The sequence below is a fragment of the Pleurodeles waltl genome, chromosome 9 (assembly GCF_031143425.1).
Source record: "Pleurodeles waltl isolate 20211129_DDA chromosome 9, aPleWal1.hap1.20221129, whole genome shotgun sequence".
NCBI lineage: Eukaryota > Metazoa > Chordata > Amphibia > Caudata > Salamandridae > Pleurodeles > Pleurodeles waltl.
Genome location: NC_090448.1, coordinates 789,442,136 through 789,514,224, shown reverse-complemented (window position 1 = coordinate 789,514,224; position 72,089 = coordinate 789,442,136). Strand labels below are relative to the sequence as shown.

Genomic DNA, 72,089 nt, shown 5'->3' with positions numbered 1-72,089 from the left:
TCTATCTGCTTAATCACTCGAGACCTGATCATCCACAGGAGAGGACCTATACTGCAAGTGCTGCTGTGACCTCGGTCTGGAAGAGACAATGGCTGCTGCGACTGGGGAAAGGGCCCCTGCCTTCACGTCTGAAGAGTTGGAGAAACTTGTGGATGGGGTCCTCCCCCAGTATGCGCTACTCTACGGTCCTCCAGACCAACAGGTAAGTACACTGGGTGCACGTTGAATGGGCTATGCCTGTGTTGAGTGGGGTGGATGTAAGATGGTGGGGTGGGGAGCGAATGAGGAGTGCAACGTACGACGGATGAGAGCATGTGCCACATGGCAAGGTTGGGGAGGGGGGGGCAATCACATCTAACATGCAGAAAAATGATGTTATTTCCTTTCCCACCCTGTACATGTCAAATAGGTCAGCGCCCATCAGAAAGTCGACATTTGGCGTGCCATCGCCAAGGAAGTCCGGGCCCTGGGGGTCCACATCAGACGGGGCACCCACTGCCGCAAGAGGTGGGAGGACATCCGCCGCGGGACCAGGAAGACCGCTGAGTCACTGCTGGGGATGGCCTCCCAACCTAGGAGGGGTGCCAGTCGTACCCTGACCCCCCTGATGTCCCGGATCCTGGCGGTGGCCTACCCTGATTTGGATGGGCGCTTGAGGACATCACAGCAGACACAAGGGGGTGAGTATCTGCCCATTCTGCTATCTATATGCGCAGTGGAGGCGTCTGGGTGGGGGAGGAGGGTTGTGGGTGACATTAGGCCAGGGCGCTTTCTGTAGTGTAGTCCTCTCCTTTAGGCATGGCCCAGTGCCCCCGCCCCCCACCTCTGTAGGGTGCCAAGTATAGCTATCCATGGTCCTGCATCATCCATGTGTGTATTTGTTGTGCATAGACCTGTAGTCACAAGTACTGAGTAGTATACCCCGATTGCGCAGCGTAGTGCATGAGGCTCCTGTGTCTGTCCTCTCCGCCAACGGTGTTGACATTGCATGCACTCAACCTGTTTTTTTTTCTCCCCCCACCCTTTTTCTTAATCTTCTTGTGCATGTGTGCATTAGCATCATCAGGCGGAGGAGAATTGGCATCGGAGCACGAGAGAGCTGCAAGTCACAAGGCCCCGGTGGGCCGTGGTACAGACACTGAGGGCACCAGTGATACGGAGGGCGAGGGGAGCACCACAACGGGGACCGGTGGTGACACCAGCGACACCGACACGTCCTCGGATGGGAGCTCCCTAGCGGTGGCGGCAACATCCGGGCCCCCCGCCTCTACAGGTACAGCCGCCACCCAGCGCACCAGCCCCGCCCTCCCAGCAGCCCCTCAGCCTACGCTCCGTGCCCGCTCGCCCAAGAAGGCGGGCGTCTCCTTCGCCCCAGGCACCTCAGCCCCTGCCCCTGTTACCCCTGCTGCCCTCAGTGAGGAGGTCATTGACCTCCTTCAGACCATCATTGTTGGGCAGACTACCCTTTTGAATGCCATCCAGGGGGTAGAAAGGGAGGTGTATCGGAGCAATGCCTACCTGGAGGGCATTCATTCAGGTCAGGCTGCCCATCAACGATCGTTCAATTCTCTGGCCTCAGCACTGACGGCAGCCATTGTCCCTGTTTCCAGCCTCCCTCTTCTAACTGCCTCCACCCTGTCTCTGTCTCCTGTTCCTCAGCCTATCCCATCCACGCCATCAGACCAGCCTGCGCACACCTCAACACCCAAGGGCAGCTCATCCAGACACAAGCACCACAGATCCCACAAACACTCACCCAAGCAACACCCAGATGCAGACATGCCAACAGTCACTACCACCTCTGTGTCCCCCTCCTCCTCGTCTCCCTCCTCCCTCCCTGTGACGTCTACACTCACACCTGCATGCACACCACCATCAGCCAGTGCTTCCATCACCACCACACCCTCCAGTACAGTCCGCACACGTGCAGTCACCACCCCCACTGCCATTTACACGTCCCCTGTGTCCTCTCCCACTGTGTCTGTCACCCCCTCTTCCAAGACACACAAGCAGCAAGGGGACAGCCAGCCCCCCCCCCCCCGGCAAGAGGACCCGGAAACTCAAGGGCCGCCGTGAGAAGCCTGACACGGCTGCCCCCAAGGACCAAAGTTCGGCCACTTCACCTGCCACAACATCCAGGGGAGGCAAGGCCCAGAGAGCCTCATCAAAGGAGCGAAAGGGCAGCAAGGCGGAGAAGTCAGCCAGCAGGAGCGCGGAGCAGGAGGGCCCCACAAGCCCAATCCCGGGTGTAAGGGAGGACACCCAAGGGCCCAGGACTCCGTCCCCGAAGGGTCCAGCAACTGCACGGTCGGAGGGCAGAAGAGCACCGCTGAACAGGGCCCCGCCGTGAAAATAGGCACCGCTGAACAGGGCCCCGCCGTGCAGAAGAGCACCGCTGAACAGGGCCCCGCCGTGAAGATAGGCACCGCTGAACAGGGCCCCGCCGTGCAGAAGAGCACCGCTGAACAGGGCCCCGCCGTGCAGAAGAGCACCGCTGAACAGGGCCCCGCCGTGAAGATAGGCACCGCTGAACAGGGCCCCGCCGTGCAGATGAGTACCGCTGAACAGGGCCCCGCCGTGAAGATAGGCACCGCTGAACAGGGCCCCGCCGTGCAGAAGAGCACCGCTGAACAGGGCCCCGCCGTGAAGATAGGCACCGCTGAACAGGGCCCCGCCGTGCAGAAGAGCACCGCTGAACAGGGCCCCGCCGTGCAGAAGAGCACCGCTGAACAGGGCCCCGCCGTGCAGAAGAGCACCGCTGAACAGGGCCCCGCCGTGAAGATAGGCACCGCTGAACAGGGCCCCGCCGTGCAGATGAGTACCGCTGAACAGGGCCCCGCCGTGAAGATAGGCACCGCTGAACAGGGCCCCGCCGTGCAGAAGAGCACCGCTGAACAGGGCCCCGCCGTGAAGATAGGCACCGCTGAACAGGGCCCCGCCGTGAAGATAGGCACCGCTGAACAGGGCCCCGCCGTGAAGATAGGCACCGCTGAACAGGGCCCTGCCGTGAAGATAGGCACCGCTGAACAGGGCCCCGCCGTCTCAAGCACCGCTCCGCTGGGCCCCGCCGTCTCAAGCACCGCTCCGCTGGGCCCCGCCGTCTCAAGCACCGCTCCGCTGGGCCTCGCCGTCTCAAGCACCGCTCCGCTGGGCCCTTCCTGTCAAGCACCGCTCCGCTGGGCCCTTCCTGTCAAGCACCACTCCGCTGGGCCCCGCCGTCTCAAGCACTGCTCCGCTGGGCCCTTCCTGTCAAGCACCGCTCCGCTGGGCCCCGCTGTCTCAAGCACCGCTCCGCTGGGCCCCGCCGTCTCAAGCACCGCTCCGCTGGGCCCTTCCTGTCAAGCACCGCTCCGCTGGGCCCTTCCTGTCAAGCACCGCTCCGCTGGGCCCGCCGTCTCAAGCACCGCTCCGCTGGGCCCCGCCCTCTCAAGCACCGCTCCGCTGGACCCTTCCTGTCAAGCACCGCTCCGCTGGGCCCCGCCGTCTCAAGCACCGCTCCGCTAGGCCCTTCCTGTCAAGCACCGCTCCGCTGGACCCTTCCTGTCAAGCACCGCTGGCACAATGACAGTGCCGGTTCTGTGTCGAGCTACTGTTCACGGTTCACTGTGCCCACCATGCCTACTCCATGACCATTGGTCTCTGTAATCCACCTGATGGACTGTGGCTTTGCACTCCCCAGGATTGTACAGTGGGCAACCCACCCACTGTAGAGACATTGAGAGACTGTGGCTTTGCACTCCCCAGGATTGTACAGTGGGCAAACCACCCACTGTAGAGACATTGAGAGACTGTGGCTTTGCACTCCCCAGGATTGTACAGTGGGCAACCCACCCACTGTAGAGACATTGAGAGACTGTGGCTTTGCACTCCCCAGGATTGTACAGTGGGCAAACCACCCACTGTAGAGACATCGAGAGACTGTGGCTTTGCACTCCCCAGGATTGTACAGTGGGCAACCCACCCACTGTAGAGACATTGAGAGACTGTGGCTTTGCACTCCCCAGGATTGTACAGTGGGCAACCCACCCACTGTAGAGACATTGAGAGATTGTACAGTGGGCAACCCACCCACTGTAGAGACATTGAGAGACTGTGGCTTTGCACTCCCCAGGATTGTACAGTGGGCATGGTGGCCCCTTCGTGGATCTGGCGTCATGGACTCATGTGGCTGTGGTGCCCCCCCCTTCCCTTCCCCCTGAGGTGCCTGTAGTTTTATCATCAGATGCCCCAGCAGTGTTCTCTCCAACGGACTCAGGTCTCCAGTGTGGGCTTTGCCCTTGTGTTGATACACTTTGGCCCACGGACACTTGGAATTTCGTTAAATGTACAGGACTAATTGCCTCGGTTTATCGATTGCACAAAATATTTATTTTCTTTTTTATTATATTTATTGCTATTTGACCATGACTTAACAGAGGCTATTTTTTACATAAATTTTGTTTCTCTATTTAATGATGTCTTTGCATTTTTCCTGGCGGTTTGGGTGGTGTCACTGTGACTTGTTGCTCTGCATTGGTGTGTACATATTTGGGGGGGGGGGTGGGGGTGGCATATGTGTGTGCCGTAACCTTTCCTCCTCCCCCCTCCCCTGTGTCGTAGGTGCGGTACTCACCGTTGTCGTCTGCGGCGGCGTTCGTACTCGTGGTAGATGAGCAGGTAGACGAGAGCAGGTAGGATGTTTAATTCGGGTTCCATGTTGTCCTCCGTCCTCGTGGAGTGCATAGAGGTGAGCGTTTTCCCGTTCGTAGTCTGTTTCCGCCGTGTTTTTATCGGCGGGGCTCCCGCCCCGGAAAAGGTGGCGGATTGGTGAGTTGTGATAGGGTGGGCGGTACATTGTCTGCCGCCTGCCTGTTGGCGGTGACCGCCGCGCTGTTTGTTTGTCCCGCCGTGGCGGTCGGAGTGTTAAAGTGGTGGGCTGTGTTGGCGGTTCCCGCCAGGGTCAGAATTCCATTTTTTGGACCGCCTGCCTGTTGGCGGGTTGGCCGCCGCTTTATCACCGACCGCCAGGGTTAGAATCACCCCCTAAGTCTTTAAAAATGAGAAAAATGAATTTTAGTAACAACGAAACGTTTATAGTGTTTTCTTTAAACTGACTTTACAACTGGCTAATGTCCACCATTATATATGCCTCTTTCCTCAAAGCATTCAAAGAAGATAGCAGCACTCTAAGGCAACTATACAGAAACATGAGCACTAACTTTATTATATCCTCATTAGTAAAATGTATAAATACATTGCAAATAAATGAGTACGAAACATGACCTGGCTCATGTGCACAGGTACAACGCTTTCTACTTGACCCAATGTAGAGTGTATACCTATAAAAATATATATAATTACTTATATATCTTCCCTTAACTTCCATGTGGTGAGTTTTGATGATTTATCATGCTGTGTGGTGGCATCAGAAGAGGTGTCTTGTCAAACACTGTAGTCGTGCATGCATTGAACATGTTGTACGGACTTCCTCTTCTCATGAGGCCATGGTAATTAGATGTATGCATATCACTATTTGCTGCAACTGTAAGGATGATGCCTACCTTTTCCTTTAACTTGAGTAGACTTAAAATGTAGCATCACCATAATCCGGAGCTCAATAAGATTACATCTTCATGACTCTTACTGAGGACTCTGAAAGTACAAAGGGAAAGGGCTAGGGCTTCCTGAAAGATCTCGGGCAGAAAATGAGGAGAGATTATATCAGGGAATGGGCATGTCAGGATGAGAAACATTACACTTAAAAGGTGTCCCTGAGTATCATAAAAAGCCATACAGTGAAGGCCTGGAGGTATAGAACCAGTTTAGTTAGGATCAAAGTTTGTCTACGGTGGGCAGTGCACTTGCAAATAGACCTACCTCCAGTGGCAATAATGGAGGTCATTTGGGAACCAGAACCCGTCTGCCACCCTGAAAAGACCAAGGGTTATTACCACTTGGAAGAGGTTTCACCAAGTGGTGAAAACTACTGAACGGATAGGTGGGGTCGAGATGGGAGACAGACATAAGGTCATCCACCCACCAATGGCAACAGCCTCAATACTCAGAGGCTCCTGGTATCTGTGGGGCAAAACAGAAATGGGAAATGATCAGGCATTGATCAGATATAGTGCAGAATATCGTTTGGAAAAGAGGAGCAGAAGGGTGGGCTTGCTGGATGGCTGCAGTGGGAGACAGCAAGCTGGCTGGACAATGGCACCTAGGACTGAACATGAGTGAAGGTGATTCTCAAACGGGTGAGGAAAGCTGACCACAGGGACTAAACAGGCAAAGAAGGACCTTATGTGGAAAGTGAGCGGTTCAAGCGCTTTTCCCACTCACTGGCCTCTAAAAATGTAGGGGCACTCTCTTAGAACCCTCAGAGCACTAGCCTTCACCAGGGAAGTGTTTCTGTGGAAAGACTAGCAGGGACTGGGCTGGGCTGTGATGAGCTTTGCAAATTGTGAGTGGTTTGAACTTGACTGCTGTTCTATGAGCCCTTTCTGGAAAGACTGAGATCAATAGGCTCACCAGGGATGGAACTTACCAATACTTGAAACAGAGGGATTAGTTTTCTGGCTGTAAAGCCAGAGGGACAAGAGACGCTGTCCTAATTGTATGGTAATATTAGTACAGTGCTTACTACCCCGAAGAGGCACTGAATATCTTACACACACAGATAACAAGCTACACTGTGTAGGATGTATGGTTGGCAGGGTGCTGTGTTGTTTTGAGTATGTTGTCATGTTGTGTGATGATCACCAATGTGCAGTTATGTTATGGGACGCAGTGCCTGGCGGTGTGATGGGTGAGGGTAAGTGAGAGATAAGACATGCTAATTATATTTGTAATATGAACAGAACAGAAAATTGGGGGTCAATGTTTAGTGTTCACACATCGGCATTTAGATGTATGACAAATGTATTAAAGTAGCAATAGAATTGTTGCAGGTGCCAACCCGGTAAGGACACCCAACCACCACGGGTGTTATGTGCACTAGATCACTTAAACAAATGAACTGTGCTAGGATAAATATCCAAATCCAAACACAATGTGGATGTTGAAGAGATTTTTAGTCTTCGTGGAACAGATATATTCTGCGAACAGCCGACATGTGTTTAGTCACAAGGACTTTTTCAAGATAAAACAAGTTCTACTGTGAAAAAACTTGGTAGTTTTTAAGAGTCTAGTCATTCTCCTGGTATATCTTAGACGTACTAAAGCCCAGCAGTATACTTGTATGTCCTGAAGAGCTTTTGTGAGTCAATCTTTACCTCTGCCTCTACACAAATCCTCTTTATCGACCAGCTAGTACTAGGAAGAGCACTAGATTTTCACTGCAGGCCAACCTACAACATAGTTTTCTCCTGAAACTTTCCTTTGGCTAGATAATTCTGTGACATGGCTCAGGGGGTGCCCACGTCAGCCAGTGAGTAGACAAGTGCACCTAAGGATTCCTTCCCATGGGCTAGTCAGTGCCATGAAACACAACAGTATTTTCACTATCAGCGGGGAATAATTAGTGTAGATAAAAACACAGGGGGCAGAATAAACAATCCCAAAGTAAGTGAAGGTTGATAACAAATCCCTATGAGTGAGGTTGATGATTCCCTGTGGCAGGAAACAGATACCATTGAGTTAAAATTAGTATTTAAATGGGATCACGGGCAACCCCCATGTCCATGCAGCACTCCGGGGCTTGAAATAATAACACAATCACCCCTTGTATTAGAGGCTCTTCTTGATGCATTTCTCACAGATATTCGTAATTTCACAACCTTAAACAGTGAATGGCTCAACACATCCCGAGCACCACAAGTAGTTATCTATATATATGACAACGTTATTACGCGCATTGCGTCAGGTACTAATCCACTCAGAGCCCCCATAAATTCACCCGCCCCAACGTCACCATAGAAGAGGTGTTACACAGATTGGTGATAAGTATGGCTGACGTTCACCAATTTGGTCTCACAACAATATATGTAAAGTCAAGTAACACTGAGTAAGACTGTCCCTGCACATCACTGGTATAGGTCAGTAACAGTGGTAAAGGGAAATATACATTAAGAAGAGAGATGAGAGCTGAAAAGAGATATACAACGCAGCGGTCAGACTGAAAGAGGTACACATAGGAAACACCTGTCCTGTGGGGACCATGGTTACCCCTCTGGACCATATGATAAAAACTTTCCCTTCAGATAAGAAAATAATACTAAAATATTGTAAGCAGTGGCACAAAGGCACTGAGGATCACGCTCAACCATGGCCTAAGGAAGGGACATTTGGTGAGGACATTGCTGAACACACATTGACTTACATTCGCTCAACGTTTAAGAAAAAGAAAAGACAGAAAAGACAAGCTATTCCTTCACCAAGGTGGGTATTCTGTCATGAAACGACAAAGGTAAAGTCAACCGCGCCCGAAGAGGTTGTGGCACAAACACAAACAGAACCCCCAGGAGAGTCTCTAGGGGAGCCCCCCTCCTTATGGTCTTTACCCTATCCTGCCAGCTGCAGGGTACCAGGATCCAGTTAGGGTTGAGCCTAAGGAGGAGACGTTAGAGGCGCAGGGAGCCGAGGCAATCCCCGCTCCCCTCCCATCAGCTCCTCGAGCTGACCCTGAACATAGTGGGAGAGACAGGCTAATAAGTGAGTTGCAACGCACGGTGAGACAGGCAGAGCAATCTCGGAGCCTTGCCCCCTTCTGGGGACAGTGGACTACAGAAGGGGGCACATCTGCAGACACACTGAGAGAGGCAGCAGAGGAAGAGGAATGGGAGAGAGATGTAGAGACGCCACAATATAAGGAGCCCCCGGATGGCTCACAGGTCGTAACAGGGGCAGATGATGATGAGGATTGGGAAAATGGGTTTAATGGGAGTGCGCACAAACAAGGGGTTAACAGAAGGTTATATAATTTTTGCCCACGCCCTACACAAGAGTTAGTAATGACAGCAAGAGGTGCCACAGACACATAAAGAGGGTCAATCCTAAAACCAAGGTCAGAATTGACACCTATAGAGATAATAGAGCAAGGGGATGGTAGCTATTATTGTTACCCTTTCTCAGATGAATTGGCGAGGTGGACCAAAAGAGAAGGAAGGAAGCCATGGCCCGACAAATAAACCCTTTGATTTAGCAACTGCAGAAGATTGCATATGGCAGGGATGGGGAGACCCAGATTGGAACTACCCATACATGCAAGAAAGCCTTGAAGTTTGGGAGCAGTATGCCATAGACAAACCAACTAAAGTGGCACACGGTACTAAACCAGATTCAAGGTTACGCCTCAGGTTAGGAAGCCCTCGAGCAATAACTCAGTTGCTGCTTATTTTTAAAGGAGGGCAGGTGCCAACATATGTGCCAACGCCTCAAATGGACAAAAGAAAATTTAAAGAGAGCACTGCCCCCTCTGTCTGAAGGTGCGGGAAAATAGATAGGATGCTTTGAAAAACACACTGCCGGGGTCAACCTTGCCTTAGGCGATGTCAAAAGCTTGCTCAGCTCATCAGTGGAAGACGAAGTAAACACAATTTTTATTAGGGCAAGGTTCCCTCAAGTGACGTTGTTAAATACACAGTTTGAAGGGTCATCTTTTAACAATGTCTGCCAACATATTTGGAATGCACTTCGGCAGACGTATCCAGATAGACCAAACATTGGAGCCCTTATGGCAGAAAGTATAAAGCCAACTGAGGATATAGCAGAATTCATTACTAGAATGAAAGAACAATGGGTACAGGAGGTAGGATGTAACTGGGAAAACACAGGAGGAATTGCAATTTTGTTTTATAATGTATTAAAGCAAGGCCTTCCCACTGATATTCAAGCAAGCTTAGATGGAGTGGTGGGAATAGAGGCTAAACCATGGCCCGAAATACAGGCCCACATAATACATTATTTTAAACGAAAACAAAAAAAAGACAAGGAAAGGACAGAACAGGCAGAAAGGGCCGCAGCTAAGTTGGTGCAACAAAAACTTAAGAAGCAGAGTATAGAAGGGACACTGACTGTCACAACGCCAATGCAGGTACAGGCACCAGGAGGACAACCAGTAAGTGATACGAGGAAGGGACAGGGAAGTTTTATAGGAGAGCAAGGGTCAACAAAAGGGAAAAGACAAGGAGGCTTTAGGGCAGGACAACAATGTTATTATTGTGTTAAGATGAGCCATTTTGCAAGAGAATACAGAGCCAGGAAAAATGATGAGAGAGTACAAGGTTGGAATACTCCGCAGGGACAGGAGAGGCCTCAACAGATGGAATGGGCACCCCAGCAGCAAGCAATGCAGGGACCCCCACAGGGCCCCCAAGCTCAGTGGGTTGCACTACAAGGGCCAATGTCGCAGGGTGGGCCCCAAGGTGTCAACAACACTACGGGAGGACAAGCACAGGTTCAGGTGGGAGGAGTAACAGTGCAAGGAGGAAACCTCTTCTATGCATCACCCCAAATATTCGGGGGAGCACCAACTCAAAATTATACCCAATGACAGAGCCTGCAGATGATAACTGTGTGTCCGATACTATCGGTATCCCGCAGGTCAGATGAGGAACGCACCGTAACGGTAGCCATAGAAGGTCGCCCCTACAGTTTTTTAATCAACACTGGGGCCACCAAATCGTGTATAAAGAAAGGAACATTACCACTTTCTTGTAACTCAATGGACACACAAGGGATTTCTGGGGCTGTGAGGAGGGTTCCATTCACCAAATCAGTAAGAATGATTGTGGGAGATACACAAATTGAAAGACCATTACTAAACTCCCCAGAGTCGCCAGTCAATCTTCTTGGGAGAGACCTAATGAGTAAATTGAACATGACCATCTCCTTCCTGGAGGATGGGTCAATGGTATGTTACACACCAGGTGTCACACCGAGCAGGATATTGTCCCTCATAGCTCATGAGGAGCTAGGACAGCAGGTCAGAGCGGTTGCTGTCCATACAGAGGATTTTCTGCACAGTATATATGCCTCGATAGTGCACACACCAGTGCTTCAAAGGAAAACAGTGCGATTACCAAAGGAACTGCTGTTCAGACCTTACGGGTCTGTGGATCCCATGATAGGACCTGAAATGATATTGGAAATATGCGCCCTTGAAATAAGATCAACATATGTTGTGCTAATGGCAGCTGACAGAAGGCAGGAGATGTTGGTATCAATAATATTTGCAAATCCTGGGGGTAAATTAAGAGATATATCAGACAAAGAGATATTTGATGATTGCCCACTAATTGAGACAGTCGTGTCTGAGATGGACATTGCCATTAGAGTACAGATACAATACAGGACAGTGTCCAGACACTCAGAAGACAGAACAATCAAAGAGAAAGATTTTGCAAAAGTCCCAGAAGTGTTGTGGACAAAGGGTCCATATGATGTGGAACTGATCAAAGGGGCTGAGCCTGTCAAAATTGCATTGAAACCTGGAGCAAAACTGCCCAGGATACACCAGTACCCCTTGTCCAAGGAGGCAGAAGAGGGCATCCTCAAACAATATGAGCGTTACTTGAGCAGTGAGTAATATATGAGAGGTCGACACCGTGCAACACACAGATTTTTCCGTTACACAAAGCAAAGGGGGGGACTTGGAGAATGATTCAGGATTTATGCTCCCTAAACGATGTAGTGATACCAGAATTTCCAGTGGTACCCGACCCATCAGTCATACTAACAAACATTCCTAAAGAAGCCACTTATTTTTCAATGGTCGATTTGAAGAATGCGTTCTTCAGCATTCCACTGCATTCTGACAGACAATATTTGGCTGGATTCACATTTAGACAGAACCAATATTGCTATTGGCGTCTTCCCCAAGGCTTCTGTGATTCCTCGAGCATTTTCAACAGAACAGTGAAAAAGGATTTAGCAAACATAAAATGCAAGAGCACTCTTTTTTTTTTTTTTTTTTCCTCATATTCATCCCCCGTGCTTTGGTTAAGTAAAAAAAGGCAATGACACAACAAACGACAACATGCCACCAAACCTCAGTAGATCATCCCCTCTAATCTACTGATTGTACTTTCTCGTACGGGAGTCATTGATCAAAAGTTGTCACTTTCAATCGTAGCCAAAGCAGCACCTCCAGAGAACGAGGGGGAGATCTTAATCATTGGACTTTAAATTTTTTTTTTTAAAGTATACGGAGTTTATATGACAAAAAAAAATAATATGTTATTGATACACATTTTCCCAATATAACCAAAAATTATCTTTTCTAGACAAGGGGCCCCATTGTTCCAATGTACAGATTCGATTTACAGCTATCTGCCAATCCAACACCCGAGGAGGCAGAGGATCAATCCATTTACGACAAATTTCTCGCCTAGCTAGAAGAATTAATATGAACAGCAAATGCTCCTGCTGAACTGACAATTTCTGATAATTTGTATCCTGATCCCACACCCCAAACACCACCAATGCTGGATTTACAACTAAGTTTACATTAAAAATTACTTTAAAAATACTCTCTATGTCCCCCCAATAATTCAACAACTTAGTGCAATGCCAAAACATATGGATATCATCCGCCTTATCATCCCCGCACCTTGGACAATTTTTCTGAGATTTCCCAATAGCTGTTAATTTGGCCGGAGTCCAGTAAACCCTATGGAGTGTGAACAAATGATTTTTCTTCAGCCCTGCAGGACTAGTAGTAAGCCACAGTATTGAACAAGACTTTTGCCACAGTGTTTTAACATCTAAAGTTGGAAAAGTTGCTCCCCACTTCGACAAGGGGAGGGAAGCGCTATCATCTGATGATTCTAACAGAGCGTGGTACCACAATGCAACCTCTTTGTTGATAGCTCCCTGATTTAGCTTCCCTTCCCATATACTCCTCCCTATTTCCCCAATTCGATGGGACTTTACCCAACTAGATATTTGAAGATACTTAAATCTAGAAACTGTCCTACCAGTACCTTCCTGGAATGCGCCCCAGCTTAACACTTCATCTCCTTCCATCAACTGGCCCCATCTTTCCACCCCACTTGTTCTCAAAGGAGTTGATAGTTTGTCTATGAGGCATTCCGGAGTGCCAGGCGAATCCCAAATGGGAGCTGAGCTACAAAAATAAGGTATCTCTAACGCCCTCCGAAAATGCATCCAAACTTAAAATGCAAGAGCACTCTGTTACAATACGTGGATGATATCATGGTTTGTAGCGCTACTGAAGACATATTTAGACACCATTGATCTCCTCTACATGCTTGCAGAATAAGGTTACAAAGTGGACAAAAATAAATTGCAATACGTGCAGACAGAGGTCCACTATTTGGGACAGATAATATCTAAAGATGGGAGGAGGGTGACACCAGACAGAGTAGAGAGCATCAGGAACATGTCTAAGCCCACAACCACAAAACAAATGCAATAGTTTTTAGGACTCGGCAATTATGTTAGGCAGTGGGTATTCGATTTTTGCCACTCTGACCGCACCACTTCTAACTGCTTTAAAGGAGTACCACACAAATGCAAACAAAATCAACTGGACTGACGAAAGGGAGACAGCCTTCCTGGAGCTAAAGAGAGCAATCACAAAAGCTCCAGTGTTAGGTACACCTGATTATAATAAAACATTCTACCTCTTCTGTCACTGTAAGGGAACGACGATGACAGCGGTACTAACTCAAAAGACATCTATGGGACACAAACCAATTGCCTACTGCAGTGGGCTGCTAGATCACATCATGAAAGGGCGTTATCCATGTGAGCAAGCACTGGCTACAGCAGCTTTTGCAGTCCAGAAGAGCACCACTATAGTGATGGGATCACCTTTAACACTGTATGTACTGTAGAGCATGCGGTATTTGCTATCTTGCAAAAGAGCAAGAGCACCCTTACAACTCAAAGGGTATCTAGATATGAAGTAATACTTTCAATACCATCCTTGCAAGTGGTTCAATGTCACAGTTAATCCAGCAACGTTCTTTCCACACCCAGGTTCTGACGATGAACAAGTACATGACTGTGCCACTTACACCCCAGAAGAAGAGAGTAAGGTAGGAGAAGACCTCATTCCTGAGAGCATGCTGCTCTTTGTTGATGGGTCCTCTTTCCTTGATCAGGAGACTGGGATTAGGCACTTAGGAGCAGCCGTTGTAAAATCCAAACAGCAGGGATCCTCTGACACCTTACAGATAGTGAGTCAAATACCACTTCCATTCCATTTCTCAGCACAAGCTGCAGAATTAGTGGCCATCATTGAAGTGCTGCAGCAAGCCAAAGGATTAGAGGTTACCATTTATTCGGATTCAGCATATGTCACCACCACTGTGCATTCTAGCATTCACAGGTGGGAAAGGAGAACATTTCTTAAATCTGATGGATTCCCAGCAATGCATAAGGATTTATTGGCGCAATTTATAAAAGCTTTAACTCTACCATCCAAGGTAGCAGTTATAAAATGTGCAGCACACACCAATCTGCAAGACCTTGTCTCCAGGCGTAATGCCTTGGCAGACTGGGCTGCAAAAGAAGCAGCTAAAACATCTCCAAAATATAGTGAACAGGATGAACACACATTAGGGATGATGACAAGCAGACAACAGAATGCTACTGAATTACCACCCCCATATACAGAGACAGAACAATTACATTTACGCGAATTGCAAGAACAAGCAGTTCCTCATGAAAGGGAGCTGTGGGAACAGCGAGGGTGTATACAGTCATTGACAGATTTTATCTATAGGCAAGCAAGCACAGGTAAACCAGTAATGCCACAAGCCCTGTTATATACAGCTCTAGAGCAAGTACACCTCCCTGCACACACTGTCAAGGAATATCTTCCTGCTACGCTACAGACAGATTGGTTCATCCCACAATTATCTGAAATGATTATTATGTACATTGCAGAATGTGCAGTCGGCCAACAATACAGCCCTAGACCCACACTAAAAGTAATTGCCTCAACAATACCACGTCCGACAGGTCCATTCAAAAATGTACATTTAGATTTTGTTGGCATAATTAAGAGATGTAAAAATTATAGATACCTTATTGTGGTGGTCTGCCCCTTTTCAAGGTGGATCGAGGCAGGACCATGTGTACATAATGATGCTAAAGCAGCAGCCAATTTTCTGATAAGAGAGGTGATACCTAGGTGTGGAATCGCAGAAGCAATCCGCTCAGATAACGGCACACACTTTGTTAATGCAATGTTTCAGCACATCTGCACCTCTCTAGGAATAAAACATAAATTGTCATCTGTTTATCACCCTTAAAGTAATGGTATAGTGGATCGCCTTAACTGCCTTTTAAAAAACAAAATAAGTAAATTATATGCCACACTGCAGAAAAACTGGCTATATTGCCTTCCACTAGCTTAATATGCCCCCAGGAACCAACCAGGAAGTGATCATCACTTGACCCCTCACCGGATAGTGACAGGACGTCCTATGCCAACTCCATAGCTGTCGATAGCTCGACAGAAGACAGATGCTCAAAAGACAGCTGAGGTTTTAGGACAGGAGATGAGTAGTTATTTATCTCAGTTATTAAGTCTGTTGAGTTCTTCTCTAAACAGGTGTCACAACAGGGGAAGTGCACCTCCACAGCTCAGCAGACCAGTCCAATTTCCGTGGGCCAGCAAGTGTACATCCGCAACTTTGTACGGCGATGGAGAGACAGCAAGTTTGAGGGCCCCTACTTAGTTACCCAGAGCACCCCCACAGCAGTGAAGGTGGAGGGCAGGAAGCCATGGATACATCTGTCAGACGTTCGATTGGCCCCTGCTTCATGTCACGCATCACAGGAACTTTCAGAGGAGGGCAAAGTTAAAGACGAAGGACAACGTCCCTTTTAAAGAGGCCAGCGGAGCTCCTATTTGATTCTGCTAGTGGACAGTTATGTATTTCAATTTTGTTTTTCTATTCATGTCTTGTTATGCTAGCAATTACATTTCAATGGTATTTGAGCCCATGCATGGCAATATGTCAGTATACTAAGCGCTTGCAGAGAGAAGTATTTAAGTATGAAAATGTATCCCATAATATCCATGTTAGTTTGCTAGACAACATTTGGTACCAGCATATGACAGAGATAAGCATGCAGACTACTAATAAATCATGTTTTGTTTGTTCCCTGATGCCACATGCCAGTGACACAGACAGGCTGCAATCGTCAAAAGATGTACCCCCGAATGTTACTCAATGTTTATTACATTTGCATCTTTGCAGAATGCGAGCACGGATGCAACCCTTACAGGAGGACGAGGACAACGTATACACACTAATGAATGTATTCAGCGGGGAAGGTGAGGAGGTAGTTGAAAGTTCACCTAAAGGGGGGAATGTTACTGAAAATATGGAAAAAGGCGAAGACCCACTTTTGCTAATGCATGAATTAGGAGAAAAATGTACAGAATCGTACATGATAAGAAAAGAATACAGGCCTAGAATGTTCATGATGTCCCAATGGGGAGCCCAGGATAGGATGCAGGGAGGCAGGGGCAGGGACAAGCAGAAACATTTATTCATAATGCAGCTGGAAGTAGAAGGCCATAGAAAGCCTGAGCCATAACTTGATAACACACGCACAGGGAGGGCGCACATTACGATCCACATTCAGAGGAGAAAGTGTATACCCTGGTGGTTTTGGAAAGGGAACGCGATAAGCGTTGATGCTTGAAGGCCAGCAGCTGTGCAAGGGAGGTCAGATAGAAATGTTTCCAAGTGTGGAGTTAGCTGAGAAGTGACGTACTGATAGGCTTCAGGACTTGAGATCAAAGGGCACTGTGGTTATTAGAAAATGTGTCCATGACAGATGTGTAACCTTCGCTTTTCTGTAAATGCATAATTAGATGCTTTCACAAGGAGAAATGTGGCTTTGTGCTAATGTAAGTAACAATGTACCAAGCAAGCGCTTAAATCAAAATGCATGACAAGTGATAAGATGCATTCAAGGTATCGTGAAGATATAAAAGAAGCTGTTTGTACTGACAAAGTTGAGTGCGGTATCAGTCACAGAGCTGTGCTGCCCTCCCGGCCGTTATTCATAAATGCTCATATTATTTGCCAAACAGAGTTGTGTCGTTCTTTCATTTCCTGACCCTGCAACAGATACCAAGAGGCCCATAGTGGGAATTGGTGACTAAAGTAGTAGTCCTGCACCGTTCTATTTTATTTATTTGTTTTATACTGTACACTGCTGATCAAATACACTCCATAAATGAGGAAGAGGAATCAAGGTTTGCAATCTTAGCAGAAACTGCATTCTTTGAGCAGGGGTTCAAGCCCCAAAGCTCCTCTTAACCTCTCAAAGGTAGACAGAGACCAGTGGTTGTGCTCAAGTCAGGGCACAACTCAGACACCAGCTAGAGAGGCACATTGCACTAGCAGGAGTGAGAGACAAAGTGCTAGGTAGGTTAGTGTTCTGACATTGCAAGAGTGAATCTGCTGTCCTGACCCCTCCATAGTCACCTAATACTTTCTGTGGGTCCCATACACTCTTGTTCCTTCTAATTTACATAATGAGGCATCCTCCTGGTCTAGAATTTTCTCCAAGAACAATTTCTAACTTCAGTATTAGTATTAGTAGTGAATGACGTTTAGGGTCACACATAGACAATGTAGTGAAAGGAGTCTTAAACTACAGCTGGTTCAGCAGCATGGCACTAATTTGTTTGTTTTGCATTTGCTCAGTCTTAGGCCAGTTCTTCTCTGAAATGTGAGCCTTGTGAAAAACACTTTTGATATACACCACAACAAATTATCTTTCCTTCCAAGCTCCTTTGTCTGGACTGTTCCCATTCTAGACCCTCCTTCCAATAACTCTGCGCTCACCTCTCGAATGAGACATTTGAGCTAAGACCAATATGCGCTTTTTCCTGTCCTTCATAACTCCTAATTCAGCCCTCGGAATGCTAACCCTAGCCAATATAGTGTATTGATTGAGTCTATTAGATACTGCAGCCTTAGTGCTCTGGGAGACAAGAGCCTTTGCCTACCTTGTTCACTCAAAAACTCTTGTCTTGGGCCATACAGACACATTGCAGAGATAAATTAGACAACCACTTACTACTTTAAGCCTGGTCGTCATTAGGAGTGTGCAAAATGTGTGTTTGCTGCCGTTGTGCAATTATGTGAATCTTCAGAAGAATTTCACAAAATTACACGTAATCGTGCAAAATGTAAATCCATTATTTTGCGCTTTACTTCAGCATGAAGATGAATTGTGCGCCAAAAACAGTGCAAAAAAAAAAAAACACTGAAAAACTGCTTCTCACTTTCTGTAGTTCCTGTGTATTTGCAGTAAATTTCCATTGTCATTGGCGCGCTCGCTTCAAATCCTTACTGCAAATGTTGAGTAATTACTTTGGGTCATCTAATGGTTTTTCTCCGGAACTCTGCCCAACAAGACTCGCACGAAATCCTTGAAACTATGCACTCCACACCACGGAAAATTACATTTTGCCAAAGCCTAGCCTTGTTGATTCCAGGGCAATTGGCCCCCTTCTGCTGAACCTTTGCATTGCATAGATATGACCCACAATGTTTGTACTTCATCAGGATTAAATATTGTCAGTATGCAGAGCCTTGGAGCACACCCTACCTCTTAAGGCTAGTCGCTATGTTTTTGGTTAGCTTTGCTGAACCCTAACAACAGGCACAATCCTGCTGACCTTTCCCATTGCAAAATACATGACTCACAACCTGCCTTTACGAGCATTAGAAGATGAAAGTATGAGGAGTCCTGCCAGCAAGGAAAATAAAACTACACCCTACCCTTTTAGGCTGTCTAGCCTGGCTGATTCCTCTGGACCTTGTCTCGCCCGCCTAATTGACAACATTGCAGAGATGCTGCCCACACCCTGCCATTATCAGCATTTGAAGTTGTGTTGGCAAATGATGCAGCCAGACAATGTTCAAAAGAACACTATGGATATCAGTGTGTGACGGCCTGCACAAAGTCACTGATCCTGACCAGCTACTGGCCTGTGTAAAGGCACAAGTCGTAGGGTAAAGTGGTAACTGCACTATACATTTGGTAGGAAAAGAAGACTATAGTGTTCTGGTAACATAGTGGCTAAGGTGAACGGAATGTTATTAGGTCTCAGCAGAATGTTCACATTCAAGTGTTCTTTGTTTATATGCGGAATGTGGTGGGAAGCGTTATTGACAGTTGGAAGTTGGGTGGTATCGGAATCACAAGTCTCCTGTGGTCACTCTTGGGTAATGGACAGAGACGTCTACTGACTTTTATACTGTCATTAAACATGTATACTTGGTGACTTTACCTTTAAAAATGAAAACTTCTGATTAACATGAACTTATTCTCATTTAGATGTTAATCATAAAATGATTTTTCGTTTTAATAAATTGGTTTGGAAATTTTATGGAGTGGCTTATTGTTATAGTAGATATTTTGGTACCACTGTAAACTATAACGCACATTTTCTGGAAAAAGCCTGATGCTCCGTACTATCACTACCAAGGTAAGCCTAGGTTTTCCCAGGGAAACTGAATTTCTTGAACTCTGCAGGCCTAGGGCTGCTTTTATACCAGAATGGTTGCCATGACCCAGTTATGCCCACTTCGTCCCATTGTAGTAATCTAGTGGCAGCGCAGTCCTGAGACTGAGTAGAACAATCTGCCAGGGCCGATTTTGGTTTCCAGTCTGGATCTGCTCAGCTTCACTTCCTTAAATAGCAAAAAAATTATTTGTTGTGGGGGGTAATGTACTTTGTTTACTTGGGTATTATGACCGTCAGGCTAGATCAGTGGTTCCCAACCTGTGGTCCGGGAATCCCTGTGGGTCTGCAAGGCCTCCTCAAGAGGTCCGTAATTGCTTCGAAAATTAAATAATAATAACAGATTAATAAAGTTTATATAAATAAAGTGACTACATTTACAATTAAACATTGTAAAATGTACTATAAATGTCAAGCAATTAGAAATTGAAGGCTAAAATTTTAATTAGTATGCTCAGATTAATTTGTGGAAGCAGTGCAGGTGCATGGACGATGTGTGGCTTCAATCAAATTTAAAAAAGCTCCAACCTTCCTATTAAAATTAAATGTTTTATATTGGTCTGCAAATTTAAAAAAAGGGTTATCATTTGTATATGTGTTGGATCAATGCTTGCTTCTGTATTTTTTGTGTATTGTTCTGCATGTCAACTCATCGACAGGGTTTAGGACGGGGTTCCCGGCTTCCAATAACGATTCTGTGGGGGTCCTGGGTTCAAGTAATGATAAAGTGGGGGTCCACAGAAGTCAAAAGGTTGGAAAACTACTGGGATAGATCATTTAAGTGTTTGCAGTGGGGATCTGCCCCAATGATTTGTTTCTCACTTACTCACTCTAGACAGCTTCAGAACGAGTACTAAGAGCAATTTTAGTAGTATGAGTGCTGTAAAGAGGTGCCTTGATTTGGTACGATTCATTTTTACTTCATGTTCTCAATAGGCTTGTCCGATAGTGTAAACCAATGTTTATTCTGAAGAACGTAATAAAGCAATTGGAGCCCTATCAGAGCAATGTCCAGTTTAAGTAGCTTGATAGGGACTTGTGTGATAAGAGATCTGGGTACCAATGACTCACACTAGCTCTTAATTTTACCTGGCCCTCATTGCAGATCGAAGGTTACCAGGCGACTCCTCGTCATTGGGGACATTAGGCTCCAGTTCTGCACTTTCTTTCACAGATCAATGCTTTCAGGCTATGTGCTGCAATTGGTTCAAGTGAAGTGAACTAAGACTACAAATATCAAATTGCATTAGGTTCTTAATGAGAAGCACATACATGGAAAATGGCGCTCCCCCCATGGATGTGGTGTAATTTTGTTACCTTACACGGAGCTATAGATTTTGGTTACCACACGTCTGCTCATCATTTTCCTCCCTTACCATGCCCTCTCACTTTACAATGCTGAAAAATCCTGTTCTACACAGATATGCTGCTGTAAATTGTGCCTCGCCACTGACATAAACTTCTCCATTACCCAGAGGACCTTCCATAAACAAGTTATGTCCACTCTTACCTGTCCTTGGTTCAAGACCACTGTTAGAAGGAAATCTGTTAATAAAATAAGACAGATCAATTTGACAAAGTAATATAGGTTTAATCGATTTTCAGCAGGGAATGACAGGCAGTCTCAACATAGAGGCCATGACTGAAGTTCAAAGTTCTAGTGCACAAGCAGTGGTATTTATATTGTAAAAACCACCCAGAAACTACGGTCACAAGTTCATCATTGACGTAAGCAAGAACAAGCAGTACAGATAAGATAATAGGGGAGAGGTACCTCTTGAAAAAAGCACATGCATGATTATTGGTCGCCTCATGAGTGGGTAAGTAACACTGACGTCATTCAGCATCTCTATCTTTCTGCACGACAAGTGATTATATGTTACATGATGCTCGCGGTAGCCCTGCCTTGTGCAAATGCTTATCTGACCCTTGCACAGTTCCCCTCACCAAGAGATGAATGACTTGTGGTTTTTAGGACCCTTGCCCTAAGGCAGGATACACTCTTTTGTTCCACCCTGTTTGTGCTAAGTGAAGATTTTGAAAGCGATAGTTGGTGCAGCTCCAAAGAAAAACTCTCATTCTAATGTGTTTTTGGCCTCTTGTGGGTTTCGGCACAGCTAACTTAACAAAGCAGCATGTGTATAAGTTTCCTAAGTAATAAGTGTTTGTTTGTCCTAAATATGACCTGCCTTTTCGATTGAACCCACAGTCTGTCTTTTTTAACGTGTCATGTATTAAGCCTTTTACTACTTACATTGGTTTACAACTATCTCTAGCCTACAATGTTTGTATTGGGGTTTGGGAACTTATGTTTGTATGTATGTGATGTATATGATGTGTTCCTATTCTTCCTACATCATTCCCCCCTCTAGTTGATTATTCAACTACTTTACATATCTTTCCATCTACTAATGAAATTAGGGGAAACACCACATACCCACTACTCTGTCCCTCCCAATTTAGCTGTCATCCTTTTGCAACATGCTATTATTACCTGAAAAATAAGACACATCAAGAGCAACAACACGATCAAAGGCAACAAGGCCTTTAACAACCCAGACATCCAGGACGGCTCCCATTCAAACCAGCCCTCGAACCACCCATCAGGAGCACCCCCCTCATCGATCATTTTCGTTTGTAGATCATGTAATGTCTGAATGGCCTGAGTTAATGTCCCATATTCCGCATCATTGGCCGGCACATAAGTACAACAGGCCGATCCAATCTTCTTACACACCCCTCCTTCCATGGCCGTCATTAAATCAAGTACATATCGGTGTTCCATTACCATCAGCCTAAGGGCTCGGAGTTCGTCCTTGATAGCATTGAACCCATCTTCGGTTGCATTTATGGTGTTCATCAATTCAAAGCACGTGATCTGCAGCCAGTGTGCAGTTGCTTTCGTCTGAATAAATGGTAGGATGCTACCAAAAAAGATTTGGGCATCATTAAATAGTCTATGTTCCTGTAGAACGTCTTTGTACACTACAGTACCAAAATACTCAGCAGCTCTTTTTGTCCAGTAATGGTGAAGCAAGGTTGTTGGACTGCTCATGGGATGGTCGTGTAACTGAGAGATGTCCACACCTGGTATCACCAGGGAGGGAGTGTGCAAAGTCACTAGGTAGCAGAGGCCATTCAAGTTCGGGGGTAGTTCTATGTGGAGCCAGGCCTCACACATCCAGTAGTGATCCATCAGGCTGGAGGTGCCGCCCTGCATATCAGCGTTCTAGGTGGTGATGTTGCAGTTGAGGTTACTCCCCATCTCTACTGTCCCATTCCCTCTGAAACAAAGAGAAAACTGTGTTCATTTCATTGCTATTATAGGGTGTATGGTAGTTCCTGTCCATGTATATCTCTGTATGTTCGCATCCCATATTTCCTGACATTGGCCTATTATCTTATTAAAACGTACTGGACCTTGTGTCTCAGTGCCATTCCATAATGATATTGCTCTACATATGACCTTGGCCTCGGTGTGCCATTTATCATGGGCAAATACTGATCCTGTGATACTAAGAACTGGCCTGCCTGCGCAATCAGGGGGCAAGTGTTTAGCTAAATAGTTACTACATTCAGATGATGGGTAAGACCTTCCAAAAATACCTTGACGTAATACCCCTTTTTCAAAATCTGGGTGAGACCTTTTTTGCCCTGCTTTCTTCATTTTTTTTATCTCTTCCATTATCTCTTGTTTTTCTGTCAGGACTTGTAGGACTTCTGGGGTGGTGTCAAATCTAGTTGGGTTAACTAGTGCAGTAACAGGACTAACGTGAGTTGGTTGTAGCTGTGCTCTCATTCTGCATACAAATAGGTGCAGTAGACGATGTGTAATGTTTGGGGATACCTCTTTCGGGAGATGCAATCTATCTACTCTAGCAGCATGGCGGATTAGAGAGCATACATAACAACTGGTGTTGGACGTGGATGTGCCTATACTATGCATGTGCTGGTACCACATATCATCAAAAAAGCAATATGGAGAGGGTGATAGTCAATACCATTATCAACAGTTCTACGCATGCGTGTAATAATTGATATAGGATCAAAAAAATATCCAAGGGATAAAAACATCAATATCAGTGCACCGAGGAGGAAAAACAAACATAAAAAACATAACTGGAAAGAAGAATTGTCTAATATTGGAGCTTTAGAGGGAGGCTTTACTCCGGTTGCTTCTCCTGTTCTCCCCCCTCTTTTTCCTGCTCGGTGTCCAAAGGGATGGACGGCATGGTCGGGGCCGGGCGGATGTCCTGGAGGTGGTACCATGGTTTGTGGCCTTGGACTTTCACTGCTGTAGTGGTGCTGTCTGTCACTGGGAAGGGTCCATTGAATTTGCAGTCTTTCCACTTCCTTACAAAATTTTGAATATATGCTAAAGTTCCCAAAGGTAAAGGTGTTTGTTGATCCTTACAGGAGATGCATGGGCGCGCTTCTAGGCTGCATGTGTCACCTGTTTAGAGAAGAACTTCAAATTTGGTTAGCTCAGACATGTATTCATTCATTTCAGTTTGTACAACTTCAGGTGCACTCTTAGTCACCAACTTATGTCTAGTTGATGGCACAAATGTGCTCATTGTTCTACCTGTCACTATTTGATGAGGAGTCAAATGGTGATCTGATCCTGGGGATTTCTCAAAGCAAAGAGTGCTAATGGGAGACAGTACAGCCATTTCTTTTTCAATGTCACACATAGTTTACTTATTTTGTTCTTGAGGAGGCCATTAAGGCGCTCCACAATTCCATTGCTTGGCGGATGATAAGCTGAGGACAATTTGTGTGTTATTCCTAACAAGTTGGTGAGGTGAGAAAAGATATTATCGACGAAGTGGGTGCCATTGTCTGATCTGATCCCCTCAGGGTCACCCCACTGCGGTATTACCTCACGGATCAGAAAATTAGCAGCAGACTTGGCACCACAGTGAACACAAGGTCCTGCTTCAATCCACCTTGAGAATGGACAGACTACAACTATAAGATAGCGATAATGATTGCATCTGTCAATCATATCAATGTAATCAATGTGCAGTTCCTTAAAGGGACCTTGTGGGCAAGGTTTTGTGGAAGCTATTACCTTAAAGGTGGGACTTGGTGAATACTGCTGGCACACTGTGTCGGTGTGTATGTACATTGTAATCATCTCATATAAGTTAGGGACAAACCAATCCTGATGTATTTGGAGGGACATATTGTCTCTATCAGTAAGTGAAGGAAGATGTTGGTGGTTTAGAGCTATCAGTAGCAGTGCTTGGGGCATGACAGGCTTCCCTGTTGACATTTGTCTGTATATTAAATCTGTTCCTGTCGGTGTGCATCCTCTGGCTTCCCACAACTGTTTCTCATGCTCTGGGGCATTTTCTTGTATCTCTTTATATGCAGATGAGCTTTCTCTGTGTAATAACTGGATGTATTCAAAGGGTCTGAAGGTGTCAATGTTTCCCTAGCTAACAAAACTGTGGTATATGTTTCACTAAGAGGGTGTGTTGCTGCATCTTTGGCTGCTCAATCAGCCAGAGTATTTCCACGGGACACAAAATCCTGACTATTAGTGTGGGCCGTGCATTTCACTACTGCAACTGCATGTGGCAGTGTTAAAGCTTGTATCAAGTCCTCTAAAAGAGGGCGGTGCATGACAGGGCTTCCATCAGACTTGAGAAATCCATGTCTGTTCCACCGCATAATGCTGGAATGCACTGTTGTAGTGACATAGGCTGAATCAGAGTATACTGTTATTGTTTCTCCTTCCCCTTGTTTGAGGGCTGTCACTAAAGCTACTAATTCAGCAGCCTGGGCTGAATACTGAGATGGCAAAGTTGTCTGTTCGGTTATCTGCAGTGTGTCCGAAGAGTTGTGCTGCATCGCACTGATCACTGCAGCACCTGTATGTCTTACCTCTGTATCCTGGTCTATTGTGGAAGACCCATCCACAAAATACACAACACTACCTGAATGGGGTCTTCTGTTGCTTGGCTACACTCATCTGGAGTGTATGTGGCACAGTGTCTGAAATGGGGTGTGCAAAGAAGGTAGCAGGATTGACTATGTGGCATTTAACCACCTTCAAGGATGGTAATGATAATATTATCTTGTAGCCTGATACTCTCTGTGTTGTTAATGTTGTTTTAGCAAACACAGCATGTTCAGCATACAGTGTCAGAGGTGCACCCATGACAATGGAAGCAATTTTCTCTACTGCAAAGGCTGTTGTGGCTAGTGCTTGTTCACAAGGGTAATGGCTTTTCATGACAGAATCAAGTAGGTCACTAAAATATGCAATTGGTTTGTGGCCTAAAGGATACTTTTGGGTGAGGACAGCTGTCAACACCTGGCCATTACAGTGGCAAAAAAAGAAAAAAACTCTTTGTTGTAGTCTGGTGTTCCTAACACTGGTGCATTTGTTATCTCTGTTTTTAACTTACTGAAGGTTTGTTCCATCTCCGTAGTCCATGTTATCCTGTCGTGCTGTGTTTTCGCCCGTTTCATAGATGCAAGCCGTGGGGATATTAAAGTACTGTAGTCAAAAACCTATTGTCTGACATAATTACATAAGCCTAGGAACTTCTGCATTCCTTTCACAGATTCAGGCTCTGTCATCTGCCAAATGGATTCTGCTCTCCCGGGCATAATTCGGCGGCCTGATGCTGACAGTAGTTGCCCTAAGTATTGAACTTCTTCCTGGCAGTACTGTAATTTGTCCCTGTCTACCTTGTGACCTCTTTGAGCAAGGGTGCACAACAGGGACACAGTGTCCTTTCTACACTGCTCCTCTGCTGGACTACAGATCAGCAGGTCATCGACATACTGCAACACTGTGCTGTCACGCTGAAAATTGGGAAGGTCATTCTTGACCATCCTGTTAAAGACACTAGGGAACTCACAGTACCCTTGAGGTAATCGGGAATGAAGGTACTGTGAACCGCGACAGGAAAATGCAGTCAAATAGTGACTGTCTGGGTGCAGGGGACTGCTGAAAAATGCATTCTTCAAGTCTATGACTGAAAAGTATTTACCATCTTGGGGTATGTTGGTTAGGATGATGGAAGGGTCAGGTACTACAGGGAATTCTGGTATCACTATGTCATTAAGGGGTGCAGGTCTTGAATCATGCGCCACAAATTTCCCTTGGCTTTCCTTATAGGGTAAATTGGGGTTTTGCAGGGGGATACACCTGGATATATGACTCCCTGGTCCACCAATGCCTGTATAACAGGTGCAATGCCCTCCTCTGCTTCTTCGGATAGAGGGTATTGTCTCACTCTTGGCAGTTTTGCTCCTTCCTTCAAAATTATTCTGAATGGTACTGCAGTGCGGACGAGGCCTACATCATAAGTGTCTTTTGTCCACAAGTTGGAGGGTACCTGCACAAGGTCATTATCTTTAATAGGACCGGAGACATTTATTAGTATCACAGGCCTTGTCTCCAGTATGGTGCGTAGGTAGCGATTTAACGCAGGACGCCCTGGGGATTGTTTTGGCAGATTTTTCGGATAGGTTTTTCTTTGCTTACCGCTACTTCAGATTTCTATTCACAATTGTGACTATTGACGTCAGAAGATTTTTCATTTTGTCCTGAACGGGCCTTGAGAAAGCCCCCGCCTACCCGCTAAAGGAGCAAAACACGTGTTGGCTTTTCCTCCACTGAATATTGCTATTTGTTCCAAACCGTGGTATTAGCAGATTGGACTGATATTTTGCTGATCTTTGGATCTGAACTTCAGCTCCTGGACTGTCACAAATCTACTGGACTAAAAACTTTTGGAACTGACTTCTTCTTTCTCATATAATAAATAACTACGGAAGCATTATGCTGATTACTAGTAATTTTTGAAGTGGAAACTCACCTCCAATTGATCTAGCAATAACATTTATTGGGAGGCTTAGGGTCCAGGCCTTCCGGTTTAGAGTTCTCACAACCATTTTATAAATTCGGCATTCCAAGGAAGTCTACTGGCTGGACTCCCCCTTTCTTCTCTGGTGCGTAGAGGTACACTGTTTTGAAAAACAATCTCTATCCTTCTATGGTCATCAGCAAACAAATGGTCATCTATGTCGCCCACCTGCATTTTGGGATCATAAAAGATTACACATGCCCACATCGCACCAGTGTGGTCACTTGCCATCAGTGTCCCATAGCTGGGGGACACTTCTAGAGTCTTTATTTCCAGAATAGGTCTTTGTCTAATATTTCAAAATAGGGGCCCTGTCATCTAAAGAGTAAGCTCTTGGGTAATTCAACTTGCTTCCCTGTCAGTTCCGGTGTTTCTGTTATGATGGTGTACACTGCTCTAGTAAAGGCTAAAATGTCTACAGGTCTGGCTCTAACTTGGTTACCATCTAGGAGGGTGTAACCATTGTCATGATACGTGTACTAGATACTCCAGGTGTTGAACACATCATAGTCCCATCCTCTTCAAAGTGAATAGTCATGTTTAATTTTGCCATGAGATCACGTCCTAGCAGATTAGCTGGTGCATTTGGGGAGAATAGGAAACATCCATCAACATACCTCCCCCCTATTTTCATCTCCACAGGTTTAGTGAATGGAACCCTCATTACAGCCCTGAGAGAACCCGTGTCCATTGATAAATTTGACAATGGCAGTCCCCTCTCACGGATAATGGACCTAGTGGCCCCAGTGTTGATGAGAAAGGTGTACTCCTTGTCATTTATGGCTACCATCACAGTGGGTTCCTCGTCTGGCCTGTGGGTTACCGATAAGACTGGACACATGAGACTTCTCCTTGGGCACCTTCATTGGGCATATCCTCCCATATAGTTTTGCTAGAATGGGTTCCCTCCCCTGACAGTTACCCCTCCTTGTAATTTCTGGTGCTGCAAGGTGGGCTGCACTGTCTGTTGTGGCCCATACTGTATTTGGGGCACTGATTGCTGTAACTGCTGGGGCTGTATCTGTGGTTGAGGCTGCAGTTGTATTTGGGGCTGAGGGAGATATATCACTTGGGGACTCATCGCAGGTTGTGCTACAATGCCACCAGGCGGTGCCACTTGTTGGCCATAATTTGCCCTTGTCTGGTTGCTAAGTCCATCTTTCTTTTTAAACCTACAGTCTCTAATGAAATGTCCTGTCATCTTGCGATAGTGGCATGTCTGTCCACTTTGGAATGTGTTTACTCTATTTCCCCAAACCCCTCCTCGCCCTCCTCTTGCATTATTCCTGTTATTGCTTATCTGGGCATACTGATAGGGTTGAATTGGGGTGCCTGAAGGGGGCACTCCCAGGGACACCGCAGCTAACTGGGTGGTGGCAGTGGCAATTCCTTCCTCTGTTTTCTTAGCCAGTTTCTGCTGGACCGATTTAGCTGCTGCTTTCTCTATTTTATCTTTCTCCCTCTTTTCCTTTTCTTGTCTCTTCTTAGAAAAATGTATTAGGTGTGCTTGTATCTCTGTCCATGGTTTGGCCTCTAAGGCCACTATATTATCTAATTTAGCCTGCACTTCAGCTGGCAGACCCTTTTTCACTATATTATAATATAGTATTGCATTCTGTCCAGTTACATCTCAACTCTCCCCCACTTCCTGTGTCCATTTTTCCTTCATTCTGCTAAGGAATTGGGCTGGGTCCCATTTGGCTGCATTGTTTGTGCCATAAGGGTCCCAATGTCTGGCCTATCTGGATACATTTTCTTCAGTTGTTTCCAAACAATTCACTTTACTCTATTAAAGGGTGCCCCATCACATTTTGGGTTGGTCATTGTCACATCCTTTACTCCTGCCTTTGTGAACATTAGGTCTGTCTCATCTCCTATAAGGGAACTTAGTAAACTCTTAATGTCCCCTATTGCAAGAGTAATCCCTGCGGTATGTTTTTTCAGAGCAACTATCCATTTCCCAGCACCCTCAGCAAGTTGTGGCAACTGTTTTTTAAGATTTTCTTTCTCCATCTGGGGCCATGGTATATACTGAGGCGCCCCTGGGCCCTTGAATATCAAGGGCAGTTGTGACAGGACAGTAGTCCTATTGCCAGTAGGGTGACGAGAGTCATACTGACGAGCATATTTCTGCCACACTCTTAGACTTCTCTGCATATAGGGATAATCCCAGTAAGGATCCCCTGTGCCCTGAAAAATGCACATTTCTGCATTAGCCATGTCTTGGGGTTCAAAGGAACCCTCTTGCGGCCATGGTGTCATCTGTGATGCCACTAATTCTGTCTAACCTGCTAGGTTGTCAGTAAAAGGGACAACATTATACCAACTATTTTCATACTGAGCTACTATTTCTTTAGGCGTCAAATTATTGCCAGGGCATACAGGGAATGCATGTGCCATGTCTTTCCTCAGTGTCATTTTTCCTGCCTTATCAAACGTTCCCTTTCTCTCATATGGGCATGCATGCACCCCATCAAATACTAATCTCTGTAATTCTCTTTGATTCTTTTCTAAAGTCAGTCCTTTCTTATTGTTTTCTTCTCCCTCAAAGGCATATTGTGATTGTTCCCTGTTATGGTCCTCAAGAAGGGACATTCTTTTAACATGTTCAGTGATGTCATCTAATGCCCCCTCTGAGCCTTTGTAGGACTTTTCTAAATCGAGATCTTCTTCACCTAAGCTGCTATGTGTGGAGACTGTGTCCTCTAGTCCTTCTTGTTCAATCATTTGTGGCCCAGTGAGGGCCCTTGACTGCCTCAAGGGCCTTTCCTCCTTTCCCCAAGTCGCTCTTTGGTCTACCCGATCATCTTCCTGCACTGTGACCCCCTTGCCTACACTATTCTCCTCTGCTCCTGGGTGAATGAACCTCTAACTCCTGTGGGAGTACTTTCTGGTGTGTAAGCTAACCTTCTTGTCTCATTTTTAATGTTGGTACTTGGTTTTTGCAAAACGCCTTCTTTTTTTCCTAGCCCCATCCATTCTCTGTGCCTCTCTTAACCCCTCATTAAATATACCTTCATTTTTCCTAGTGGGGGGCATTTCGTCCCCCAAATGAAGTGTAAATGTGGCATCTACTGTCCCTATGTATTTAGTACTGTCCCACCCAACACATCCCGTGGTGTACTGGCCTTTTGAGGACATGGAGATGGGTGAACATACTCTCTATGTTCAAAAAAAGATTCTAATGGTGGGCTGTACTCGGGGTCTGTATATCCCACAGCAGGGGGATGAGAAGAGGTGGGTAGTGAGTGTGGGGCACCAGGTTGCATTGTATACATGCCCTGTACCTTTGCACTGCCTAACCTCAAGTGCATGTCTTGATAGGGGGGTGGAGGAGCCGAAGGGAGGGTCTGAGGCTTTGTATTTGACTCATTCATAGTTGTTTCACAAAAGACCCTCCATAGGTCTAGTGTGATCTTCCTTTTCTCTAGTTTATTTCCCTTGAATTTACTCTGTAGGAAGGTGGCCAAGTCTTCTATTGTTGTATTATCAAATGGCAACGGTTTGCCATGTGCAGGTTTTAATGTTGCTTTGTGCCATTCCTTACAGTATTTTCCTATCCTGTCCTTGTCTCCTGAAAACATTAACCATGTCTGTTTAGTGAACTTAATCCTTTGTACTATATCGTTTACACTCTAAATAGACTTCTATTTACTTCCTGGGGTATTCCCAGACTTCACATAAACTGTTATTAGGCTGTGAAGGTGAACATCAGATATATATATAACCCTAATCTCTGAAAGACTTTGTTCATTTATATATATATTTTAGGTAGGTGCATTTATGTGTGGCCTAAGTGGTTTGTTTGACTGACACAATAAATAATGTTATTGTGATATATATTCATGTTTATAAGTTACTCATATACTAAATTCCACACTGGGAGGTCCCTCATAAATACATACAGTAGGAGGTCTAATGCCAAATATGAGTCTGTTATTATTGCAGGGAATTCACGTGACTGTTGCCCATGGTTCCACTGAAACATTGCAGTGACTTCAATATATTCACTTTCTGGCCACAAGGTGGCACCAGTGCCACACATGAAAAATTAAACGGAATATTTTAGAGGCCTTCAAAGGGGTGCCTCACTCTCGGCAAGACAACTGCAACAGGTTTTGTAGATTTCAAAACAAACTCTTTTATTCTAATTATGGGACAGTCCTGTTCACATCTATCTGAAAAGTAGTTAAATATATTTGTATGTATAGTAGCTGATAATTCTTCTTCTATTTGTATACCCTCAAGATATGTGTATATGTCACGGTCTATACTGTTTGATAATTCATCTTGCCTCCAACCTTGAGGCTCTATAGTTTCATAATGGGGATAATAGTTAGTAGTGTCAGTATTTGTTATGGGGTTCATGAGGCTACTACACTACATTTAACTTGGAGGACAATGTCCTTGTATTAGTTCTTTGAATAATTATTTATAATTGTCTAACAGGCATTTCTCTTATGTCAATGTAGGTTGTTTTAAGGCCTAGAGGTAATATACTATAAATACCTAGACATTTATAAACTTCTGACTCAAAAAAAAGGATTCTATGGTATTGATATTGCTGGTCCACTAAGGTCACTTCTGTTTACAGAGGGCGACAGCCTGACCGTTATAAAAATGAATAATTAATTCAGAGATTAGTTGACTTTTTTGGACATTTGCTCAATCCAGTCAATTGCTTTACTTTTGAGTATACTGTTATAACTTAACCTTCATAAGAATAGGAGGTCTGATAATTATTCCTAAATTATACACTAAATAACATAACCTTTATATTGGCATTATTATGAGGCCACATTTCTATCTATACATGCATATACATACACAGTAAGTCTTAATTTCATACTAGGGCAAACAAAATACTACTGGTCACTTCCATCCGGATTCATAGAGGGGACAACTTTTCACTATTTGCAACTACAAATTGTGACTTCCAGACTTAAGGTCTGGGTTAGTTTGACTTGAGTGTTCTTTAGAACATACACTGATTGCTCAGCCCCAAGTCCAACACTACTCTTGACCACTTTTGACTACTTAGTCAAGTTTCCTGTATCTTCTGGACTTACCACCGGGATTACTTAATCTTGTATCAATTCATACACAATCTTGCATGCAAACACCAAAATTATATACATTACAGTGTCAAAATTGTAAATGTCTTTACAGACCTCGTACTTTGTCCATTTTAAATGCCAACCTGAGTCCCATCCGTCTCCGGGAAATCAGAGATTTTTACTTAAATGTTGGCATCTCCCTTACCTCTTTAAAAAGTGCGCAAATCACCTCGTGGAGACCGGCGGGCCCCCAGTCCAGCAGTTGATGAGATCAAAGTAGAGCTCCTGGCTGGCTCGCCAATACGTTAGAAGGAAATCTGGTAATAAAATAAGACAGATCAATTTGACAAAGTAATATAGGTTTAATCGGTTTTCAGCTGGGAACGACAAGCTGTCTCAACATAGAGGCCATGACTGAAGTTCAGAGTTCTAGTTCACAAGCAGTTGTATTTAAACTTTAAAAACCACAAAAAACTACAGTCACAAGTTCATCATTGATGTAAGCAAGAACAAGCAGTACAGATAAGATAATCGGGGAGAGGTACCTCTTGAAAAGCGCACATGCATGATTATTGGTCGCATCATGGTTGGGTAAGTAACATTGACGTCATTCAGCATCTCTATCTTTCTGCACGACAAGTGATTATGGGGGTCATTCTGAGTTTGGCGGGCAGCCAAAGCAGACAGTGAAAATCCTGCTGGGGCCCTGTGGGCCCCAGGGGCCCCACGACACCCGTTCCCGCCATCCTGCTTGCAGCGCCGCCATGGAGGATTCTCCCAGCCGGGGGTAATCCGGCGGGAAACCGCCGGACCCGGCTGGGTGACCGCGGCTGTCGGAATGCCAATGGAAGCACCGCCAGCCTGTTGGCGGTGCTTCCGTGGCCGTCCACCCTGGCGGTCATAGACCGCCAGGGTTGGAATGAGGCCCTATATGTTACATGATGCTCACAGTAGCCCTGCCTTGTGCAAATGCTTATCTGACCGTTACACAGTTCCCCTCACCAAGATATGAATGACCTGCGGTTTTTAGGACCCATGCGCTAAGGCAGGATACACCCTTTTGTTCCACCCTGTTCGTGCTAAGTGAAGATTTTGAAAGCAACAGTTAGTGCAGCTCCAAAGAAAAACTCTCATTCTAATATGGTTTGGGTCTCTTGTGTGTTTCAGCACAGCTAACTTAACAATGCAGCATGTGTATAAGTTTCCTAAGTAATAAGTGTTTGTCCTAAATATGACCTGCCTTTTCTATTGAACCCACAGTCTGTCTTTTTTAACACATCATGTAGTAAGCCTTTCACTACTTACATTGGTTTACAACTATCTCTAGCCTACAATGTTTGTATTATGGTTTGGGAACTTATGTTTGTATGTATGTGATGTATATGATGTGTTCCTATTCTTCCTACATCACCACCCACTCCCACCACAACAAACAAAATGAAAACATCAAAAGATCACATGACCAATAGTTACTGATATTCCTGGAGAAAAATCCTGGCCACCTGTTCATGTTTTAGGATTCTGCAGGAATCCGGACATGGTATTTATGTAGAACTTTATGTAAAGTCGCCCACATTCATTTTTAACATGGGATCTCTGTTTACTTCAAGTGTCAACAGGAGTTGTTATTTAAGACAGTTGTAGAACATATTTTTTAGTGATTTCTTCTTATATTCACTGTTTAAAGTGTGTACTGATAACAGGAAAAAATAACGGCTTTAGGTGATTTTCATAATGTTTGTAAGGGCAAGCACATTAAATACCGGTCATGATGGTACATTGCCTCCCAGGGGTCAACCCTCGAGTTACATCGCTGCTTGACACGCCTTACAGGCCCCGCTGTTATCAGCTACGTAGCCCTTGTCTAGGCCGTGGCCTCCTTCACCTGCTTCTCAGAGATCTATGCCCGCCTTCGCAACAAACCCTGCTCACATCCGCGCTTCCCCCTCATCATTCTCGTCCCGGTATTAGTCCATCTGGCTGTCATCCGCGGTCTTTCACCCTTCAACCGCCCCTCCGTCCCACATGGAGACATCGTTAACCGTCAACTACTGTCCGTCTTCCCCTCACCTGTGGCTTTCTCCGGCGGACGCAGCCATAGCTACCCCACGCCGGTTCTTCTGTGCAGGCCTAGGCGCCCCCTCGACCTCACTGCCATTCATTCCCCCGCTATTCCTCGCTGGCGGGGCCGCGGAGGTGCTGCCTGATGTTACAGAAGCCTTCGGCTCCCGCTGCCTGGGAAGGAGCACTGCGAGAAATCTACTTAATTGCGATAATAGGCCCCGGAGCTGTCGGCCTGGGAAGAATCTCTGCTCGTTAATTTGCACAGCGTCTGCAGCGAGCAAGACAAGGTGCGGCGGGGGTCGGGTAGCAGGAGCCTGGCAGAGGACCCCAGGCTATAGAGCGGAGCACCTCCCCTTGGGGCCTGTTGTGGGTTGTGGCGCGGGATGGTGCCTTCCACGTGACGGTAGATTGGTGAGAGTTCCTGTGCTAACGACAGCGACTAAAAGTAGCGTTTGTCACCACAACCCGGAGTGGACTCGGTGGTCTCGAGCCATCTGGAAGTCAAGAGATAAAGTGGGTCATCAACACCTGAACAGACGAGGTAAGATATTCCACCCAGGGATGCCGTTGTTTACTTTTTGGTTTTGGCTGAAAGTGTTGCATTGGGTCACACATTTTGTAACGTTGTCCAGCATCGGATCTTCTCAGATTCACACGGTCTAGTGATAGCGTTGCCCCTGGCCGGTTTTATACCAGCATGACGAGTATTTTATGCTTCTGCAAAAATTTGAACGAGCATTGGCAAAGCCAATAGGTCTCACCCATCTAAGAATTATTGGATTTGCCAATGTGTTTTAGCTTTGTTGTACAGCAGCTTGGCGTTCGTGGCATGGCCTAACGTAAAAATTGAAAAAGTTTACTATTAGCCATGTTGCACAATCACACTGTTGTACAACAAGGATAAAGCTGTTGTACAACAAGGCTAAAGGACATTGGCAAAGGCAATAGCTCTCGTACAGGCAATACCCATTGGCTTTGACGATCCTTGTTGACTGGATGTTTTAAACCATGCTACTCAAATATGCCGCAAGTGCCCTCAACATGACTTTGCAACCACTGAGACGAGTGGTGCATAATGCATTTTTTATTAAGACTGCATATCTGGCCAGTGCAGGTGTTTCAGGTTTTGATTGTCATTATTATTTTTTCCAGACATCCATCATCAAAAGTAATATAGCTGTGTCAAAAACAAACAAAAAATACATGTGCTATCAAAACTAATCATAGCTCATAAGCCTTCTTTTTTGTTTTAAAAGTAAATGCCTTGGTGGTGGGGTTCCTTACACCACATAATTACAGTCAGTCCTCATTTTGCGATGCCATAAAATAAGGAAAACGAAAGAATATATGTTCACACCACCTTTCATTATTGGTACTGTAAGGACATGATTTTTAAATGCTGTTGTTTTCTGACGCAGTCTGAAAACAGCACACAGCAGTAACTAACTCTTTTGTTTCGTAATTGGGTTTTGCGGTTAAAAACCTGTATAAGATCGCTAAGAAGTCCACACACATTAATGAAGGGGCAGCATGAAAAATGCACTACCATGCCCACTTACAGCCCCTGTGGGTCTGCTCTTTCTGTGGCCCCTGTTCTGTGTTACTAAAAAATAAGATTGATAGTGAAACCTTACTTTTGTGGAGTCAGTGCCATCGTGATGATCTTGCAGAAACCTAACAAGTAGGAAAAAGAGCAAAACAAATGCCATTATTTTCGACAGTGGATCCCCTCATCCTTTAACAGAAGTACAAGCCGAACACAAGTGAGGGTGTGTGTGGAGGAGATGAAATAGGGATTGGGGTAGAGCAGAAACGTACAGGACCAGGAGGGTGGGAGTGTAGGAGGCTGGACTGGCTTGTAGTGAGTACGAAGGGGTACTTGCACCTTGCACCAGGCCCAGTTATCCCTTATTAGTGTATAGGGTGTCTAGCAGCTTAGGCTGATAGATAATGGTAGTTTAGCAGAGCAGCTTAGGCTGAACTAGGAGACGTGTGAAGCTACTACAGTACCACAAGTGTCACTTGCACAATATCATAAGAAAACACAATACACAGTTATACTAAAAATAAAGGTACTTTATTTTTATGACAATATGCCAAAGTATCTTAGAGTGTACCCTCAGTGAGAGGATAGGAAATATACACAAGATATATGTACACAATACCAAAAATATGCAGTATAGTCTTAGAAAACAGTGCAAACAATGTATAGTTACAATAGGAAGCAATGGGGACACATAGGGATAGGGGCAACACAAACCATATACTCCAAAAGTGGAATGCGAACCACAAATGGACCCCAAACCTATGTGACCTTGTAGAGGGTCGCTGGTACTATTAGAAAATAGTGAGAGTTAGAAAAATAACCCTCCCCAAGACCCTGAAAAGTGAGTGCAAAGTGCACTAAAGTTCCCCCAAGGACATAGAAGTCGTGATAGAGGAATAATGCAGGAAAGACACAAACCAACAATGCAACAACGATGGATTTCCAATCTTGGGTACCTGTGGAACAAGGGAGCCAAGTCCAAAGGTCACAAGTAAGTCGGAGATGGGCAGATGCCCAGGAAATGCCAGCTGTGGGTGCAAAGAAGCTTCTACTGGACAGAAGAAGCTGAGGTTTCTGCAGGAACGAAAAGGGATAGAGACTTCCCCTTTGGTGGACGGATCCCTCTCGCCGTGGAGAGTCGTGCAGAAGTGTTTTCCCGCCGAAAGAACGCCAACAAGCCTTGCTAGCTGCAAATCGTGCGGTTAGCGTTTTTGGATGCTGCTGTGGCCCAGGAGGGACCAGGAGGTCGCAAACTGGACCAGGAGGTAGAGGGGACGTCGAGCAAGACAAGGAGCCCTCTTAGCAGCAGGTAGCACCTGGAGAAGTGCCAGAAACAGGCACTACGAGGATGCGTGAAACGGTGCTCACCCGAAGTTACACAAAGGAGTCCCACGTCGCCGGAGACCAACTTAGAAAGTCGTGCAATGCAGGTTTGAGTGCCGTGGACCCAGGCTTGGCTGTGCACAAAGGATTTCCGCCGGAAGTGCACAGGGGCCGGAGTAGCTGCAAAAGTCGCGGTTCCCAGCAATGCAGTCTAGCGAGGTGAGGCAAGGACTTACCTCCACCAAACTTGGACTGAAGAGTCACTGGACTGTGGGAGTCACTTGGACAGAGTTGCTGGATTCGAGGGACCTCGCTCGTCGTGCTGAGAGGAGACCCAAGGGACCGGTAATGCAGCTTTTTGGTGCCTGCGGTTGCAGGGGGAAGATTCCGTCGACCCACGGGAGATTTCTTCGGAGCTTCTAGTGCAGAGAGGAGGCAGACTACCCCCACAGCATGCACCACCAGGAAAACAGTCGAGAAGGCGGCAGAATCAGCGTTACAGAGTTGCAGTAGTCGTCTTAGCTACTTTGTTGCAGTTTTGCAGGCTTCCAGCGCGGTCAGCAGTCGATTCCTTGGCAGAAGGTGAAGAGAGAGATGCAGAGGAACTCTGATGAGCTCTTGCATTCGGTATCTAAAGTTTCCCCAGAGACAGAGACCCTAAATAGCCAGAAAAGAGGGTTTGGCTACCTAGGAGAGAGGATAGGCTACTAACACCTGAAGGAGCCTATCAGAAGGAGTCTCTGACGTCACCTGGTGGCACTGGCCACTCAGAGCAGTCCAGTGTGCCAGCAGCACCTCTGTTTCCAAGATGGCAGAGGTCTGGAGCACACTGGAGGAGCTCTGGACACCTCCCAGGGGAGGTGCAGGTCAGGGGAGTGGTCACTCCCCTTTCCTTTGTCCAGTTTCGCGCCAGAGCAAGGCTAAGGGGTCCCCTGAACCGGTGTAGACTGGCTTATGCAGAATTGGGCACATCTGTGCCCAAGAAAGCATTTCCAGAGGCTGGGGGAGGCTACTCCTCCCCTGCCTTCACACCATTTTCCAAAGGGAGAGGGTGTAACACCCTCTCTCAGAGGAAGTCCTTTGTTCTGCCATCCTGGGCCAGGCCTGGCTGGACCCCAGGAGGGCAGATGCCTGTCTGAGGGGTTGGCAGCAGCAGCAGCTGCAGTGAAACCCCAGGAAGGGCAGTTTGGCAGTACCAGGGTCTGTGCTACAGACCACTGGGATCATGGGATTGTGCCAACTATGCCAGGATGGCATAGAGGGGGCAATTCCATGATCATAGACATGTTACATGGCCATATTCGGAGTTACCATTGTGAAGCTACATATAGGTAGTGACCTATATGTAGTGCACGCGTGTAATGGTGTCCCCGCACTCACAAAGTCCGGGGAATTGGCCCTGAACAATGTGGGGGCACCTTGGCTAGTGCCAGGGTGCCCTCACACTAAGTAACTTTGCACCTAACCTTTACCAGGTAAAGGTTAGACATATAGGTGACTTATAAGTTACTTAAGTGCAGTGTAAAATGGCTGTGAAATAACGTGGACGTTATTTCACTCAGGCTGCAGTGGCAGGCCTGTGTAAGAATTGTCAGAGCTCCCTATGGGTGGCAAAAGAAATGCTGCAGCCCATAGGGATCTCCTTGAACCCCAATACCCTGGGTACCTCAGTACCATATACTAGGGAATTATAAGGGTGTTCCAGTAAGCCAATGTAAATTGGTAAAATTGGTCACTAGCCTGTTAGTGACAATTTGAAAGAAATGAGAGAGCATAACCACTGAGGTTCTGATTAGCAGAGCCTCAGTGAGACAGTTAGGCACTACACAGGGAACACATACATATAGGCCACAAACTTATGAGCACTGGGGTCCTGACTAGCAGGGTCCCAGTGACACATAACAAACATACTGGAAACATAGGGTTTTCACTATGAGCACTGGGCCCTGGCTGGCAGGCTCCCAGTGAGACAGTGAAAACACCCTGACATACACTCACAAACAGGCCAAAAGTGGGGGTAACAAGGCTAGAAAGAGGCTACTTTCTCACACAACCTCCCCCCAAACGAAGGACAATAAGGCTAACCTTGGCCAGTTGAGACTTTATTGTCTAAGTGGTGATAAGTAGAGAGTAGCTCTGCAATAGACTGGTTACTCCCTTTATCATCCACTATATGGTTACTTCCCTTTGGGGATGTAAACCACCCTGTTTGAAGTTTTTTAGCTAAGCAACAATGTGAAGATGTATTTTCAGAGTTTCTATCAGTAAGTTTTAGTTTAGAGCAGTGGGAATTGTCCACTGAACCTATTTGTAGTGATGGAAATGCCAGACAGGGATGCTGTCTCAGAAAAGCCATAGCTGGGCAAAAACTTTGTCCATATGGCTGGAAGAGAACAGGGATGCTGTTTCTCTTGGGTTGGAGCAGGGCAGGGATGCTGTCCTATGAGCTCCACACTAGGGCAGGGATGCTGTCCTAAGTGTTGTGAGGCAGTGCAGGGTTTCTGCACTAACGTTTCTCTGGGAGGGTTGGAGGGATGCTCCATGTTAACTAAAATGGTGCTCTTTTTCTCACCAATGTTAGTTATCCCACAGAGAGGTACTTCTACCTCAGGGAGTCCAGCTTTGCCAGCTGATGATTCCCTTGGAACAGGTGCCACCCCAGGAGAGGTTTCTCCCACCACAGGAATGGTATCCTGACTCCCACCACAGGAATGGTATCCTGAATGGCAGGGTGGTTAGGGGATACTGTGATACCCTTTTTACCTGTTGATGGAGAGGGATCCTGAGTTTTCAGGCCTTCTCTCCTTTGTTTTTTCATTTCAGTAGAAATGAGAGGGAACAATTCCTCAGGGATGCCCAGCATGGCTGCATGGCCATAAAACTCTACATCAGCCCAACCTGAGGCCTCTAGGTCATTACCTAAGAGACAGTCTACAGGTAAGCTAGGTGATACCACCACCTGCTTAGGGCCAGTAACTCCACCCCAACTAAACTGAATTATAGCTAAGGGAAGAAACTTAGTGGAGTTATGGACATCAATAATTTTATACTGATGTCCAATGATGTGTTGATCAGGAGCCACTAGGTTTTCAGTCACCAAAGTGATACTGGCACCTGTGTCCCTGTAGGCCAAGGCCTCAACACCATTTATTGAAACTGTCTGCCTGTACTTATCCATTGTAAGGGGACAAGCAGCCAGTGTGGCAAGGCCAATGCCACTAGGTGTGACAGAAACTGTCTTGGGACTGACTACCCCAGTTTCTACTATGGACCCATAAGTGAACCCAACTACACCCTTAACTTGACTGTTGCCAGCAGTCCCACCACTAGTACCACTACTGCTAGGGGCACTAGAGCTTGATGTATTAGTGGTGGTAGGCTCAGGGGGTTTACCTGAACAGGACTTATCCCCTGGCCTATGGCCTCTGTTTTTACACACAAAGCACCAAGGCTTTTTAAATTGTGTAGGTTGAGAAGAAGAGGAAGAATTTGTTTTATCCCCACCCCCTGAAGAGTGTTTAAGATTTGAAGTGGGATCTTTGGTTTTACCCTTATCCCCATGCTTATCTTGAGATTTTTCACCATCTTTCTTCTTATTGTTCTCTTTGTCACCCCCTGTATGAACTTTTCTGTTCACCCTTGTTCTGACCCATTTGTCTGCCTTCTTTCCCAATTCTTGGGGAGAGGTCAGATCAGAGTCCACCAAGTACTGGTGCAACAAATCAGACACACAATTATTAAGAATATGCTCTCTCAGGATCAAGTTATACAGGCTGTCATAATCAGTAACTTTACTGCCATGTAACCACCCCTCCAAGGCCTTCACTGAATGGTCAATGAAATCAACCCAGTCTTGTGAAGACTCCTTTTTGGTCTCTCTGAACTTTATCCTGTATTGTTCAGTGGTTAAGCCATAACCATCCAGGAGTGCATTCTTAAGTACTGTAAAATTATTGGCATCACTTTCTTTCACAGTAAGGAGCCTATCCCTACCTTTTCCACTAAATGATAGCCATAGGATAGCAGCCCACTGCCTTTGAGGGACATCCTGTACAACACAGGCCCTCTCAAGTGCAGCAAACCACTTGTTAATGTCATCCCCCTCCTTATAAGGGGGAACTATCTTGTGCAGATTCCTGGAATCATGCTCTTTTGCAGGATGACTATGGGGAATACTGCTGCTGCCACCATGGGTTTCTAAACCCAACTTCTATCTTTCCTTCTCTAATTCTAATGACTGTCTATCCAAATCCAGCTGTTGCTTTTTAAGCTTCAGTCTGGTTTGTTCCACCCTCAACTTATTGAGTTCCCTCTCTAACAATCTGTCATCAGGGTTGGTGGGAGGGACATTCCTAGATACAGAGGTATGATGGGAATGAACAGAAGGAGACCTGTCCCTTACAGAGGGCACCCTAACAGCTTGGCTAACAGAAACATCAGTACCACTGTGGTGAGAATAAATGCTTTTGCTATGATGTGAGACAACACTATTTGTATGGTGTGGCTCTTCATCATTACCAACTATGCTAGACTGTCTAGTAATGGGCAGGCTAGGAAGTTTCTTTCCTGAACTTTTTCCTGGGGGAGTCCCTGGATCAGATTGGGAACCATTAGCTACTTTTTCAACTGATGGGGCACTTTTAGCCTTATCTTGTTCTCTAAGCATGTTAAGTAACAGTTCCAAGGAAGGATTCTTCCCTACACTCAAACCTCTCTCTACACAGAGACTCCTTGCTCCTTTCCAGCTAAGGTGGTCATATGCAAGTTTGGACAGATCAACATTTTGGCCTGTGCCAGATATTTTTTAGAGAGAGTTAAAGTGATAGAAAAAGAGAAAAAAGTTTTCAGAACTTTTTAGAAAGACAGAAAAAAACTTTTTAAACTTTTAAGAACTTTTTGAAAGTTTAGAAGTACTTTTCAGCACTTTAGAAAAGAGTTCAAAGAGGAAATGCAATTTTTTTTAGCTATGTGTACACACACTGAGCTTGTTTTGTATATTTTTCTCTTATGAAAAGTATAATGACAAGAGTGGTAAGTAGTCTCAAAGCACTTATCCCACCGCTGCACAACCAATCTAGGAGGCTGGACTGGCTTGTAGTGAGTACCAAGGGGTACTTGCACCTTGCACCAGGCCCAGTTATCCCTTATTAGTGTATAGGGTGTCTAGCAGCTTAGGCTGATAGATAATGGTAGCTTAGCAGAGCAGCTTAGGCTGAACTAGGAGACTTGTGAAGCTACTACAGTACCACAAGTGTCACTTGCACAATATCATACGAAAACACAATACACAGTTATACTAAAAATAAAGGTACTTTATTTTTATGACAATATGCCAAAGTATCTTAGAGTGTACCCTCAGTGAGAGGATAGGAAATATACACAAGATATATGTACACAATACCAAAAATATGCAGTATAGTCTTAGAAAACAGTGCAAACAATGTATAGTTACAATAGGAAGCAATGGGGACACATAGGGATAGGGGCAACACAAACCATATACTCCAAAAGTGGAATGCGAACCACAAATGGACCCCAAACCTATGTGACCTTGTAGAGGGTCGCTGGGACTATTAGAAAATAGTGAGAGTTAGAAAAATAACCCTCCCCAAGACCCTGAAAAGTGAGTGCAAAGTGCACTAAAGTTCCCCCAAGGACATAGAAGTCGTGATAGAGGAATAATGCAGGAAAGACACAAACCAAATATGCGACAACGATGGATTTCCAATCTTGGGTACCTGTGGAACAAGTGGACCAAGTCCAAAAGTCACAAGTAAGTCGGAGATGGGCAGATGCCCAGGAAATGCCAGCTGTGGGTGCAAAGAAGCTTCTACTGGACAGAAGAAGCTGAGGTTTCTGCAGGAACGAAAAGGGCTAGAGACTTCCCCTTTGGTGGACGGATCCCTCTCGCCGTAGAGAGTCGTGCAGAAGTGTTTTCCCGCCGAAAGAACGCCAACAAGCCTTGCTAGCCGCAAATCGTGCGGTTAGCGTTTTTGGATGCTGCTGTGGCCCAGGAGGGACCAGGAGGTCGCAAATTGGACCCGGAGGTAGAGGGGATGTCGAGCAAGACAAGGAGCCCTCTTAGCAGCAGGTAGCACCCGGAGAAGTGCCAGAAACAGGCACTACGAGGATGCGTGAAACGGTGCTCACCCGAAGTTACACAAAGGAGTCCCACGTCGCCGGAGACCAACTTAGAAAGTCGTGCAATGCAGGTTAGAGTGCCGTGGACCCAGGCTTGGCTTTGCACAAAGGATTTCCGCCGGAAGTGCACAGGGGCCGTAGTAGCTGCAAAAGTCGCGGTTCCCAGCAATGCAGTCTAGCGAGGTGAGGCAAGGACTTACCTCCACCAAACTTGGACTGAAGAGTCACTGGACTGTGGGAGTCACTTGGACAGAGTTGCTGGATTCGAGGGACCTTGCTCGTCGTGCTGAGAGGAGACCCAAGGGACCAGTAATGCAGCTTTTTGGTGCCTGCGGTTGCAGGGGGAAGATTCCGTCGACCCACGGGAGATTTCTTCGGAGCTTCTAGTGCAGAGAGGAGGCAGACTACCCCCACAGCATGCACCACCAGGAAAACAGTTGAGAAGGCGGCAGGATCAGCGTTACAGAGTTGCAGTAGTCGTCTTAGCTACTTTGTTGCAGTTTTGCAGGCTTCCAGCGCGGTCAGCAGTCGATTCCTTGGCAGAAGGTGAAGAGAGAGATGCAGAAGAACTCTGATGAGCTCTTGCATTCGTTATCTAAAGTTTCCCCAGAGACAGAGACCCTAAATAGCCAGAAAAGAGGGTTTGGCTACCTAGGAGAGAGGATAGGCTACTAACACCTGAAGGAGCCTATCAGAAGGAGTCTCTGACGTCACCTGGTGGCACTGGCCACTCAGAGCAGTCCAGTGTGCCAGCAGCACCTCTGTTTCCAAGATGGCAGAGGTCTGGAGCACACTGGAGGAGCTCTGGACACCTCCCAGGGGAGGTGCAAGTCAGGGGAGTGGTCACTCCCCTTTCCTTTGTCCAGTTTTGCGCCAGAGCAGGGCTAAGGGGTCCCCTGAACTGGTGTAGACTGGCTTATGCAGAATTAAGCACATCTGTGCCCAAGAAAGCATTTCCAGAGGCTGGGGGAGGCTACTCCTCCCCTGCCTTCACACCATTTTCCAAAGGGAGAGGGTGTAACACCCTCTCTCAGAGGAAGTCCTTTGTTCTGCCATCTTGGGCCAGGCCTGGCTGGACCCCAGGAGGGCAGATGCCTGTCTGAGGGGTTGGCAGCAGCTGCAGTGAAACCCCAGGAAGGGCAGTTTGGCAGTACCAGGGTCTGTGCTACAGACCACTGGGATCATGGGATTGTGCCAACTATGCCAGGATGGCATAGAGGGGGCAATTCCATGATCATAGACATGTTACATGGCCATATTCGGAGTTACCATTGTGAAGCTACATATAGGTAGTGACCTATATGTAGTGCACGCGTGTAATGGTGTCCCCGCACTCACAAAGTCCGGGGAATTGGCCCTGAACAATGTGGGGGCACCTTGGCTAGTGCCAGGGTGCCCTCACACTAAGTAACTTTGCACCTAACCTTTACCAGGTAAAGGTTAGATATATAGGTGACTTATAAGTTACTTAAGTGCAGTGTAAAATGGCTGTGAAATAACGTGGACGTTATTTCACTCAGGCTGTAGTGGCAGGCCTGTGTAAGAATTGTCAGAGCTCCCTATGGGTGGCAAAAGAAATGCTGCAGCCCATAGGGATCTCCTGGAACCCCAATACCCTGGGTACCTCAGTACCATATACTAGGGAATTATAAGGGTGTTCCAGTAAGCCAATGTAAATTGGTAAAATTGGTCACTAGCCTGTTAGTGACAATTTGAAAGAAATGAGAGAGCATAACCACTGAGGTTCTGATTAGCAGAGCCTCAGTGAGACAGTTAGGCACTACACAGGGAACACATACATATAGGCCACAAACTTATGAGCACTGGGGTCCTGACTAGCAGGGTCCCAGTGACACATAACAAACATACTGGAAACATAGGGTTTTCACTATGAGCACTGGGCCCTGGCTGGCAGGCTCCCAGTGAGACAGTGAAAACACCCTGACATACACTCACAAACAGGCCAAAAGTGGGGGTAACAAGGCTAGAAAGAGGCTACTTTCTCACACAACCTCCCCCCAAACGAAGGACAATAAGGCTAACCTTGGCCAGTTGAGACTTTATTGTCTAAGTGGTGATAAGTAGAGAGTAGCTCTGCAATAGACTGGTTACTCCCTTTATCATCCACTATATGGTTACTTCCCTTTGGGGATGTAAACCACCCTGTTTGAAGTTTTTTAGCTAAGCAACAATGTGAAGATGTATTTTCAGAGTTTCTATCAGTAAGTTTTAGTTTAGAGCAGTGGGAATTGTCCACTGAACCTATTTGTAGTGATGGAAATGCCAGACAGGGATGCTGTCTCAGAAAAGCCATAGCTGGGCAAAAACGTTGTCCATATGGCTGGAAGAGAGAACAGGGATGCTGTTTCTCTTGAGTTGGAGCAGGGCAGGGATGCTGTCCTATGAGCTCCACACTAGGGCAGGGATGCTGTCCTAAGTGTTGTGAGGCAGTGCAGGGTTTCTGCACTTAAGTTTCTCTGGGAGGGTTGGAGGGATGCTCCATGTTAACTAAAATGGTGCTCTTTTTCTCACCAATGTTAGTTATCCCACAGAGAGGTACTTCTACCTCAGGGAGTCCAGCTTTGCCAGCTGATGATTCCCTTGGAACAGGTGCCACCCCAGGAGAGGTTTCTCCCACCACAGGAATGGTATCCTGACTCCCACCACAGGAATGGTATCCTGAATGGCAGGGTGGTTAGGGGATACTGTGATACCCTTTTTACCTGTTGATGGAGAGGGATCCTGAGTTTTCAGGCCTTCTCTCCTTTGCTTTTTCATTTCAGTAGAAATGAGAGGGAACAATTCCTCAGGGATGCCCAGCATGGCTGCATGGGCATAAAACTCTACATCAGCCCAACCTGAGGCCTCTAGGTCATTACCTAAGAGACAGTCTACAGGTAAGCTAGGTGATACCGCCACCTGCTTAGGGCCAGTAACTCCACCCCAACTAAACTGAATTATAGCTAAGGGAAGAAACTTAGTGGAGTTATGGTCATCAATAATCTTATACTGTTGTCCAATGATGTGTTGATCAGGAGCCACTAGGTTTTTAGTCACCAAAGTGATACTGGCACCTGTGTCCCTGTAGGCCAAGGCCTCAACACCATTTATTGAAACTGTCTGCCTGTACTTATCCATTGTAAGGGGACAAGCAGCCAATGTGGCAAGGCCAATGCCACTGTCGAGTGGGCTCTCATTATCCTAAATGAGACTACTGGATTTCTAGGCAGCAGGATCGATAACGGTGTGGGGGACTGAGTCTGACTCACGTGTAAGGAACTCTGTCACCCTAAATCCGGTTGTTGCTCCGGCTAACTAGCAGTGCCTCATTTCTCCCACGGGGAAGAAACGATTGGGCAGCCGAGCGCATGACATCTTTGGAACTTCTCAGGGAAGTCGTGGTCACTCAGATCCAAACCAACTCTCTCATTCACAATATGGTCTCATATACGAATGACAAAGACAGTATAAGTTTTATAGAATGTTTTAATAAAACAACTGTATTTTAGATATTAAGGCGTGAGCCGCAATAACCAGAACAATACAACATAGTAGGATTGATATAGTAACCAGGAGAGTAAAACATAAGAATAACGCTATCATAATTCCTAACCGTTTCTACTCTCCCTCTGCTTGTTCTATTTAGAGCATAGCATGTTAAGCTTCTAGCTTGCCTTTCTGTATCACTAGGGAGACGGACACAACCATACCTGAGCAAAGGCCTGTGATCTGGTTCAGCATCTGCAACGAGGCAGTCAGCGTCTAGTTGTGGTTCCCTGGTCGGAATCTCCCTCTTGCATGTATTGGGACAAGGAAGTGATTTTATAACTAACATGTCATCGTGATCACAAAATGTTCCTACGCAGGAATGGCAAGTCTAGACTCCTACCACGTCTATCGGCAATGTACCAGACTGTATCCTTGACGAAAGCACAGAGTGAATATGTTATGAAGAACTCCAGTGCTGAAGTAGGCAAAACAGTGTGATATGAATAAAAAACAACACCGTAGAACTGGCTATTCCGTAAAATAACAGTACGAAGCCTAATAAAAAGCATTTAGAGTAAAGTGCACAGAGGCTCTAAGCTGTTAGCAAATGAATAAAATATATTTAGGGCAAAGTGCACAGAGGCCTAAAGCCTGAAGCTAATGCGCAAAATATACGTAAAACTGACCACACTACACCCTCCCCTTGTCGGTAGCAAGTGGTTCTAATAACATAAAAATCATAACCCAAATTTAAACACAAAATTTCGACAAGATGAGAAGACAATAAAGTCATAAATTTAGGAAACATGTGACGATAGAGCGAATTGCAAGATAGTGTCAATTTAGTCGGAAGAAAAAGAAAGAAAAAAAAAATCCAATTGTCAGACAGAAGCAATAGAACGTAGAAGCTCCTCCACTTCGAGATATGTCAATATCGGAAGATCCACGCCACAAAGTACCATGGTGCAGGTGTGTTCCAAAGCCCCAAAACCATTTAGGGCGGCACCCCGTGTAGTGCCTAGGAAAGAGACAAAACCATCTTCCTCCAGGAAGGGAATCTCATAATCCGCTTCACGAAGCAAACGCAACCGTAGTGCACAAGTCTGGGAATGAGCCCTAATCGGGAACATCAACAGATCAAGATCAACCACTGGAGAGCGCTGCAGTGAGAGACAGAAAGCAAGTGCATGTTCAAACGAGCACCAAAGGCATCGAAACACAGGTTGCACACAATCCAAAACCGGCCTGAATGACAAAGACCAGTCACACTCCAAATGAGCCAGGAGTGTAGCTCCAAAATGCTGCATCATGCGTTCACGACACAGCTGCGCTGACGGGAGCAGCAACATAGGACCTCGTCGCAGCGGGACATCCATTGCGAAAAAATAGTAACAACAGCAAAACTCCAGCCAATAAAGCCAAAGTAATTGGGAAACCCCCAAAAAATGCTTCCGAAAATAGAGTGTATAGCCGAGGGTATCAAACCGAATATGGAAGAGAAGGTGTGAACGAAACCAACACCAACGGCTTTGAAAAAATGAGCAATACCAGCAGTGCTGGATGCATTAAATATACATCCCACAAGTTCACCGAAATGACTCGGAAAGTTAGTATTCAAAAGGGACTGTATCTCCGCCGATGACCTTGCCACTTGAAGTGCGTAGGTCTCGCTAGCAGATGTAAGGGCCACATGCTTTTGAAACAATAAAGCTTTCAGCCGACTCAACTTGTCGAAATCAACCTTGGAAGTAGCAATATGAGGCCAGATGTCCGCTACCTCCCTAAATTCAGTAGGGGGAAACAACACATTCCCGCAGCACGTAACGGCCTTGTTGACGACAACGACGTAAACTATTCCGGCACGCATGCCACAGCAGCGTTCGCTGTTAAGAACAATGTAACTGCCATTAGAAAGCACCTGGAAAGTGTTTTTAATTACCGGGACTGGAACTCCCTTCAGATAACAAGCTAAGTTAGCAATCGAAGCATTACACGCTCCGTGCAAGGACAGCTGTTTACAAACCATGGAATGGCTAACAGAAGCTTCGCATTCGCTACCGCTAAGAAAAACTTCCCGCAAACCATTAACACATCTGTACTGAAAAGGAAACTCCCACACCTCGTGTATGTAACTGTCACCCAATAGTTCATATCTACCCACCGGAATGTGCTTCAAACAAGAAGTAAATTGCAGAGTGGAGATAGGCAAATTAATAACCCCATGAATCAACCACTCAGCTGACGGAATCTCAGCCACCGTAAAAGGCAGTTTCTCCAATTTTTCAATATTTAACATAACATACGTCGCTTCCTTCTTAGCCATCAATTGTTGTTGACGAGTTAAATTAAAGGAGATAAAGATCTCTCTGGCACGAATGTGCTGCCATGGAACGCGACCCGCCTTCAAGGTCTGAAGAGTCCAACCCAGCTGCATGATAGATCGTGTCTGACTCTGCCCATGATATAAAGAAGACATGTCTGATTTTATAATGTCAATAGCAGAAGAGACAATGCTGTCAATCGTGTAAACACGGTCAGAAAGGGTATGCATGCCATTATCAACAACAGACAAAGTCTGCAGCAGATTTTCTTGATCAATCTGTCTTAACCGGGCTGCAGCCTCCTGCTGGGAAAGTTTCCAAAACTCATTATACACTTCGTATAAGAACCTTTTTCTCCGGGGCACCTTGGGACCTGATAAGAAATCTTGTAAATCAGTACCATTAGACAGTAACTGGAGGTGTGACTTAACTGCACCCAGCGTGGAGTACTTCAACCATTGTTGACAAAGTTTCCCCACACTGTATGTAGTTATTATATCAGCATGTTCTGGTGAAATGTAACGAGGGTCTGCCCTACTAGTCCTGAACCCCCCAGAAGAGGTAATAAAACGTTGATGACACCGATTAGTGTCTACAGGCCACAATAACCACCCGCCCGGATGTAACGATGAAGCGTTAAGCGTACCATTCTGGACCCAATGCGTAAATTCACTAAAAGTAGCATTCACATAGTGCTGCCAGTTATTTAATTTAGATGGGACAGGTATACTAGGCAAAGTCAATTCTCTAATCGATGCCAAGCCCAAACAACTAGTCTGTTGTACTGTGTCATTGAGGAAAATCATTTGCACAGGGATAATGCATGCTCGAAATAATGTATCTCTGCCTTGCATCTGCCAATTTTTAGTACCCCAAACACTTTTCAAGTCAACAGTCTTCAACCAGTATTCATATCCTTCGACCGAAAATTTAGATACAAACGAATTAGAATATAGTAATTTAGTATCGGTCAACAAAATTTGCTTATTAGAATACGGTGTCACTTTAAAATAGTACGACTTAGCATTTCGCTGATCATGCCCAGAAAAATATGCAAATTTATCATTATACGTTTTCGAACTCCCTTGTGGAGGACTCGAGCAATGTTCCCATTGTACATAATTAAAGATGGACTTAGGGCTACTCGCTTTGTGAATAAAGTGGTGTCCATAATGGATGTAGCAAAACATATCACCATGATTATCTCTAAATTGGTAAGCATCTTCATCGTCATAGACAGTATAATATTGCAAATCTTTTAGCATAGAATCTACTGTCTTCACATCCCAATCATCAGAAACAATGCCTGGAATAACAATATCATTCATTGATAACTTAAGGACATACGGTATTTGAATCAATTCAGTGGGACCATATATATCAAACATTACTTTATCCCACACAATCCCATCCGGAATTGGTATTGCAGAAATGTTCACATTGGATAAGTCTCTTCGAACCATATGAGACGAAAAATGTGGTCTCAACACAGTCTCCACGTGCTCAATGTCTGATCGATCAGGAAGAAAATGACCATGTATTACTAGAAAAAAAGTAACCACAAATCCCAACCATAAAAAAAGAGTCATTACAGCCATAAAAAGCCACAAATAGTTCAAAGGAATAACAAAATATGTACGTTTAAGCCAACCCAGTAGCTTACGGGGACCTCGGATTGAAGACAGCGAAGACGAAGAGCTGGAAACAGCCGCATCCGCGTCGTTGAAGCAGCCAGAGGCAGTCCTAGCAAAAGGTGCAACAGTGAACAAGGAAGCTGATGGAGGTTCTCTCCTAGGTACACTATAAATCACATGTTCAGAAACATCAGTAGAACGTACAGCAACTTGAGCAAAAGAATCGATATCAATCGTTGACTGTGGAACAATCGCAAGATCATCTTCCACCCTCCCCAAGCTCGGAGAGGAAACAGGGTCGGTGCAAATCACCTGCAGCGGGACTTCTTCCCCAGTAGGGAGAGGGATGCCGGAACTACTGGGTGTCCCTCTTGGTCTGCTGTGCAGAATCGGCACATGTTGTAACTTGACATTATCAATGGAAACAAAACGATTTCCTTTGGCCCCTTGCAGCGGCGGCAAAATCACAGTTCTCGTGCCGCTCAGCCCCAACACCGGGACAGGTGCTCGATAAGAAGGACCAAATTCTTTCTTTACTGCGACCTTTTCACGCACGAGATCCCCAATCCTGGGTATCCAACCAGTATGTGTTACTGGCTCATCCTTAATTCCAGAGGAGGCAGCACTCGCAGAAGAGTTATCTTCACGAAATTGCTGTAAATCCTGTAAAACAGCGACACGATCATTTATGTCAAAGGGCGTATCCGCCGCCTCCACACCAGGACCATCTAGATCAGGAACATACATTCGTGTTCCGAACAGGCACTCATATGAAGTACGACCCCCCAGTGACCTTCTAGGCAAGTTATTAAGTGCTCTCTGTACTCCATACAGGTGGACTAGCCAACTACGACCCGTACCTATAACCCTGGCTGTTAAGAATTGCTTTAAATCACGATTTAAACGCTCCACGACAGAATTTCCCTCGGGATGAAATGGAGACGAGAATTGGAGTTGGACCCCCAACGAAGCCATGGTGTCCCTGAATGCCTTAGAGGCAAAAGCAGGGCCCTGGTCCGAATGAAAAGCCGCAACTGCAAATGTATCGACAAAGATACGCAAATCTTTAATAACAGTCCGAGCGTCAGCCGAGCGCTGTGGCCAGACCCACACAAATCTGGAGCACGAATCTACAGCAACCAATATGTATTTGTATGCACTATCCGGTGTCAGCGGACCACAATGGTCCAAGTACACACACTGTAATGGTCTGTTTGAAATCAGAAGAGGCGTCTGCTGCGGGCGTCTAGCCGACGATGCTTTAATCTGCTGACAGACGTCACAACAAAGGACATACTGCTTTGTCTCCTTATAGAGACCAGGCCACCAATAACGGGCCTGTAAAAGTGAAATCGTGGCAGCCACACCAGCATGCGCAGACGCCACCCCTTCATGTGCTGCAGAAATTAATCGAGGTCTCTCAATCTTATTCGGTAACTCACGTACACCAACGCCTGGAATATTAACAACAGCATTTAGTGCACCACTCAAGCAGTAACTATATTTAGAAGGGAATCCTTTAGGAAATGGCGTGCCATCAGCCGTAGCTTTTATGGCAGCCGAAATCTCTATGTCTGGTTTTGAACTCGAACGAGTCACTGCGGCTACAGTGGCGATAGCCACTGCCGACTTTGCAGCCTCATCAGCCAAAGTATTCCCAGCAACGTGTATTCCAACGCGCTGGTGTCCAAGTGTATGTACAACATGGACTTTAGGAAGCGTTTCTTTCAGACCCGCAACCTTACCCCACAACAATTTATGTTTAATGGTGTTGCCTTTAGAATCTCTGAACTTATTCATTTTCCAATAGTGCAGATATTCATTGAAGGATTGCACACAGTAGTAGGAGTCACAGACCAGCAAGGTCAATATCGCCGGCTCTGCATGCTCCAACGCCAACAAAAGAGCTTTGAGCTCAGCCAGCTGCGCTGTGCAATCTCCCAAGGTTTTAGTATAAGTATGTCGGGGGCAGAAGACTTCCCCCTCCATAGTCCCGCTCACCACCGCACATGCAGCAGAATACTGTTGTTTAGTCCCAACCGCCGGTTGCGCAGAGCCATCGGTATACATGACCACTTCATATTGGTCAATAGGCAATGTGCCAGCAGGAACTGGGTACTCTATTTCATATTGAAGAAATTCTTGAGTCTGCAGCTTAGGGTCAAATATGTAATCCACATCAGTGGCCGTCAAAGACGTAGCCCATTGTATCCACCGCGGGTGTAAAGCTTTCGAATTAGGAACACTCGCTTTTGTAACAGCCTCTAAGGCCGGAATTGGGGAAACGACAATAATGCGTTGGCCCTGGGCTAGCGGTCTTTCTTTGATCACAGCCATCTGTACTGCAGTGAGAATTTTCTCAGTCTGTGCAAAACGTTGTTCTGCAGCAGAATACAAGTGGGACTTGTATGCTATCGGGACTGTCTCCCCTTCATTAAAGGTGACATACGTAAATCCAACAGCCCCAGGAATCACCCTGATGACCAAATGAGTTTTATTGTCCCGTGTGTGTAAATGTTTAACCGCTAAGAGATCATTCTGCAACTCTCGCAGTATGTGTGTATGCTCAATCGTCCAAAATCTACTTGAAAAATTCGGGCGAATCAGTTCATATAAGGGTTTTATACGTGTAGCATAATCAGGAATGTAAGTTCTGCCAAAATTCAGAAACCCCAATAATGACTGGAGCTTCCGAACCGTATTAGGAGGCTGCAATAAAGCACATTTCTCCAAAAAATGTGGCGCCAGGCTCTTGCCCTCACTCGATAACTCATATCCCAGGAAAATAACACTGAGGAAGGCAATCTTGGATTTCTTAAAATTAAACTTATAGCCAATATCAGCAAAACCCACAACAATGCGCGATACGCGTCTGAGATGTTGGAGAATCTCATCGTCCGTCAAATAAATGTCATCAACATATGATAACGCCTCAGGGTCCAACTCGTGTAGAAGTTCAGTCACACGGGCCGAAAACAGTCCTGGGCTATTCTTATACCCCTGAGGTAAACGACAAAACTTTTTCTGAGAGCCAAACGCACTGAAACTGGTATAGTCCCGACTTTCGGGTGCTATATTCTGGCAGAAAAATCCATTTGAGATATCCAAGGTTGTTTTATATTTTTTACGCACTATATTATTCATAAGCGCAGCGCTATGTGAATTCTGTATGGCATATGTGCGTGTATGACTATTCAAATGTCTATAATCCACCACTATCCTATAGGAATGGTCCGGTTTAGCAACCGGAAATAAGGAATTATTCATCGGCGAGACACAAGGCTCAATCACACCTTGGTACTCCAATTGTGTAAGAATTTTCCTAACCGATGCCCTTGCTTCAAATTAATAGGATATTGCGGCTGTGGCTGAGGTTCGCTTTTAATTGGAATGACATGATAAGGTGATTGATTATCCCACCCCACATTATTCCTATATAGGGCGGGGGCTTGTGCTAGAGCCCATGATTTACTATAGGACTCCGCTAGTTCTCTCGGAACAAGCGGTGAAAAGGAAGGCACAATAACCTCCTCCCCAACCGGACAGTCGCGAACAAAGTCAGGTGGCCAATCTTGTTCAGCCAACAGGACATCATATGATTTCACCACATGGTCCCAAAAGATGGCGTGTACAATGCGGTCAATGTCCCTTTCTAACCGTAGAGTCACAAGATATACTTGATCAGGATCAGAGACTCGCATATCCGCCGTCTCGACTTGTATGAAGTCATCAGTTGCTTTCGCCTCCAGATGCTCTAGAAGACTCCGGCGAACTATTGTGACCTCTGCCGCGCTGTCTAACAGTGCTAACGCCCATGTCTTGTTCGTCAAGAGGACTCTCTTCTTGAGCGGCATGTCTAACTGAGACTGCTGCCACTTTCTTCTTTTTAAATTGCTGTTTTTGTTGCAGCGGTTTCTCTTCTTGTTTAATAGAAACCTCCGCTGAGCGTTGTGAATCCTGTCTCGGTTTCACGTACTCCGTCCTCCGCTCTGACCGCCCACCTCTCTCACTTCTTTTCTCCGAGGAGTCCTGAAAGGAACGAGATTGGCGCGTATCAGTATATTGATATCTATCAGGCGTCTTCAAAGTATCCCTATTCCTGAGATTATACTTATTTTGTGGGGTCTCCGGTTGGGGAGACTGCCCACCATCTTTCTTAGGTGTTTGCTGTTTCTTATCCCAGCGCTTTTTCGCACCCTCAGGTTGCTGTTGCTTAGAATTATCCTTATTATTTTTACCCTGCAATTGTGGCTTCTGCGGTCGAGCCCCTAGGCTATCACGACCAATACTAGAATATGTTTCAGCTATTATTCTCGGAAGTTCCCGCTCCTGATTAATCTGCGGAACGTCCCGAAGACGCATTCGCACTGCTAGTGCTACAGCCTCCCCCTTGAGATTACTCAAAATAATAGAAGAAACCGCATCAAAATTACCCATCAATTGCATGCCTAAATCCAAGGCAGGGGCAGCCCCATATTCATCCTGAATTTGTTTAAGCACCTCTGGCAAATTAGCCAAAGTCGGTGTACCGTGTGCTGTAGTATATAGTGCGGCAAACACCGTGCCCCAAGTATTACAAAGATCCACCGTAGGAACCATCCCATACGGCAAACACATCGTCAAAATTCTATGCTTATCCTGAGGTCCCGTATGGGGAAATACTGCTTCCAGCGTATTAATTTTTTGCGCCAGCCAAAACGGAGTCTCCTCACGTTTAGCCGGTACCTTGCCCATCACTGAGTGTACAGTGGCCGGATTGATCCCCGGTACCACCGCATGCGGGTGTGCTGGAGCACCACGCGCTGCATTAGTATTTAATGTCTGCATCACAAACTGAACTAATCGTCTGTATGTGGTAGTTAATTCCATATATAATCGACGCACTTCAGCCACTGCCACATTTGCCACTCCAGGATATGGTGTATATGTAGCCAATAAAGGCCAGGTCGGACCATCATTACTTAACGGACCTAACGTTACTGGTGTTACTGAGTGTGGGAGGGCGCCATCAAGCCAATTATGGTGTTCTTGATAAGATAAAGGGATTTCTAAGTATGCATAAGCCCTGTATTGTCCAGGGACATTTGCAACAGTATATTTGTGAAAAGTATTTGTACCCCCATCAGCTGCTGGAAATACGACCCAAGAATAAAAAAGTTCAGTTCTATAGGCTGCATGGGCGTCCACCACAAAAGTGACCGGACCCCCCTGGACTGTCAGTCCATGTGCTATCAGATGACCCGTGAGCGGAAATCGCATATTAAGCGGTATATTTACTACAACTGGATTCGCCATTAGTATAACAAAAATAGCTCTAGGACAGAGAAGGCACACCAATATCGGGGTTTTTCCTTTCAAAGTTCAAGCTTGAACAACCAACCACTAAGTAATAGGATGTACCCAACCTGTGGTGGCGGAAACCCTCAGCCCCACGGACGTCTCCGTATACGGAACCGAGGAGTCAAAATATATTCGAGACCGAGAGAGTCAGTCGGACCCAAACATTAGAGCCAGACCAAACGTTGGGCGCCATGTCGCGTGGGCTCTCATTATCCTAAATGAGACTACTGGATTTCTAGGCAGCAGGATCGATAACGGTGTGGGGGACTGAGTCTGACCCACGTGTAAGGAACTCTGTCACCCTAAATCCAGTTGTTGCTCCGGCTAACTAGCAGTGCCTCATTTCTCCCACGGGGAAGAAACGATTGGGCAGCCGAGCGCATGACATCTTTGGAACTTCTCAGGGAAGTCGTGGTCACTCAGATCCAAACCAACTCTCTCATTCACAATATGGTCTCATATACGAATGACAAAGACAGTATAAGTTTTATAGAATGTTTTAATAAAACGACTGTATTTTAGATATTAAGGCGTGAGCCGCAATAACCAGAACAATACAACATAGTAGGATTGATATAGTAACCAGGAGAGTAAAACATAAGAATAACGCTATCATAATTCCTAACCGTTTCTACTCTCCCTCTGCTTGTTCTGTTTAGAGCATAGCATGTTAAGCTTCTAGCTTGCCTTTCTGTATCACTAGGGAGACGGACACACTCATACCTGAGCAAAGGCCTGTGATCTGGTTCAGCATCTGCAACGAGGCAGTCAGCGTCTAGTTGTGGTTCCCTGGTCGGAATCTCCCTCTTGCATGTATTGGGACAAGGAAGTGATTTTATAACTAACATGTCATCGTGATCACAAAATGTTCCTACGCAGGAATGGCAAGTCTAGACTCCTACCACGTCTATCGGCAATGTACCAGACTGTATCCTTGACGAAAGCACAGAGTGAATATGTTATGAAGAACTCCAGTGCTGAAGTGGGCAAAACAGTGTGATATGAATAAAAAACAACACCGTAGAACTGGCTATTCTGTAAAATAACAGTACGAAGCCTAATAAAAAGCATTTAGAGTAAAGTGCACAGAGGCTCTAAGCTGTTAGCAAATGAATAAAATATATTTAGGGCAAAGTGCACAGAGGCCTGAAGCTAATGTGCAAAATATACGTAAAACTGACCACACTACACCACTAGGTGTGACAGAAACTGTCTTGGGACTGACTACCCCAGTTTCTACTATGGACCCATAAGTGAACCCAACTACACCCTTAACTTGACTGTTGCCAGCAGTCCCACCACTAGTACCACTACTGCTAGGGGCACTAGAGCTTGATTTATTAGTGGTGGTAGGCTCAGGGGGTTTACCTGAACAGGACTTATCCCCTGGCCTATGGCCTCTGTTTTTACACACAAAGCACCAAGGCTTTTTAAATTGTGTAGGTTGAGAAGAAGAGGAAGAATTTGTTTTATCCCCACCCCCTGAAGAGTGTTTAAGATTTGAAGTGGGATCTTTGGTTTTACCCTTATCCCCATGCTTATCTTGAGATTTTTCACCATCTTTCTTCTTATTGTTCTCTTTGTCACCCCCTGTATGAACTGAAGAACCGGGAAAGGCAGGCTCACCTCTCCCAGCGGTGGAGGGGACACCCTAGGCCTTCAGGGTCTCTTACCAGCAAAGAACACAACAGGCGGAGTCACGACTGATGAGGAAGAGAAAAGTTTTATTAGCAAAACAGATAATAGCTCGAGCTGAGCACAGTGTCCCAGGACAGTCTGAATGACTTTCCTACGGAGGCTGGCTGCTTCATTCTGCAGCGTACAATCTTATATAGTTAAGCTGCCCCCCTTCAGCCAGGAAGCCACCCCTCCATATCTGGCGAACACAAAAGCTTCAAACAGTTCTCCTTTTAACCCGAGAGCATCCTGCTGACGTACATACATTTGATTAGTCTTTCCTGCTTGTACTCCCACTGTCTCGGGAGTATCCTGCTAATACACGGCAAAGTGACAGTTCATTTGTCAAATGTCAGTCTTATGACAGTTGGTTTGATAATTTACGAGGATATCCCTTGCAGGAGGCCCCTGGAATGCGGTGGGAAGAGGTACAGTTCTGTTCGTGCACAATGATAAGAAGGATACAGCTGTGGCTCGGTATCCTGAAAGTCAGCTTGGTTAGATAAGTGGAGAGGCCCAGAGAAGGAAATGGTTTTAGACAAAAACTGAGTTCACAGGGAAGTCAACTTACACAGTTTTAAATGAAGAGTCAGCTTTGTCGAGCACATGGCAATATTAATGGAATACGCAGAAATAAAGTCTGAGGCAAATACATCTCGGATTATTATTTAACAATCCCTCCTTTTGCCATTGCGAGGCAAATTTCTGTTCAGTTCACTTCTATCTTTAGAAGCTCATCAATTTGTTGTTGAAGCATTAGTCGCTCAGTATGCTCTTTGATATTGGTGGGTTTGGGTGTTAACATCGAAGCACAGACCCCACACAATGCAGGACCACATTGTACGCATAGACAGCATGTGAAGAATGTGGCAGCTATGATAGCCAGGAATATCAAAACCTTCCAACCCCAGGAGACCAACACCTGCCACAGACCTGAAGTCCAAGACCAAGGCGTACCGTTGTCCTCATGTATAACCGATGCTATTTTATGTAATCTTGAAATGGCTGCAAATACTGAGGGTGAATTATCTGGTATGTAAACGCAGCAGCTGGCCCCTATGATGCGACAAACTCCACCCCTATATGCTAGTATGACGTCAAGCACCATTCTGTTCTGAAGAGCTACCATCCTGGTAGCTTGGAGTTCTGCGGTGTTATTGGCAAGTGCTCCAGCTGTTTCATTTATCGTAGCCTCCAAGACTCGCGTTAGTCGTCGTATTTGCAGACTGTTCACCGAGGGCCCCCAAAAGGGTAGCAGTCCTTTTGTTATATCCATGAACAGCTGTGCGGAAGTGTCTGTTTGGTCTACAGTATCTCTTTTTTGTCGATGATACGTAGGTGGCTTGTTGAACGTTGGTGGGAGAAGGAAGGCAATATAGCAAATGCCACTCCAACCAGGTGGCAGCCAGGTGTAGGCCTTACTCCCACATACAAAGTATAGTCCTGTAGGTGCATTGAGGTAAGGGGTGGAGGTGTTGTACGTGATGGTCGCATTACAGACACTGACTCCGACAGGTATGCGTCCTTGTCCGCAGATACAGAGCGGGGCCTGCCGAGGTCTGATAGATATTGTTTTTGGTTTCATGGAGACCGGACCAAATGTATATTCCATGAGTGGATAGCGGGGCAAGGTCATGATCCTACGCATTGTTGGAGAATCCGTACAATTGCACGCGATGTGTATCTTGGCTTGAAACTGAAGGATAAAGTCTTCAAAGAGTGTGTTGTTCGTTATGATACCGGGTCGTCTCACAGGCCTAGAACCGGGTAGGGGGGTCTGTATTGAAACATTGGACATTAAGGAACAAGTGTAGGCAGCCGTTACAGGAAAGACTGGAAACTGAAATGCATGAGCAGCCGTGTGAGGAAAATGACCACAAACCCAACAGTCTGTCAAGTTTGTAACAAGTTGATGTTGATGTAGCATCTGGATGAACGTATTATTGTCATATTCTTGTCTCCTGGCATGTATCTCAGGTGGTAGAGATACATGTGTATGCATGGGCGCAGACGTTGGCGTAGGAGGCTGTCTTTTCTCTGTAGCAGTGTGGATGGTCCAGCCAATGCACGCTAATATGACAAGAAGCACTACAATTATCGCCAGACACGTTGTACGTGGACCAAACAATTTTTTAAAATGTTTAATTTTTCTCAGTTTCTGTCTCTGTACGCTCTTCTCGTAATCTGAATACATAGTCCTTTTCCTTTCTCAAGTCTGCTCTTCTCACTGGCAGTGATCAATATCAAATTTAGTTATTCAGTACCTGCGTGCCACCACTCAGCCTCCCCTAGGTGCTGCCCGTGACTGGTGGTTGCTCCACCGGTGGGTGATTCCAGCAGTCCTATTGACACTCTCTGGTCCGCCACACCGGACAAAATCACGGCCCTGCAGCGAATGTTTGGCTGGATGCAACAGGTAAACGATGAATCATCTATTCAATGTTGGTGACGTTTGCGGAGGTCATATCTCGCAGAACCAGGCTCAGTCTGATCCGGAAACAAGGGAACAACTGGAACACCTTCAGGTGTCGCTCCCCGAAGGACCGAATCACTCTCCTCCTGGGTGGCTGTCCACTCTATCTGCGCGTCACTGAAAGGAACAAAAGTGGGTACTTTCTCGCATTCGTCGTCGCCTTGACCCTCTTTCACCCACTGATCGTATGGTAAGGGCAAAGGTACCCTTTTGCAGTGTGAAGCGTGGATCCAATTCTTTGCTCCCTCGACTTTCACAGCAGTCCTGGTAGCAAGGAGTACTTGGCGGGGGCCTTTCCACCGGGGCTCGAGACTCTTTTTGCGCTGGAAATTCTTGGTGAGGACCCAGTCACCAGGCTCGATACAGTGGCCTGGAGTAAGAGGTAATGGTGGCAGAATATCCTTCACCTGCTGATGAATGAGACGTAAAGAGTTAGTGAGTTCATTGAGGTAATCCATCAATACAGGGTATGGTAAATCTGAGTATTTCTTTGGCCTTGGAACTCCCCACACATTAGCCGGTCTCCCCATGACCACTTCATATGGCGAGAGACCTGACTTGGAATGTGGTGTAGCCCGAAGTGACAACAGGGCCAGGGGGAGAGCATCAGGCCACGATATGCCTTTGTCAGCACATATTTTGGACAACTTCAATTTGAGTGAACCATTATATTTCTCAACTAGTCCTGCAGCTTGTGGATGGTTGGCAGCATGGAATTTCTGTCTAATTCCCAATCCTTCACACACCTTTTTCATCACCTGACCTGTAAAATGGCTGCCATTGTCTGACCATGCAATTCGAGGCATTCCAAACCGGGGAAAGAACTCTTTCAAGAGTACCTTAGCAGTTGTAAGGGCTGTGTTGTCCCTTGTAGGATAGGCTTCTACCCATTTGCTAAACATGCAGACGACCACCAATACATACTTCAAATTGTTACATCTTTCCATTTCGATGTAATCCATCTGTATAGCTTCAAATGGATAATCAGGGGGCGCGAAATGGCCGGGAGGTACTTTAATGCCCTTGCCAGGATTGTGTTGCATGCAAATCATACAGTGTTTAACCAACTTCTCAGCTGCCTTTGGAATGTTTTTGTTGTACCAGACAGGGGCAAGAAGTTTGCATATCCCTGCTGGACTGATGTGTGCTGGACCATGAGCCATTGTCACTACAGGAAGGACATACCCATCAGGAAGCATCCATCTCTGGGCTTCTGACAAGTCTGTCCAACACCCTGTTTCTTCATTAAACCTCGCGTGTGTCTCCTTCCATGATGCCAATTCAACTTCCGTCGCTTCTGCCTGTATGCTTTTCACACTCTCTACCGTGTCCTCAAACATCCCGTTATCTGGGACCCATCTGGCTGGTCCCGCTACATACATCTTGTTTTTCGTCTGACGTGCTGTTTCCTTCGCTACCTGATCTGCAAAGGCGTTCCCTTTCCCTACGTGATCAGTGATCTTTCTGTGTGCGCTGCATTTCACAATGGCCATGGTCCGTGGCAGGGCTAGAACGGAGAGCAGTCTGTGTATTAACCCCCCATGTTGTATGTGGGTGCCGTGTGATGTGAGAAAGCCTCTTTCCGCCCACAATCTGCCAAAATTGTGTGCCACTCCAAACGCGTATTGACTGTCAGTGTAGATATTGACATCTAAATCTGTGCTTATTTCACAGGCTCTAATCAGTGCCACTAACTCAGCCGCTTGTGCTGAATTATGTGGTATCCGACGTGCTTCAACTACTGCCGTTAGTGTTGTGATAGCATATGCAGCTGATGTGGTGCCATCAGGTAATTTGAGACATGAACCATCAATGTACAAGGTGCCTTGGGGGTTACTTAGAGGCGTGTCTTGCAGATCTACCCTTCCTTTCGTTTCCTCCTCTGTCCTGATAATGCAGTCATGTATATCAGTATGTGTATCTTCAGAGCTTTCAGTCAGGGGTAATAACGTTGCGGGATTCAAGGTAGTGCATCTTTTGATGGTGATGTGACTGGCAAGAAGTGTTAACTCATAACTGGTCAGGCGGGCATTTGTAAGGTGTTGTGTCTTAGTTTTGTTAAGTAGGGCATCAACGGCATGTGGGACCAACAATAATAATGAAGTATCCATAACTATTCCAGCTGATTGGCGCACTGCTACTGCGGCTGCAGCTACAGCCCGTAGGCAGCTTGGAAGAGCCCTGGCAACAGGATCCAGAAGGGCTGAAAAATAAGCACATGGTCGCTGTTTGCCACCATGTTCTTGTGTCAGGACTGAGAGAGAGCAACCGTTATGTTCACTTACAAACAATGTAAAGGGCTTATGATAGTCAGGCGTGCCTAACACAGGGGCTGAACAGAGAGCGTCCTTCAAATCTTCAAAGCTGGACTGGCATTCAGTATTCCAGACAACGGTGTCCGGGCAGTCTTTGTGGGTGAGTGCTAAGAAAGGCTTGATAAGGAGAGAAAAATTAGGTATCCATTGGCGGCAAAAAGATGTGATGCCAATGAATCCCCTGACCTCCCTCTGTGTTGTGGGGACAGGTATATTGCGTATGGCTTGTACCCGGGCCGGGGTAAGTGTACGTCCCTCCTTCGACAGCAGGTGACCAAGATAGGTAACCTGCTGTTGACAATACTGTAATTTAGTGAGGGATACTTTGTGATGGTGTTGGGATAGATGAGTGAGAAGTGCAACTGTGTCTTTTTCGCAATTTTCTTGGGAGTCAGAAGCAATAAGGAGATCATCAACATATTGTACCAGGGCGGAACCAGCGGGGAATTGAAAGGAATCCAACTGTCCCTTGAGCACCTGGCTAAAAACACTGGGTGATTCCGTGTACCCCTGAGGTGCGCGACAGAACCGGAAACTGCGACCGCCCAGGGAGAATCCAAAAATGTGTCTGCTGTCCGGGTGAATGGGTATGCTAAAGAATGCATTCTTGAGATCAATTACAGAGAACCAGGTAGCAGTGGAGGGTATCATTGTTAGGAGGGTGGTAATGTCAGGTACAACAGGGAATTGAGGCTCCACTACTTTATTAACTGCTCGAAGGTCAAGCACAAAGCGTAGGCCGGGCTGATGGGAAGAATCAGCGGACTTTTTGAGTACTGGGAGTATGGGGCTGTTACATGTATTACCTCTGGTCTCTTCAACAACCCCTTTATCAATCAGCTGCAATATAATGTCCTTGAGGGCCTGTTCAGTGTGATGTGGTAACTTGTACTGTGGCAGACGGGGAAGTAGTGCATGCTCTTTTAACTTGATGGAGAAAGGGGGGATATCAAGGCAGCCCACATCTTCATTGTTTGAAGCCCAAAGTGTAGCGGGGAGCATCTCTAGCTCAGGCGGGAGTGGTAACGCTATGAACTGGGTGGGTGTCACGTGAGGACCCATGGTGACGTACACGCCATCAGGGGAACAATATATAGTGGCGTGTAATCTTTTCAGTAAATCGAGACCTAGCAAATTTTCACTACAACCAGAGGTAAGTATTAGAGGAGAATCAACAGTGTAGGGACCAATTGTGAGTTCCAGTGGCTTGGATACGGGGTTAATCACTGGGACGCCTGAGAATCCTACAGACACGTTAGTATTGCTGGACAAAGGGACCCCAGGGACCACATCCTTCATAACAGAACTCTTAGTGGCTCCAGTGTCAATTAAAAAATTCTTAGAAGTACCATCTAGTTGTACTTCTACATGTGGGCCATTCTGTTTAACTGGGATTGGGACGGGTCCTATCCTCCCTTGTCCTAAGCTGTCCTAGCAGGAATAGAAGCCCTGACCTTCTTCCGGATCATAATTATCATTATAATACTGGCGTTGGGCAGAACTATTGTCAAAGTAATTTTCAGCGGCTGCTATATTTTGCTGTTGATGGGCTCTATTAGGTCCCTGCTGTGGGGGACCTCCCCGTCCTCTACCTCGGGGTGCTCCACGGGGCGCTCCTCTACCTCTTGTCTGGGGCGCAAACCCGTTTTTATTTGGGCAATCATTTTTCCAATTACCTTCTTCTTTACAATAGGCACACTGATTGTAGCTCAGGGAATAGCGGGGCTGATAACTGTTGGGACCATTATTTTGATACTGAGGTCCACGGGGAATTGACCTATTCTGGGGGTGCGCCTGCTGTACTAGAATTTTAGTTTTTAACTCTTTTGTTTGTTTGTCTTTTCTGTCCTTCTCTTCATGAACCCTATTCTCGTAATATTGGGCCATATTAAGTATCTCAATGGGAGTGCTTGTCGACCAGGTACTCTCAGTCAACCGAATTTTTGAGGCCACCTCAGGTGATATGCAATTTACAAATTTATCTACAAACAGCCGCATACCACCTTCGGTAGAGGTGTCTTGTCCACTAAAGTCAGTGTATGCCCTTTCAAACCGAGAGAAAAAGTCAGCTATGTGTTCGTCTTTCTTTTGTTTACATGTATCTATTCTATCCCAGTCTACTAATCGCGGGGGCAAGGACTTCTGTATAAGCGTAAGAAGTCTGTCAGGGAGAGCTACTATTAAGGCTCCCGGCTTGTCACCAGGCTTCCTGTCTTTGTCCTCGTGGTCCAGTTGATCCCAGGTACCGCCTAGCTCAACAGGATAGTATTTCTGTATGATAGTCTTCCAGATATCCTGTGGTACAAGGGTACCAAACAACATTTTAATGTCCATGAGAGTCAATATTTGTGGACTTATTATTTGGGAAAATTCTTTATAGAAGCCGGCAGGATTCTTGCATGGGTCAGGCAAGTGGGCTTTTAGCGCTAGGACCTCTGTTCTATCCCATTGCTGGTACACAAATTGTTGTTTCCAGTGAGCGGGCACTACCGCGGCACCCTCTCCTGTGGCTGGAACGTAGCTGGGTGGGACTTCCCTTAAGGGGTGCTGTGTTGTGTGAGTGGAAGGAATACGTGAAGGACTGGCTGAACCTGTTTCTTTATCCCTCTTGTGGTGATAGTTCTTCCTATAACTTAACAGCTGACGGAGGTAGTCCTTAAGGTCCTTTCCCTGATGATAGCCTGTGGCTACCTCCTGTTTTATTCTGAGTACCTGCAAGGGGGGGTTGCTATCTAAATTTTCGTCCCATTTTTCCATTAGTATCTCACACATACGTTGTATCATGTCTGCCTGTTGTACTGCTTGGAACTGAGCAAAATTCTGCCAAATAGTCTCCAGGCTTGGCTGTGTTAAGATATATTTATGCAACATTGTGTTAATTTTCCTTTCTTCTGTCAGTTTATTGCGTCGTGGACGTCCTGGGGGAGGTGATATTGTGAGGCCATCATCGTCTGAGCTCTCGTCTTTTATTTGTAGCAAGGGGGCTGAAGTGCTTGGGGGGTCTGACCTGGGGGTCACTGGAGCTGATGCTGGGGGTCTCTGGTGTTCAGATTGTGGTGGGTGGGCAAATGTTACTGCATTCACTGGTGAACCTAATGGCTGGGGCATCTGAGCAATTGGGGGTAAAGCTGGATATATTGTCGGGGTATAAACAGGGGGGCAGTCTAGGACATCTTGCATGAGAGGATCCTTTTCGGAGTCTCTTTTCTTTTTTTCAGGTGTTTGTTGAACCACATATATCCTGTCTGTATCTAACTGGTGTCTTCTATCTATCTGGGCCCATCGCTGCTCTGCATTCTGCCGGTCATATTCTTGGGCTTTCTCAGCATCTGATTTTGCATTATGTCTCTTAGCATCCTTTGCTGCTTTAATTCGTTTTTGTCTACCCTCTTTCTGCCATAACCTGAGTGAATCAAACATACCAGGCCTACTTTTGGTTGCAAATAATCTTTCTTCTAAAAAATCAATTTTCAGTTCATCAAAAGTCCCATGCAGTGGCCACTGTAATTCAGCACTATGCCTAGTCTTTATACGCCATATGTCAGTCCATATTATACTTCCCACCCTGTGTTTTACATACATTTCATGGCAAGGAGTTCCAATTGGAGGAGCCGGACAAGACTCCTCCAAGCGGGAGTCCGCTTGACAACAAAAACAGCACCATTTCCTTAATTTACTGAATGCCGGCATTATTTTAAACAGACAGTTGTAACTTAGTATCAGTGGATGGAAAACAGAAACAACGGAAGCAAATATGCAATCTATATATTATGACAGTTAATTATTTTACAAAACATCCACTGACTTCGGTCTTTGCAAAGATCGAATAACACCTACCAGACAGACACAGAAAAGACAGGGGTTAACCCTGTCCTTACCTTACTCTTGTCTTCCTCCTCAGTCAGGACTCCGAACTCAGGGCCAGCTATGTCAGGAACTCCAGTCAGGGCAGAGCCGCCGGCGCCCGTTGAGACAAAGAGGGGGGAGCACCGCTGGAGTACCGCAGGTCCACGAGGAAAAAGATACTTCCCAAATCAGTTATGGGGCACCCCCTTTGGTAGTCCTGCAGTGAACCTCCTCCTCCTTCCGAGTAGACGGCGGGTGCCACTGATGGAGTCCCTGTTCGGGCGCCAACTGAAGAACCGGGAAAGACAGGCTCATCTCTCCCAGCGGTGGAGGGGACACCCTAGGCCTTCAGGGTCTCTTACCAGCAAAGAACACAACAGGCGGAGTCACGACTGATGAGGAAGAGAAAAGTTTTATTAGCAAAACAGATAATAGCTCGAGCTGAGCACAGTGTCCCAGGACAGTCTGAATGACTTTCCTACGGAGGCTGGCTGCTTCATTCTGCAGCGTACAATCTTATATAGTTAAGCTGCCCCCCTTCAGCCAGGAAGCCACCCCTCCATATCTGGCGAACACAAAAGCTTCAAACAGTTCTCCTTTTAACCCGAGAGCATCCTGCTGACGTACATACATTTGATTAGTCTTTCCTGCTTGTACTCCCACTGTCTCGGGAGTATCCTGCTAATACACGGCAAAGTGACAGTTCATTTGTCAAATGTCAGTCTTATCACAGTTGGTTTGATAATTTACGAGGATATCCCTTGCAGGAGGCCCCTGGAATGCGGTGGGAAGAGGTACAGTTCTGTTCGTGCACAATGATAAGAAGGATACAGCTGTGGCTCGGTATCCTGAAAGTCAGCTTGGTTAGATAAGTGGAGAGGCCCAGAGAAGGAAATGGTTTTAGACAAAAACTGAGTTCACAGGGAAGTCAACTTACACAGTTTTAAATGAAGAGTCAGCTTTGTCGAGCACATGGCAATATTAATGGAATACGCAGAAATAAAGTCTGAGGCAAATACATCTCGGATTATTATTTAACAGAACTTTTCTGTTCACCCTTGTTCTGACCCATTTGTCTGCCTTCTTTCCCAATTCTTGGGGAGAGGTCAGATCAGAGTCCACCAAGTACTGGTGCAACAAATCAGACACACAATTATTAAGAATATGCTCTCTCAGGATCAAGTTATACAGGCTGTCATAATCAGTAACTTTACTGCCATGTAACCACCCCTCCAAGGCCTTCACTGAATGGTCAATGAAATCAACCCAGTCTTGTGAAGACTCCTTTTTGGTCTCTCTGAACTTTATCCTGTATTGTTCAGTGGTTAAGCCATAACCATCCAGGAGTGCATTCTTAAGTACTGTAAAATTATTGGCATCACTTTCTTTCACAGTAAGGAGCCTATCCCTACCTTTTCCACTAAATGATAGCCCTAGGATAGCAGCCCACTGCCTTTGAGGGACATCCTGTACAACACAGGCCCTCTCAAGTGCAGCAAACCACTTGTTAATGTCATCCCCCTCCTTATAAGGGGGAACTATCTTGTGCAGATTCCTGGAATCATGCTCTTTTGCTGGATGACTATGGGGAATACTGCTGCTGCCACCATGGGTTTCTAAACCCAACTTCTGTCTTTCCTTCTCTAATTCTAATGACTGTCTATCCAAATCCAGCTGTTGCTTTTTAAGCTTCAGTCTGGTTTGTTCCACCCTCAACTTATTGAGTTCCCTCTCTAACAATCTGTCATCAGGGTTGGTGGGAGGGACATTCCTAGATACAGAGGTATGATGGGAATGAACAGAAGGAGACCTGTCCCTTACAGAGGGCACCCTAACAGCTTGGCTAACAGAAACATCAGTACCACTGTGGTGGGAATAAATGCTTTTGCTATGATGTGAGACAACACTATTTGTATGGTGTGGCTCTTCATCATTACCAACTATGCTAGACTGTCTAGTAATGGGCAGGCTAGGAAGTTTCTTTCCTGAACTTTTTCCTGGGGGAGTCCCTGTATCAGATTGGGAACCATTAGCTACTTTTTCAACAGATGGGGCACTTTTAGCCTTATCTTGTTCTCTAAGCATGTTAAGTAACAGTTCCAAGGAAGGATTCTTCCCTACACTCAAACCTCTCTCTACACAGAGACTCCTTGCTCCATTCCAGCTAAGGTGGTCATATGCAAGTTTGGACAGATCAACATTTTGGCCTGTGCCAGACATTTTTTAGAGAGAGTTAAAGTGATAGAAAAAGAGAAAAAAGTTTTCAGAACTTTTTAGAAAGACAGAAAAAAACTTTTTTAACTTTTAAGAACTTTTTGAAAGTTTAGAAGTACTTTTCAGCACTTTAGAAAAGAGTGAAAAGAGGAAATGCATTTTTTTTAGCTATGTGTACACACACTGAACTTGTTTTGTATATTTTTCTCTTATGAAAAGTACAATGACAAGAGTGGTAAGTAGTCTCAAAGCACTTATCCCACCGCTGCACAACCAATGTAGGAGGCTGGACTGGCTTGTAGTGAGTACCAAGGGGTACTTGCACCTTGCACCAGGCCCAGTTATCCCTTATTAGTGTATAGGGTGTCTAGCAGCTTAGGCTGATAGATAATGGTAGCTTAGCAGAGCAGCTTAGGCTGAACTAGGAGACGTGTGAAGCTACTACAGTACCAAGAAAACACAATACACAGTTATACTAAAAATAAAGGTACTTTATTTTTATGACAATATGCCAAAGTATCTTAGAGTGTACCCTCAGTGAGAGGATAGGAAATATACACAAGATATATGTACACAATACCAAAAATATGCAGTATAGTCTTAGAAAACAGTGCAAACAATGTATAGTTACAATAGGAAGCAATGGGGACACATAGGGATAGGGGCAACACAAACCATATACTCCAAAAGTGGAATGCGAACCACAAATGGACCCCAAACCTATGTGACCTTGTAGAGGGTCGCTGGGACTATTAGAAAATAGTGAGAGTTAGAAAAATAACCCTCCCCAAGACCCTGAAAAGTGAGTGCAAATTGCACTAAAGTTCCCCCAAGGACATAGAAGTCGTGATAGAGGAATAATGCAGGAAAGACACAAACCAACAATGCAACAACGATGGATTTCCAATCTTGGGTACCTGTGGAACAAGGGGACCAAGTCCAAAAGTCACAAGTAAGTCGGAGATGGGCAGATGCCCAGGAAATGCCAGCTGTGGGTGCAAAGAAGCTTCTACTGGACAGAAGAAGCTGAGGTTTCTGCAGGAACGAAAAGGGCTAGAGACTTCCCCTTTGGTGGACGGATCCCTCTCGCCGTGGAGAGTCGTGCAGAAGTGTTTTCCCGCCGAAAGAACGCCAACAAGCCTTGCTAGCTGCAAATCGTGCGGTTAGCGTTTTTGGATGCTGCTGTGGCCCAGGAGGGACCAGGAGGTCGCAAATTAGACCCGGAGGTAGAGGGGACGTCGAGCAAGACAAGGAGCCCTCTTAGCAGCAGGTAGCACCCGGAGAAGTGCCAGAAACAGGCACTACGAGGATGCGTGAAACGGTGCTCACCCGAAGTTACACAAAGGAGTCCCACGTCGCCAGAGACCAACTTAGAAAGTCGTGCAATGCAGGTTAGAGTGCCGTGGACCCAGGCTTGGCTGTGCACAAAGGATTTCCGCCGGAAGTGCACAGGGGCCGGAGTAGCTGCAAAAGTCGCGGTTCCCAGCAATGCAGTCTAGCGAGGTGAGGCAAGGACTTACCTCCACCAAACTTGGACTGAAGAGTCACTGGACTGTGGGAGTCACTTGGACAGAGTCCCTCGAAGTTGCTGGATTCGAGGGACCTCGCTCGTCGTGCTGAGAGGAGACCCAAGGGACCGGTAATGCAGCTTTTTGGTGCCTGCGGTTGCAGGGGGAAGATTCCGTCGACCCACAGGAGATTTCTTCGGAGCTTCTAGTGCAGAGAGGAGGCAGACTACCCCCACAGCATGCACCACCAGGAAAACAGTCGAGAAGGCGGCAGGATCAGCGTTACAGAGTTGCAGTAGTCGTCTTAGCTACTTTGTTGCAGTTTTGCAGGCTTCCAGCGCGGTCAGCAGTCGATTCCTTGGCAGAAGGTGAAGAGAGAGATGCAGAGGAACTCTGATGAGCTCTTGCATTCGTTATCTAAAGTTTCTCCAGAGACAGAGACCCTAAATAGCCAGAAAAGAGGGTTTGGCTACCTAGGAGAGAGGATAGGCTACTAACACCTGAAGGAGCCTATCAGAAGGAGTCTCTGACGTCACCTGGTGGCACTGGCCACTCAGAGCAGTCCAGTGTGCCAGCAGCACCTCTGTTTCCAAGATGGCAGAGGTCTGGAGCACACTGGAGGAGCTCTGGACACCTCCCAGGGGAGGTGCAGGTCAGGGGAGTGGTCACTCCCCTTTCCTTTGTCCAGTTTCGCGCCAGAGCAGGGCTAAGGGGTCCCCTGAACCGGTGTAGACTGGCTTATGCAGAATTGGGCACATCTGTGCCCAAGAAAGCATTTCCAGAGGCTGGGGGAGGCTACTCCTCCCCTGCCTTCACACCATTTTCCAAAGGGAGAGGGTGTAACACCCTCTCTCAGAGGAAGTCCTTTGTTCTGCCATCCTGGGCCAGGCCTGGCTGGACCCCAGGAGGGCAGATGCCTGTCTGAGGGGTTGGCAGCAGCAGCAGCTGCAGTGAAACCCCAGGAAGGGCAGTTTGGCAGTACCAGGGTCTGTGCTACAGACCACTGGGATCATGGGATTGTGCCAACTATGCCAGGATGGCATAGAGGGGGCAATTCCATGATCATAGACATGTTACATGGCCATATTTGGAGTTACCATTGTGAAGCTACATATAGGTAGTGACCTATATGTAGTGCACGCGTGTAATGGTGTCCCCGCACTCACAAAGTCCGGGGAATTGGCCCTGAACAATGTGGGGCACCTTGGCTAGTGCCAGGGTGCCCTCACACTAAGTAACTTTGCACCTAACCTTTACCAGGTAAAGGTTAGACATATAGGTGACTTATAAGTTACTGAAGTGCAGTGTAAAATGGCTGTGAAATAACGTGGACGTTATTTCACTCAGGCTGCAGTGGCAGGCCTGTGTAAGAATTGTCAGAGCTCCCTATGGGTGGCAAAAGAAATGCTGCAGCCCATAGGGATCTCCTGGAACCCCAATACCCTGGGTACCTCAATACCATATACTAGGGAATTATAAGGGTGTTCCAGTAAGCCAATGTAAATTGGTAAAATTGGTCACTAGCCTGTTAGTGACAATTTGAAAGAAATGAGAGAGCATAACCACTGAGGTTCTGATTAGCAGAGCCTCAGTGAGACAGTTAGGCACTACACAGGGAACACATACATATAGGCCACAAACTTATGAGCACTGGGGTCCTGACTAGCAGGGTCCCAGTGACACATAACAAACATACTGGAAACATAGGGTTTTTACTATGAGCACTGGGCCCTGGCTGGCAGGCTCCCAGTGAGACAGTGAAAACACCCTGACATACACTCACAAACAGGCCAAAAGTGGGGGTA

General features: G+C 46.1%; 1 long non-coding RNA gene across 1 annotated transcript; it reads right to left on the bottom strand.

Moving 5' to 3' along the window:
- Positions 1-21,041: 21,041 nt before the first annotated feature.
- Positions 21,042-34,672, bottom strand: LOC138258723 (uncharacterized). Its single transcript, XR_011198527.1, has 3 exons — positions 34,464-34,672; positions 32,599-32,710; positions 21,042-23,915 (listed from the first exon to the last, which is right to left on the bottom strand). It is a non-coding gene; the product is annotated as an uncharacterized lncRNA (long non-coding RNA).
- Between the last annotated feature and the right edge of the window lie 37,417 nt (positions 34,673-72,089).